The sequence below is a fragment of the Muscardinus avellanarius genome (genome assembly GCF_963383645.1).
Source record: "Muscardinus avellanarius genome assembly, chromosome: 19".
Taxonomy (NCBI): Eukaryota; Metazoa; Chordata; class Mammalia; order Rodentia; family Gliridae; genus Muscardinus; species Muscardinus avellanarius.
The window spans coordinates 40,459,264-40,530,623 of NC_137805.1; the positions used below are offsets into that span (position 1 = coordinate 40,459,264).

At 49.4% G+C, this 71,360-nt stretch overlaps 2 protein-coding genes across 2 annotated transcripts; both read right to left on the reverse strand.

The window, feature by feature from the left end:
- Window positions 1–21,587: 21,587 nt before the first annotated feature.
- ACTR5 (actin related protein 5) lies at window positions 21,588–47,503 on the reverse strand (the record flags this gene model as incomplete). Its single annotated transcript, XM_080716867.1, has 9 exons — window positions 21,588–21,845; window positions 26,451–26,583; window positions 28,855–28,994; window positions 29,865–29,981; window positions 35,218–35,400; window positions 36,016–36,233; window positions 42,089–42,258; window positions 45,150–45,379; window positions 47,129–47,503. 9 exons carry the CDS (start codon window positions 47,501–47,503, stop codon window positions 21,588–21,590), a joined length of 1,824 nt encoding a protein of 607 aa, XP_080572993.1.
- Window positions 47,504–63,456: 15,953 nt separating this feature from the next.
- On the reverse strand, window positions 63,457–67,196 carry SLC32A1 (solute carrier family 32 member 1; the record flags this gene model as incomplete). Its single annotated transcript, XM_080716399.1, has 2 exons — window positions 63,457–64,644; window positions 66,804–67,196. The coding sequence occupies 2 exons, from the start codon at window positions 67,194–67,196 to the stop codon at window positions 63,457–63,459; spliced, it is 1,581 nt and encodes a 526-aa protein (XP_080572525.1).
- Between the last annotated feature and the right edge of the window lie 4,164 nt (window positions 67,197–71,360).

The window sequence follows — 71,360 nt, forward strand, 5'->3', positions numbered from 1 at the left end:
GAGGCCTGGGATGTGTGTGTGTGTGTGTGTGTGTGTGTGTGTGTGTGTTGCTGGCGAATAAACCCAGGAGCATTCTACCACTAAGCTACATCCCCTGCCCTGTCTCATTCTTAATTTAAAAACAGGGTTGCCCAGGCTGGCCTCAATCCCACAATCCTCCTGTCTCAGCCTGCCCAGTACTGTGGCGTGTGCCACCATGCCTGCAGGAATCTGTATTTTTATTATTTATTTATTTATTTATTATTAAATTTTTTTGGTGGTACTGGGGTTCCTGGAAGCCTTCTACCTCTGGGCTACACTCCCAGACCTATTTTTACATTTTTATTTGGAAACATCTGTATTTTTAAAGACATGAGCACAGCCGGGCGTGGTGGCACACACCTGTAATCCCAGTATTTGGGAGGCTGAGGCAGGATGATTGCAGGTTCAAGGCCAGCCTCCGCAACTCAGTGAGGCCCTTTGCAACTTAGTGAGACTGTTTCAAAAAAAAAAAAAAATAGGGCTGGAGGTGTAGTTCAGAGGTAAAATGCCCCTGGGTTCAACCCCTGGTACCTCCCCCAACTCCTACACATACAAAGACAAAAAAGAATCTACAGAAAGAGGCCTTGGAAGAAACTAAGTGGCCGACATCAGACTTCTAACCTCCAGCGTGTGTAAAATGTGTGTTCAAGTCTAGTCCGTGGCCGTCTGTGGTGGCCCGAGACACTCGCAGTGAGCACCATCGGTCAGGGACCCGTCACGGAGAGCGCCCGGCGCTGGCGGAGCCCGGCAGAGAGGAGGAGTACGGGGAGGACTCGCGGAAGGGATAAGGCCAGGGGAGGCTCCCGGGGAATGTGCCGAGGGTCCTGGCACCCGCTAGGGCCTCAACACACGGCGCGCGTCTGTGTGCACGGATGGAGGACTCCAGTGCACCAGTAAAAGTCTATTTAAAAAATACACAGTCCTTGAAAACGCAGCAAGACAATGGTGTGTGGTTGTGAGCTGAGGCTTGGGCTTCCTAGCCTTCCGTTTTCCGCTGAGCTGCAGTGCCCGTGGTTGACCCCAGCGCTCCACCCATCTGTCGGGGGCAGCGAGGTGCCATGGCTAGCAAACAGAACGCCCGGGGCCCAGGACTGGCCTGAAAGCCAAAGCCCTTCTCGGGTCCTCCTTCTTGGAACCAGGGACGGAGGTCTGTGGAATTCTGGAAATCTAGGCCTGGAGGATACGTAGCAAAGCTGACGCAGGAAGGCAAGATGTTTATCCCCAGACAATAGACTGCCTGATGAGAGGCTCGGCTTCTGAACTATCTGGGAAACGTAAATAAAACCTCCGGGAGGCAAAAGTTCACCGCCACCTGATGCACAAAAAAGGCTCAGACTGCGGCACCAGAACCCCGTGGGGCGGGAGGTTCCCAGTGCTGGTACAGCCGCTTTGGAGAGAAAGTTGGCACAATGTAAGAAAACTGAGATGGCTGTGGTGGCGCACACCTGTAATCCCAGTACTTGAGAGGCTGAGACAGGAGGATCACAGGTTCGAGGACAGCCTCAGCAAGCTAGTGAGACCCTCGGCAACTTAGTGAGACCCTGTTTCAAACAAAATAGGGAAGGGGGTGCGGCTCAGAGGTAGAGCACCCCTGGATTGAGTATCCAGTACAAAAAAAGGAAGGAAGGAAGGAAGGAAGGAAGGGAGGAAGGGAAGAAGGAAGGAGTTATAAATGAATAGTAAAAGATAATTTCAGTGTGATGCCTCTATGTTTTAGAAACACAGTAGCATGTCTTCGTGATATACAGATGTGCAATAAAAGCCTAACCAGGGCGCTGCTCGTCCTCTCTGGCCTCACAGACCCCTCCCCGCACCCCTGGGGTGACATTGGAGGAGTCCCTTGTCCTTCTGATTCTTGTAGTGTTTAAGAGGTGCCAACAGGAGGTCGGGGGCCAGAAGAAATGAGGTCACTGAAGGCCCCGGCTCCAGGTTTCTGGCACTACTCACCCCCTTACCTCAGTTTCCCCAATCATAAAATGGGAATGATAATAATACCTGTCTCCAGCTGGGCGTGGTGGCACATGCCTGTGATCCCAGTACTTGGGAAGCTGAGACAGGAGGATCGCAGGTTTGAGACCAGCCTCAGCAACCTAGTGAGACGCTGCTTTAAGACAAAAACGTTTTTAAAGGGGCTAGGGGTGTAGCTCAGAGGCGGGACGCTCCCGAGTGCAAACCCCAGCCCCGCAAAAACCCAACCAAACAAACAAAACACGACATGAAGCACCCCCTAGCCACGTGGACTCGGTAGCTGTAAGCACTTGGCAGTGCTCGGCGGTCAAGTACTTGTTACTAAGCGAACTTTTAAGGAACTTCTACCCCTTTTTGAGCCAGAAAATTCACACGGCTTCCTTTACTGACACTTCCTATTTCTAACTACAGGTCTGCAAGCGATCCGCTATCTTAAGCCACGCGGGCCCAACGTGCTTGGGAAGTTCAGAAGGGCGGGGCCGGAACGGCCATTTCTCACGTTCCCAGGGCTGCCCAGAGATGCTGCCGGCTGGAGGCTGCGGGGCTGGAGGCTGCGGGGCTGGAGGCTGCGGGGCTGGAGGCTGCGGGGCTGGAGGCTGCGGGGCTGGGGCTGCTCTGCTCCCCCCCAAGGCAGCCTCCCTGGGGACGTCTGGAGCAGCCGCCCTGTAACCCAACTTTGATAATTCCCTGTGACATGTTAACGGAAGACTGTGCCCATCCTTTCGTTAGTTGAGATTAGGCGTAGCCACTGAACAAGCCTGCGTGAGCTGTGGGGGAAACGTTTCCGTTTTCAGAGAAGTTTGGATTTTGGAAGAGAATACAAGACACTGTGAACTTATAAGTGGCATCTCATGACAGAAAGCAAGGCATACAAAATCAGCAATGCCGTGCTGTGCGGAGGGGGCGCAGGTGCTGAGGACCAAAGCCAGGGCCGCCTGCGTGCCAGGCGCTCTACCGCTGAGCTAGAGCCCCGGACCTTTTAGGAATGTGTGTGTGTGTGTGTGTGTGTGTGTGTGTGTGTGTGTGTGGTACTGGGGATGGAACCCAGGGGCATTCTACCTCTGAGCTACACCCCCAGCCCTAGTTTTTAGTCTTTATTTGGAAACAGGGTCTCACGGAGGTGCAAAGGGCCTCACTAAGTAGCCGAGGCTGTCCGCGAACCCAATTCCTCCTCTCAGCCTTCCAAATGCTGGAATTGCAAGCGTGCGCCACCACGCCTGGCTAGTAAAGTTTATTTTGAGACAGGTTTGCTAAATTGTCCAGGCTGGCTTTGAACTTGCGATCCTCCTGTCTCAACCTCCCAAGGATTGGGGGTTACGGGCACGGGACACTGTATTCAGCTATGACATGCGATTTTTGTTTGTTTTGTTTTGTTTTTAGTACTGGGCATTGAGGAAAGGAGTGTTCTACCTTCAAGCCATACCCACATCCCTTTTTTATTTATTTATTTATTTATTTATTTATTTATTTATTTATTTATTTTGGTGGTACTGGGGTTCCTGGAAGCCCTTGAACCTCCGGGCTACACTCCCAGACCTATTTTATATTTTTATTTGGAAACATAAACCAGCGCGGCTGGCTTCGAACCTGCGCGATCCTCCTGTCTCTGCCTCCCAAGCGCGGGGATTACAAGCGTGCGCCACCACGCCCGGCGCCCGGCTCCCTTTTTTATTTTAATCTTGAAAAAGGGTCTCACTAAGTTGCTGAGAGTGTTGCTAAGCTGCTGGGCTGGCCTGGAGCCTGTGATCCTTCTGTCAGCCTCCAAGTCCCGTGATTACTGGCATGCCTCACCCCGCCCGGCTCTGCTATGCCTTTAAGACTATCCTTGACCCGCCCCATCAGGATTTATGAAGGTCTGAAGAATGAATGAACGTGAATAAGTGATTCTTAAAAAGAAATGACAGTGGGGAGGGGGAAAAAGAGACAGTAAAGCCTCCCAGTACTTGGGCGTCCAACACAGAAGGATTGCAGGTTCAAGGACAGCCTCGGCAATTTAGTGAGACTTCCAGCAACCTAGCAAGACTCTATTTCAAAACAAAAAAAATTAAAAGGGCTGGGGTGTGACTTAGAGGAGCCGGGTGTGGTGGTACATGCTTGTGATTCCAGTACTTGGGAGGCTGAAACAGGAGGATGACAGGTTAGAGGGCAGCTTCACCAAGTAGTGAGGCTCTCATCAACCTGGCAAGACTCTTTTTCAACATAAAAATAAAAATAGGGCTGAGGGTGTAGCTCAGAGGTAGAATGCCTCTGAGTCTAATCCCCAGTATCACATACCAAAAAAAAAAGACAAAAATAGAGGGGAAAGGAAGGAGAGAAGAGGAGGAGAGAGGAAGGGAGGAAGGAAAAACAGCAAAATAGGGGCTGGTGGCACGCACCTGTAATCCCAGTACTTGGGAGGCTGAGACAGGAGGATCACAAGTTCTAGGCCAGCCTCAGCAACTTAGCAAGACCCTGTTTCGACAACAAAAACGAAATAAAAAAGTTCTGGGGGGCAGGGGAACGTAGTTCCAAGGTAGAATGCCCCTGGGTTCAATTCCCAGTACCAAAAGGAGAAAGGGACAGCAGGTCTTGCGCTGTTCCTGTCGGCCGCCAGGTGGCGCATCAGCTCTCCGCCCGGGCTGCCGGCCCTGGAGGGTGCGTTTGGGAGAGAGCCCGGCTCTGGAGGCTGCTCCTGGGGAGCCTTGGGGTGGCCGCTGCTGTGTAACCGGCACCCCGAACCCATACCGAAATGCTTTACTGTGCTCACAAGTTCCGTGGGTGCAGCGTTTGGAAAGGGCGTAGTGGGGCCCAGTCTCTGCTCTGCGCCTGGGGCAGTGGTAGGGGGGCTGGGGGGACCTGGGGGGCCTGGCTGCCGGCAGTCGTCTGTGTTAGTCCACTGAGGCCGCCCTGGCTCCCCGAAAGGGCGACTTCAGCAACAGGGCGACCTCTCGGAGCCGAGGCGCAGCCCGAGAAGGTGGTCTCCGCGGGCGCCGTCTCCTGGGCATCCCCGAGGCTTGCACGCGGCCACCTTCTCCGGGTCCGTGTCCAGGCCTTTCCTCTGGAAACACACGCTGCTGTCTCTCCACGTTCAAATCAGATCGTGTGTGTGTGTGTGTGTGTGTGTGTGTGTGTGTGTGTGTGTGTGTGACAGACAGACAGACAGACAGACAGACAGACAGATGGAAGAGTCAGAGAGACTGGGATTGAACTCGGGGCATTCTATCTCTGAGCTATACCCTCAGCCCTTTTTATTTTTTATTTTGAAACAGCGTCTTGCTAAGTTACCCTTCAATGGCCTGGAACCAGCAGACCTCCTGTCTCAGCCTCTCAAGGACTGGGATCACAGGCATGCGCCACCGTGCCCTTCTTTAAGTTTCTAAAGGGTCTGACGGCTGCCACTGGCGTCACCCACTTGCCCGTTCCTGAAGCTCTCAGGGTAGTTGATGTCGGCGGTGCCCGGCCCCTCTCCCCAGCACTGGTGCCCTAGGCCTGGCACAGTTGGGCTTCCTGTGGCTCAGGTCAGGGAAGTCTGGCTGGAAACGCCTTCAGGCAGAGCTGGATCCGGGGCCTCAGATGACATCGCTAGGCCCCTGTGTCTCAGCAGCTCTTGGCTCTCTGCGTGTTCTGCTGGGATTCTCCTGCAGACAGGCATTCTCCGCGGAGCCTTCATGGCCCCCGTGTTAACTCTCAGGGCGGTTGGGGGGTGTCCATCCTCTTACCTGGCTGTGTGCCTGCAGCGAGGCCTGAGGCCTGGATCCACACGGCATAGAAAAGCCCAGGGCAGGGCCTCAGCAGGGTCACCCTGGCAACCCCGATGTGCCATACCTCCAGCCTGGGGACAGACAGGCAGTGACTTTGCAGTTGAGGCAATAATTAATAATAATAATAATAATATAATGATGATGGTGATGATGGTGATGATGGTGTGCTGTGTGCCGGGTGTGGTGGCGCATGCCTGTAATCCTAGTACTTGGGAGGGTTTGACAGGAGGATCCCAGGTTCAAGACCAGCATCAGCAACTTAGTGAGGCTCTCAACAACCTAGCCAGACCCTGTTTCAAAAAATTTAAACTGGATGTAGAGGTGTACGCTTGTAATCCCAGTACTGGGAAGGCTGAGATAGGAGGATTGCAAGTTTGCGGCCTTAGCCTCAGCTACTTAGTGAGGTTCTCTGCAATTTAGTGAGATTTTATTTCAAAATAAAGAATAAAAGCCGGGCATGGTGGCGCACGCTTGTAATCCCAGCATTTGGGAGGCTGAGACAGGAGGATCGTGGTTCACGGACAGCCTCAGATACTTAGTGAGGCCCTTCACAACTCAGTGAGACCCTGTTTCAAAAAAGTAGAAAGACTAAAAAAATAGGACTGGGGTGTAGCTCAGAGATAGAATGCCCCTGAGTTCCATACCCAGAAAGAAGAAAGAAAGAGAAAAAGAAGAAAGAAAGAAAGAAAGAAAGAAAGAAAGAAAGAAAGAAAAGGAAGAAATAGAGCTGAGGTGTAGCTCAGAGGTAGAATATCCCTGGATTCAATCCCTAGTATCTCACAACACACTCACATACACAATAGTGATTAATAATAATAATAATAATAATAATAATAATAATGTAATAACCATTTTACTTTTTTGCTATGATCTTTACAAGGACATTACCTACTTTAACTTAATTTCGTTTTATTCTATACATTATTCTTATATTTTTTTTATTTTTAACCACACATGCTACTCTTTAATTCTTGATTTCTCTCTTTATATGAGCATGGCCCTTATTATCCTATTGTTTTTTATTTTATTTTACTTTGTGCGTGTGTGTGGTGCTGGGGATTGAACTCGGGGCATTCTACCTCTGAGCTACATACCCAGTCCAGTTTTGTTTTTCATTTTGAAACAGGACTTCAAGTCAAACCTGTGATCCTCCTGCCTCAGCCTCCCAAGTACCGGGCTTGCAGGTATGCACCACCATGCCCGGTTTCGTATTTAATTTAAAAAATCTTTTGGTCTAGACATTTCATTTGTGACAACAATGTCATTCCCAATTACATGTCCAAATACGTGTGTGTGTGTGTGTGTGTGTGTGTGTGTGTGTGTGTGTGTGCAGGGATATTTTAAACATTATAATAGAATAAATGTGGCCATGGTGGTACACGCTTGCAATCCCAGCATTCGGGAAACTGAGACAGGAGGATGGCAGGTTCATGGCCAATCACAGCTACTTAGTGAGACCCTGTTTCAAAAAGTAAAGAATAAGCTGGGCGTGGTGGCGCACGCTTGTAATCCCCACACTTGGGAGGCAGAGAGAGGAGGATCGCGCAGGTTCAAAGTCAGCCTCGCTGGCTTAAGAGACCCTGTTTCCAAATAAAAATATATAAAATAGGTCTGGGAGTGTAGCCCGGGGGTATAACGGTTTCCAGGAACCCCAGTACCACCAAAAATAAGTAAATAAATAAAATAAAGAATAAAAAATAGGGCAGGGGGGGTGTAGCTCAGAGGTTGAATGCCCCTGGGTTCCATCCCCAGACCCGCAAAAAATAAAAAATAAAATAAAAAACAAATGTGGGAATATTTATTCAAGTGCCTAACGTGGAGTGATTAAATAAACCATGAACTAAAACATTTGAATACTATTTGAATGTTCTGATGAGTGAGTTATCTCACAGGAAATGTGCACACTACACAAAGAATCCCTTCAAATTCTGCCATGTGCCAGGAAGGCTTGGATAGAGGGAAAGCACGTCCCATTTGGGGCTAGAAGATTCAGTGAAGAAAAGATACAATCTCTCCATATTTTAATCTATAGTTTTAATGAAAGGCTAATTAAATTTACCAACAGGATTATGTTGGAACTGGACAAACTGACTTCAAGTATCAGGCAAGAATATTAAGAAAAGCCCTGGGGTGGGGACGGGGAGAGAGGGGGAAATCTGGAGACAGATCTGTCAGCTCTTAAAGTGGATTATAAAGTGACTGTAATAATCAGCCCATGGTGAATTCAGGAAGAGACAGGCGAATGGAGCAGACAAGGGAGTTTGGAAGTAAACCAGAATATATATAGTCATTTAAAAAATAATAAAAGTAGCATTCAAATCAGTAGGGAAAAGATGGATTACTCAATAAATACTGCTGGTTCAACTGGCTAGACATCTGAAAAGAAATTCAGTTAGAGACCTGTCACAACCCTAAACCAAGATAAACAAATTATGATAGATGCATGCAATAAAAATACTATGCAGAAAAAAAGAAAAGAAAGAAAAAAGCTGGAGGTGGTGTCAAAAGTCTATAATCCCAGGACTTGGGAGGCTCAGCTAGAAGGATCACTGGTTCAAAACCAGCCTCAGCAACTTAGTAAGACTCTCAGCAACCTAGCAAGACCCTGTTTCAAAACAAAAAAATTTAAAAGGGGGAAAAGCCAAAATACTATATAGCAATAAGAAATGAGTGAACTCTAGCTATAAGCAACATGAATGAGTGTGTGTGTGTGTGTGTGTGTGTGTGTGTGTGTAGAGCTAGGGAGTCAAACTCGGGACCTCAATGCGTACTAAACAAGTGCTCCACCCTTGAGCCACATCCCCAGGCCAACATTCATGGGTGAATCTTAGGAACCATGTTGAGGGATGATGAGGTAGACTATAATATGGATCTCAATGTCCCCCAAAGGCCCATGTGTTAGGTGCATGAGTCACAGCATGGCACTGCTGGGAGGTGGTGACAACTCTAAGAGGTGGGACCTAGCGGGAGATCTTTAGGTCACTGGGGATGTGCCCTCAGAGGGAACAGTGGGAAGACTTGGGAACAGTTGGGGATAAAGCTTGGAGGTAAAATACCCCTGGGTTCGATCCCCAGTGAGACACGCACACACACATACACACACACACACTAGTTTTTTATAAAAGTGTTTACATTTCCCAGTTTGACTATGACACTCCTTCAAAACAACAGCATAGCCAGGTATGGTGGTGCACGCTTGTAATCCATACCTGGGAGGCTGAGACAGGAGGATCACAAATTCACAGCCGGCCTCAGCTACTTAGTGAAACTCTGTTTCAAAATAAAGAATAAAAACTGGGTGCGGTGACACACACACTTGTAATCCCAACATTTAGGAGGCTGAGTCTGGAGGATCACGGTTCACGGACAGCCTCAGCTACTGAGTGAGGCCCTTTGCAACTCAGTGAGACCCCATCTCAAAATAAAGAATAAAAAATAGGGCAGAGGGTATAGCTCGGAAGTAGAATGCCCCTGGGTTCTATCCCCAGTACTGCAAAGAAAAAAAAAAAATCTAAAGGCTTGGCCAAAATTAGTTTCCATTTTTTTGTAAGAATATTTCAGGGGTGATGTTCAATATATTATTGTATCACCTCAGGAGACACATAATATCCATCCATTTGAAGATTTCCTTCAATTTTTTTTGTACTATGAATTTTACCCAGGAACATTCTACCTCCAAGCTACACCCCAGCCCCATTTTATTCATTTATTCGTGTGTGTGTGTGTGTGTGTGTGTGTGTGTGTGTGTGTGTGTTTCTGGCGATTGAACCCAGAAACATTCTACCTTCAAGCTACAAAGTCCTTTTTTTATTTTGAAGCAGGGTCTCGCTAGGTTGATGAGAGTCTTACTGCTTGCTGAGGATGTCCTTGAACCTGCAATTCTCCTATCTCAGCCTCCTAAGTAGTAGGATTACAGGTGTGGGCCACCACACCGGTTTTTATTTTGAAACAGGGTCTCACTAAGTTGCTGAGGCTGTCCTCAAACCTGCAATCCTCCTGTCTCAGCCTCCCAGGTGTGTGCTCCCACGCCCAAGCTCCCTTTGACATTTATGGATGTGTGTGGTACTGAAGATTGAGCAGCCCGGGACATTTTGCCTCTGACCTACACCCCAGCACTATTTTTATTTTGAAACAGGGGATTGCTAGGTTAGTGAGAGTCTCACTACTTGCTGAGGCTACCTTTGAAACTTTGACCCTCCTGTTTCAGCCCCCAAGTACTGGGATTACAGGGTGCGCCACCATGCCCAAGCTCTCTTTGACTTCTTACCAAATGTTAATAGCTGTCATTAATTATCATTGTCTCTTGCCATCATTTCATTAGGAGTTAGAAAATAATGGTATTCCATCACTCCTTCATTTATTAGCTGGAATTCCTCTAGAAACTTCCTTTTATCATCTACTTGGTGACCTGGGGTACAGTTAGCCCAGGAAAGGCAGGATCCATATCTGCTTTTTTTGTTAGTTCAGTACTGGGGTTGGAACCCAGGGGCGTTCTACCTCCGACCTACACCCCCAGCCCTATTTTTTATTCTTTATATTGAAGCAGGGTCTCACTAGGTTGCGGAGGGCCTAAGTCTCCGCCTCCCCAATGCTGGGATTGCAAGTGTGCGCCACCACGCCCGGCCCCATATCTGCTTTTCAAAGCTCCTCTGTTTACCAGTTGCAGAATGAAGAGCTGGTTCCCTCGCATCCGCCAAAGGAAAGCAGGGGTGAGTGCGTGGATTTCAATGCTTTTCAGCCTTTTTTATTCTGTTTGATGTTCAAACTGTCCATTGCTGGGCCAGTGCGAGCCCTTTCCAGTTGGCCCCTGGGTTCTTCTGCTGTGATTCCAAGTCTCCCGGAGTCTCCACAGCTCCCTTGCTTTCCGATGCAACGTGTCCAGGTCCATCTTCCACTTTTCCTGCCCAGAACTGGAGACAGCCCTTTATCTCTGCAAGGAGCACTGGTTCCTCGCGATGGCGATGGTACTGAGAAGCTACAGTGTGGGCACGAGGGAGGTTCCTTGTCCAGTATTGCCAGACTGCGTTTCAATGGAGAAATTAATACTTCCAAAAAGAAAACGTCACGTGTTCGTACTGATACCTACAATTCAAATTTAGGACTACAGATTTTTTTTTTTTGTGTGGTACTGGGGTTCCTGGAAGCCCTTCTACCTCCAGGCTATACTCCCAGGCCTATTTTCATATTTTTATGTGAAAACAGGGTCTCCTAAGCCAGCGCGCGCGGCAGGCTTCGAACCTGTGCGATCCTCCTGTCTCTGCCTCCCAAGCGCGGGGATTACAAGCGTGCGCCACCACGCCCGGCTAGGACTACAGAATTTTTATTTAATTTTTCCTTTTATATATTTATATTTTGTGCTGCAAATCTTAGCTTCCATCTTTAACATAATTATTCGAAAATATAGGCACCTGCATTTATGTGTTCAGAATAGCTTTATCAATGCTATCACCAACATTACTAAAAACGGTACTTTTTTGTAGTTCCTTTTTTTTAGGATATAGCCCACTAAAAATGTACATTCAACTACTATTTTTTTCTCAACAACTGTGAAAAAGTCACTTAAAATAAAGTCACCTACTTAAAAGCACTTAAAATAAATCCTGTCTGCGTAAGCCACCAACTTGATATAGAATTAGGTTCCCTTGTCTCATTTTGGTTTTGATTTTAAAGATTATGTTATTTCAGCTCAAACTGGCTTGTTTTATAATGGTGTACAGCACACAATTCCTAAGTCAAATGTAGAGAACATGTATTGTTTTCTGCGGTGCTGGAACCCAAAGTGAGGCGTGTATCATGACAGCAACCCATCACTGAGCCAGCGAGAGGCTTGCAGCATTCATTCAGTATAAGGCTCATATTGTTAACAGCCCCCAAAGCATGTACTGTTAATTAAAATAAGGCGAGATTCTCGGACTCTGGGTTTCATGTTTTGTTTGTTTTTGTTAGGTTCTTGACAGGTCCAAACTACACCCCTAACCCTATTTTTATTTTGAAACAGGGTCATGCTAAGTCGCTGAGGAACTTGAGTTGCCAAGGCTGGCCTCAAATCTGCGATCCTCCTGTCTCCGTCTCCCAAGTAAAATCCCCAGCTAACCCGGCGGGGCGGTTAACGCTGTAATCCCAGCATCTGGGAGGCTGAGACACGAGGATCGTGGCGGTCTGAAGACAGCCTCAGCTCCTATGTAGTGAGGCCCTTTGCAACTCAGTGAGACTCTCTCTCAAAAATATAATGAAAAATAGGGCTGGGGTGTGTGTGGCTTGGATTTTCTATCCCCAGTGCCACACACACACACACACATACACACACACACACACACACACACACACACACACACTCCCTGGCATAGCTCACACTGAGGGGTGCTAGATTAACTGGGTGTGATTGGAACGTTCCCAGGATCTCCTAGTATGTCGTGTGTGTGTCTGTTACTGGAGATTAAAAAAAAAAAAAAAAAAAGACCCCACGCGCTGTCTGCCCCAGAGCAGGACGAGCCACGCTGTCACACTCGTGTGGGTGCTGGGCTGGATGGCAAGGCTGGGGTGAGCGCGCCCGTTATTTCTACATCAGAACAGGCTTCGCGCAGCGGGGCGGAGCTCTCAGGAGCAGTGCCCTTCCACACCAGCAGGGAAGGGAACAGCTTCCTCGTCAACCAGGAGGATCTGCCCACGCCTGTAAGCCCAGTAACTTGGGAGGAAAAGACAGGAGGACTGCGGACTTGAGACCAGACTCTCTGCAACTTGGTGAGCCCGCAGCCACTTAGCAAGACTGTTTCAAAATAAGATAGAGCTGGGGGTGGAGCTCTATGGTATGTGCCCCTGGGTTCAATCCCCAGTACCAAAAAAATTTAATAAAAAACAGAGTTGGGCGTGGTGGCGCACGCTTGTAATCCCTGCATTTGGGAGGCGGAGAGGAGGATCGCGCTGGTTCGAAGCCAGCCTCGCTGGCTTAAGAAACCCTGTTTCCAAATAAAAAAACATATAAAAAAGATAGGTCTGGGAGTGTAGCCCGGAGGTAGAAGGGTTTCCAGGAACCCGAGTACCACGAGAGAGAGAGAGAGAGAGAGAGAGAGAGAGAGAGAGAGAGAGAGGAGAGAGAAAGGAGAGAGAAGAGAGAGAGGAGAGGAGAGAGAGGGAGAGAGAGGGAGAGAGAGGGAGAGAGAGGGAGAGAGAGGGAGGAGAGGAGAGGGGAGGGAGAGGGAGAGGGATATTGAGATTGATTGAGATTGAAGTGTATCCCAGAGGCAGAATACCCCTGGATCAATGCAAATTAGAAAACAACTGAATTAAAAATTTAAAACCAAGCCAGGTATGGTAGCGCACGCTTGTAATCCCCGTGCTTGGGAGACTGAGACAGGAGGATAGCACGGGTTCAAAGCCAGCCTCAGCTACTTAGTGAGGCTCTCAGCAACTTAGTGAGATCCTATTTCCAAATAAAATATAAAATAGGTCTGGGAGCATAGCCCGGAGATAGGAAGCCTCTGGGTTCCATCCCCAGTACCACTAAAAAAAAAAAAAAAATTAAAGCCGGCCATGGTGGCACACACTTATAATCCTAGTATTTTGGAGGCTGAGACAGGAGGATCACAGGTTCAAGGACTGTTTCAGCAACTTAGTGAGGCTCTCAGCAACCTAGTGAGACCCTGTTTCCAAACAAGAAATAAGCCTAGGGGTGTAGCTCAGAAGTAGAATGCCTCCAGGTTCAATTCCCAATATTACAATAAATTAACAAATTTAAAAATATTTAGCTTTTCTCCCAAACCAGCTGAATCAGGAAATCTTCAGGGCTTTGCATCCGTCACTCTGGTGTACTCCAGAGAGCCGCCAGGTGGCACCAGAGGACCTGTTTGCTCAGGCTGGGCCTCAATCCCTGACTTGGCCCACACTGAGGGATGCTAGGATTACCGGCCCAGGATCTCCTAGGGTGTCTCAGAAGTATTTTAAGAGCTTCCCTCCTGGCAGGCCCAGAGTGTGGAAAGGCTTTCTAGGAAAAGGGGAGGCCAACCCCCCACCCTGGGGACCTGCACCAGTATCCTGTCATCACGGGAACGTGCATACTCTGGCGCTCACAATGGCTAAAGGATTGCCTCTGACCAAGGCGGCAGAATGGGCATCAACGGATTTCCTTCTTGCCCCTGGAATCTTCTTTCTGCAGATTGTGGGGCCTGGGGTCACCGGTGCAGCTGCGAAGACTCGCAGAGAGAAAGCGCCGCTAGGGATGAGACGCAGTGGTTACTGGTGTGAGGTAGGAGCGGTCAGCAGGTAAAGCCCCCCAGACCCTCAAGACCGAAGTTTCCAGAAGTTCATGCAGACCAGCAGCCTCAAGCCCCAGCAACCCTTAAGTCATTGCCAGGGCTGGGAAATGGCTGACAGGAAAAGAATACCCTGGCAAGGCGTCCAAGGTGCCGGAAAGCAATGGGCAGCCCCATTCACTTCTTGCTCTTACTGAGGCCGGTCTCCAGGCTGAAGTGACTTCCAGAAAAATCCTACACTGCCTGCTTTGTGTGTGTGTGTGTGTGGTACTGGGCTGGGTTGCTAAGAGTCTCACTATTTGCTGAGCTGTCCTTCAATCTCTGATTCTGGCTCAGCCTCCCAAATCCTGGGATTACAGGCGTGTACCACCACGCCCAGCTCCCACAGGCTAAACTGCACCCTAGCCGGAAGGCAAGGCCTCTGGCCCTCATCCTGAGAAGCCATGTGTCAAACCAGATGCGTTCCTCCTACCCTTCTCTCCTACGTGGGAGAGTCGACATGTAGATAAAAGACCACCTTTTAAGATGTCTCTGGAAGATAAAAAAAAATATTAAGAGTGTACAGTGGTCTTACCACATAACAGCAGCAACACAGGAAAACAGCATGCCTTCGGTGGGGAAATGGAGTCACACCAGGATCTTACATCCTATGGATGTTATGGAATTTCTTCAAGACAGGTAGAATAACTTGAGAATGCACACTGTCGTCCCTAGCTCAACTCCCAGAAAGTAGCACTGAGAGGCGTCATGAAATAGAGGAAGCAAGATGGCACTCTAGGAAGCTGAGCAAGGCTAAGCGATCTGTCCTGGCCAGTGAAGGGTAAGTGGCTGCGGTGTGCGTCACTCTGGGTGGAACTCCTGGGAGGCAGGACTTCGCCCTGGGTGTTCTCCTGCTCTCTGTGGAGATAAGCGCATCCCAGACGGCAGAGGGTGTGGAGGACCGTACAGCATCCCAGCCTGCCCACCGTGCTGACATCCACTAGACACAGCCTAAGAAGTGGACCCGGTGTGCTGGGCATGGGGGCGCACACCTGTAATCCCAGTACCTGGAAGGTGGAGACAGGAAGAGGGCGGACTCAAGGCCAGCCTTAGCAACCTAGCAAGACCCTGCTTCAAGATAAAAAATAAAAGGGGCTGGGAGTGTAGCTCAGGGGGAGAATACTCTTGGGTCCAATCCTCAGTACCAGGAAGAAAGAAAGGAAGGAAGGAAGGAAGGAAGGAAGGAAGGAAGGAAGGAAGGAAATAAAAGGAATAAACCTGGTGTTGAGATTTTCAGTGTTTGGTGGATATGTCTGCATTCCTGGAATACAAATACATTTAGTCACAATGTAGTATTATTAGTAGTATTATTTTGTGGTACTGGGGATGGAACCTAGGGGCTTCTACCTCTGGGCTACAGTCCCAGACCGATTTTATACTTTATTTGGAAGCAGGGTCTAAGTTGCTGAGAGCCTAAGTAGCCGAGGCTGGCTTCGAGCCTGTGTGATCCTCCTGTCTCAGTCACCTGAGTGCTGGGATTACAAGTGACTCGTATTATCTCTTAATGTATTGGTGAATGATTTGCAAATTGGTTTAGTTCTTTGGGGGGGCAGTACTGGGTGTTGAGCGTAAGCAAATGCTCTACCCCTGAGCTATACCCACATCCTTTACTCTGGGTCTTGGTAAGTTGACAAGACTGGCCTGGGGCTCGCTCTCCTGCCTCAGCCTTCAAAGTAGGAACGCCTGTATTCTGATCTTCATGGTCATTTCTTAGTGAGATTTAGTCTATTATTTGTGTATGTGTGCGTGTGCACATGTGTATATGCAATCTATTAGTCTTTAATAGCAATTATTAAAAACTATTTTGATGGTTTTTATACTTACCACATAGTTTACAATGTGTTTTGTGTTCTGAAAAACTTTAAGGTGTACTGGAAGTGTTTAGACTCTATGGTTAACAGAATCTGCGCCTCAAGCGGCCCTGAGGCTCCTTGGGGAACACACGGAGCAGCTCTGCGGCCGCGTCCTCGAGTTCTCTTATGGAAGCAGGTCTGTTTGAACTTGTATATCTCGGCCAGTGCCAGCCTTGCAGAGAAAAACTATATTTTTCTAGAAAAATGACTGTTCTAGATACCCTAATATATTTACAAAGAACTGCACAAAGTAGATGATTTTTACTTCTCATTATTTCTGTACTGTGTCTTTGTACAATATTCCTAATTAGGCTTTCTGGTTTTTAAATTCTGCCCTTTTCCAACTTAACTATTCCCACTTTTGTTTTCTAATTATTCTTGTATTAATAATCTAGCAATAGATATTGCTGTTAAAACAGCTGATGGCCATTCTCCTAAGGGAAAAAATAAGTCTGATGCCAAAAAGGCCCCTGGTATCACAGTCTTTTGTGTGCAACCCATTCCGTGTGCCTAGACGCCGAGTTCTCTTCTTCCTTTGGCAGTGCTTGGGACAAAACCCAGGGCCTCACATATGCTAGGCACTCTACCACTAAATTGCAACCCCAGCCTTCTTTATTTTTTTTCTGTAGAATCTGACATTTATAAGTCAACTTTCCCAATCACACAGTGTATCTTTAAAGTATTCAGGGCTTTTTTTGGGGGGGGGGGTATTTTTATCAGTTTAAGTATTTTTTTCCATTAACAAATCATCAATATAAAATCCGGTACCATTAAGACCTAAACATAGCCGGGTGTGGTGGCGCACGCTTGTAATCCCTGCGTTTAGGAGGCAGAGACAGAAGGATTGCGCAGGTTCAAAGCCAGCCGCGCTGGATTAAGAGACCGTTTCCAAATAAAAAAATATAAAATAGGTTTGGGAGTGTAGCCCGGAAGTAGAAGGGCTTCCAGGAACCCCAGGACCACCACAAAAAAAAAAACAAAACAAACAAAAAAAAACCTAAACATAGGACCTGAAACTATAAAATTCCTAGGAAAAATATGTAAGGAAAAACCTTCCTGATGTCAGATTCAACAATGATTTGTTGACTGTGACACAGAAACAGAGGCAACAATGCAAAAACCGATGGACGGGGCACCAAGCCGAGACGCTTCTCACAGCAAAAGGAACAGGTGGCAGGCAGCCTGTGGGACAGGAGAACATCTGCACACCCAATACCAGGACATATAAAGTCCTACGACACAGCAGCAAAAAACAGCCCAGTGGAAAAATGGGCAAGCCCAGCACCCGGCACACACTCCCAGCACTTGGGAGGCTGAGACAGGAGGATCGTGGGTTCAAGGACAACCTAGCAGTCTGTTTAAAAAATAAAAAAGAAATAAAAATAAAAGGGCTGGGGGTGTAGCTTGGAGGTAGAATGTCTCTCAGCTCAATTCTCAGTACCAAAAGAAAGAAAATAAAAAAGAGCAAAAGGACTTACACTTTTTTTTTTTTCAAAAGTGGGATCGAGCCGGGCGTGGTGGCGCACACTTGTAATCCCCGAGCTTGGGAGGCAGAGACAGGAGGATCACGCAGGTTCAAAGCCAGCCGCGCGCTGGCTTAGGAGACCCTGTTTCCAAATAAAAATGTAAAAATAGGTCTGGGAGTGTAGCCCGGAGGTAGAAGGGCTTCCAGGAACCCCAGTACCACCAAAAAAAAAAAAAAAGTGGGATCGAATCCAGGGGCATTCTACCCCCAACACACACCCTCAGTCTGATTTTCTTTATTCTTTTTTTTTTTTTTTTTGTGGTACTGGGGGTAGAACCCAGGGGCTTTTCTAACTCCTGGCTATACTCCTAGCCCTATTTTATATTTTATTTGGAAACAGGGTCTCACTACGTTGCTGAGAACCTCACTAAGTAGCTTAGGCTAGATTCGAACCTGCACGATTCTCCTGTCCCAGCCTCACAAGCGCGAGGATTACAAGTGTGCGCCACCACGTGCGGCTTTTATTCCTTATTTTTGAAACAGGGTCTCGCTAAGCTGCAGAGGGCCTCACTAAGTAGCTGAGGCTGGCTGCAAACCTGGATCTTCCTGTCTCAGTCTCCCAAATACTGGGATTACAAGCATGTGCCACCACGCCTGGCTAGATATTTTTCTAAAGAAGACATAAAAACAGAAAAATGTTCAACATCAACAATCATCAGAGAAATGCAAATTAAAATCTGCTAGTCTGGCTTGGTACGGTGATGTACCCCTATAATCCTAGTACTTGGGAGGCTGAGACAATAGGATCAAAGGTTTGAGACCAGGACATAGTAAAATTTAGCAAGATCCTTTCAAAATAAAAAATAAAATGAGATGGGAGTATAGCTCTGAGGTAGAATGCCATGGATTCAATCCCCAGTACCACCAAAGACAAAACAAAAAAAGCCCTGTTTGTCTAGCTACTATATAAAACAAAACCAGAAAATAACAAGAACTGGCGAGGATATGAAGAAACTAGAACCCTGTGCACTGCTGGTAGAAATGTGAAACGTTACAGCTGCTTTGAAACAGTATGGAAACCTGTCAAAAAATAAACAGAACTCCCACATGACCCTGCAATCCCGCTTCTGGGTATATATAATCCGTGATCTCAAAAAGGAATCTGCTCTCCCATCGCATCCAAGACAGGCGCGACCTAAACGCCCATTGATGAGTGGATGAATGTGAGAGACAAAACACACGTTCAACTCTAGAAAAGGAAATTGTGAAGCCGGGCGTGGTGGCGCTCGCTGTAACCCCAGTACTTGGGAGGCTGGGACAGAGATCACAGGTTCAAAGCCAGCCTCAGCACCATAGTGAAACAGGGCCCTCTTTCCAAATAAAAAAAATAAAATAGGTCCAGGGTATGGCCTAAAGGTAGAAGGCTCTCGGGTTCCACCCCCAGTACTCCAAAAAGAGAAAAAAAGAAAATCTTACCATTTGTGACGTGGAAGGTACTAAGTGAAATGAGCCTGTCGCAGGACAATTGCTGCAGGGTTCACTGCACTTTTACGAGATATCAGTCAGAGCAGCAGAGTGTAGGATGCTGGGGACTGCAGAGGGTGGGAAGCCGTTCCAAGTCCCTTTTTTCTCCTTTGTACCCAAGCCAGCTTACCTAGGGTAAACCTTGGCTGGTGTGTGTGTGTGCACATGCACGCACGTGAGTTACTGGGAATCGAACCCGGGGCATTCTACCTGTGTGTCAGTGTGCAAGTTACTGAAGTGTGAACCCAGGGGCATTCTACCACTGAGCTACACCCCAGCCCTATTTCATTATTTTGAAACAGGACCCCGCCAAGATGATGAGGCTGGCCTCACACCTGCAATCCTCCTGTCTCCACCTCCATAGCGCTGGCCTGACAGGTGTGCCACCACGCTCTGTCTTCTGGGTTCTGCCACTGCTGACATGCCTCCATCTTGCAGGCAAGTTTCTTCTCCCGAGGTCAATTCCCACCTAGCCTGATTTACTCAAACAGAACCGTCTATGCTCGTCGCCAAGGGCTGCTGGAACAAATGATCGCACGCTGGGTGCCGGCGACAGGTATGTTCTCCCACAGCCCTGGAGGCCAGGCCTCAAGCTCCAGGTGTCCCCAGGGCCACACTCCGTGGCCCGGCACCTGCAGCTCCCTGGGCTCTCGGAACTCAGTGAACACAACTCCTGCTCTCGGGGAGCCCATCACAGAGAAGAGGCCAGGGCCCACGGCCCTCCCCATGTGGACAGCACTTGGCTGGTTTGTGAGAGCGGCTGAGAAAACTGCTGCGTAGTAAACACTTGCCTAGCGGGCTGGGAAAGAGGAGGATTTCCCCAAAACTGCACGTGCTTAGGTGGTCATGAAGCCATGTTAGCTGAATGTGAGACACACCAGCGGCCCAGGCTCAGCCCTCACCACAGCCCGACCTCCTCCTGCGCCCGAGCAGTATAGAAGGCTCCCAGGTTCCACCCCCGGTACTCCAAAAAGAGAAAAAAAGACCCTGCTCCAAAACAAAAACTAAAAAGGGCTGGGGGAATAGCAGCCTGCTGCCTGCTAGCCTAAGTGCTGAGGCCCCCTGGTGCCCACAGCCTGGTGCCCACAGCCCGTCTCTAGTGGGGTGCGGCCTCCTCTGACCTCCAGTCACGCAGGCTGAACCGTGCGGGAGGGCGGGCCTGAGGGCAGGACCCACTATGGGGTGGTCCCGCCTTCAGGCCTGTCAGCAGCTCCAGGGCTCACAGGGGATGCCTTGGGAGCTCCTGGGTCACCCACCTCTTCACCACCGGCTTTCCGTCTGCATTCCCAAGCCCTTGAGAGATGCAGGAGTGCAGCTGATGCTTCTCAGTAAAATGAGCAAACAGGTCCTCAGGTGGCCCTTCACAGGGGAGGGGGAGGGTCCGCAGGCTCTAAGTGTGCAAGTCATGAGCAGCTCAGTGGCCTTTGGGCTGAATTCTTGGTGAGTTAAAGTTCTCACCAAGCAATCTCTGTAAGGAGTTGTGGCCAACTGAGATGGAGACACATGAGGCATCTAAGCCTCGAGGACTGAGACTGTGGCAGGGCTTAACGCCTAGATTCACGCCGCGTGCTGCTGGGGACTGACCTCGGACATTCCACCTCTGATCTGAGCTACACCCCCGGGGCTATTTAATTTCTTCTTTGGAAACAGTAGGTTGCTGAGGCTAGCTTTGAATCTGTGATTCTCCTGTCTCAGTCTCCCAAGTTCTAGAATTATAGCATATGCCACGTGCCTGACTTCTCCACTTTATTTCTTCAAAAAGGCCTGAAAAACTTAAAGAGCTAAGAGCCAGGCACACTAGCACATGCCTATAATCTCAGCAACTAGGGAGGCTGAGGCAGGATTCTAAGTTGAAGGCCAGCCTGGGGAACTCAGTGAGACCCTGCTTCAAAATAAAAACTAAAAAGGGCTGGGGGAATAGCTTAGTGGTAGAGTGCCCCTGGGTTCAATCCCTAGCACCACAAGAAAAAGAAAAAAGTTATGAAATAAACTCACAAGGACAGAAGTTTAAAAAATTGTAGAAACCCTGGTGTGGTAGCACACACTTGTAATCCCAGTATTTGGGAGGCTGAAATAGGGGGATTTAGGTTCTCAGCCAGCCTTAGCTACTCAGTGAGGCCCTCCGCAACTTAGTGAGACCCTGTCTCAAAGTAAAGAATAAAAACTAGGGCTGGGGTGTAGCTCGGAGGTAGAATGTCCCTGGGTTCAATCCCCAGTAAAAAAAAAAAAAAAAAAAAAAAAAAATTGTAGAAAGGTCTCACATGGTAGAAGTTTCCACCGAACAAAGTATGAACAGAAGTTGGGCCACGCACCCACTCCTGTCCACTCAGAAGAGGCAAAGGGAGGGAAGAATCTCTAGCTCCTAAGATTTCATGGGTGACCACTTTTATAACACGAGAATTACTTTACATACACTGATAATTTTAAGACTTTTTTAAACAAAAAAGGGCTTTCAATTGCAGTAAGCAGTCAGTCTCCGGCCTCTGCACACCTCGGCCTCCACCTGGCAGGAGGCCTGAGCTCGTCAGGGGTTCCAGAGCCACGGAGGGCCGCTCCGAGTCCTTGCACTGTGGAGGCCCCTGGTGAACCCAACTCTGGAAAGGACAGGTCCCGCTGCTCCTCCGCTCTCTTCTTCCCAGGAGAAATCCATTTTGAAGCCAAATGCGCCTAGAAGGCTGGGGCCAGTGTGTCTAGCAGTCTCGTCTTCAGGCTGCCGAGTGGCCCTCGACTAGCCCTGCTCGCCGGCCCCACTGCCACTGGCCCCCGCGCCCCTGCCGGTCGCCTGGGCTTCCGAGGCACGCGAGGCCTGCTTGGGCAGGCGGATGGGGACGTAGATGTTGGAGGCACAGTGCTCCTTGAGGTACTCTCCCCCCTTTTCTTCATACTCGTTCCTCGTGACCCAGGCCTTCTCGTCATCCAGGTGGTCCAGGGCCCAGTCACGAGCACCGTACCAAGCATCCAGCACGGGGTTGGAGGCGAGCTGAACCTGGAACGAGAGCGAGCCTTCACTAGGAGGATGTCCCCACCAGCACCGGGGCCCCAGGTTCAACTACAGCCCCTGCCTTGGACCCTCAGAAATACACTTGGGGCCAATGAGCTACGGCGGCACAGGACTGCGCCCCAAACACCTCTCAGCTGAGCTGAAATACTGACTCTCCAAGAAAGCGTGCAGGAACAGCAAGTGCGCCACATGCGACGCAGGCGCGCCTTGCTGATGCCAGCCTCCCTCGGGCGGGGCCAGCACACGGCTCCGCTCCACGGCGCTGCCGACTTCAAGCGCGGGCTCGGCGGGGGCTGGAGTGAGGTGGTTCTGGCCCTGGGGTAAGCCCTGGGCAGAAGTGGTACCGGAGCAGGGCCGGGTGTTCTGCGCAAAGCTCCAGCACTTCACTCCTGCTGCTCGTGGCTGGAGGGCCTCGGCCGGCCTGGCCTGGCCAACTCGCCAGCTCAAATGGGGCCCCCTGCTTCCTGGAGTCACCTGCCGCCCTCCCTCCACCAACTCCAGCAGTTCCAACTTGGATGGTGGTTTCAGAACTTTTAGAAATAAGGAACAGACCACACAAAGCAGAACCAGCACACAGAGAAGTGTGAATCTGGGATCTGACTGCACAGGCTGCCACATGGCGAGGACCAGGGAAAGGGGACATTTTCTTAAGGGTGGACGTCAGGAGCCTCCACTGCTATGGCTGAAAGGATAAGGCTGGTCCTCTGCCTCAGAGTATTCAATAAATGGAAGCTACTGCCAGTGCCAAAATGAAAGCAGCAGACCCATGGTTAATAACAGAATATTACCATCATGAAAAGGACACTTTTGTACCTAATAGAGGGAAAAACAATAATTTGAAAGTGAAAAAATATGGGTTACAAAGCAAGCTATCAACAACTTGGAGGCTGAGAAAGAAGAACCACAGGTGTAGCTCAGAGGTAGAATGCCCCTGGGTTTGCTGGGCATGGTGGCGCAGGCTTGTGGCACAGGCTTGTAATCCCAGCAAGAGACCCTTTGCAGCTCAGTGAGACCCTGTTTCAAAATAAAGAATAAAAAAATAGGGCTGGGAGTGCAGCTTGGAGATAGAATTCCCCTGGGTTCCATCCCAAGTATCACAGAAAAAAAAAAAAAAAAAAAACCTAAAAATATAATTTTGCTCACAGAGGCTGACCTAAAAATTGTTTTTCTGCTTTTATTTTGGCTTAAATTGTCTGACAGTTTACTCTCTCTCTCTCTCTCTCTTCCTCTCTCAGGCTGGCCTCAACTTTACAATCCTCCTGTCTCAGCCTCTAGAGTACATGGGATTACCTAAAACGTAAATAGGTCACATGACTTTCATGTTTAGACTCCTTCACAGTCCCTGATGGCAAACAGGAAACAGCCATGAAGAGAAGCGCGCACAGCAGGCCTCCTGCTCAACCTGGAAAGGCCTGTGTACAATGCTGGTCCTTGGCACGAATGAGGAACTTAGACTTGGGGAGGGTTCCCACCACTGCCTGATGAGAGCGGTTTGTGGTGCCTGTTCAATCCTCCTGTCTCAGCCTCTAGAGTAGCTAGGATTACCTAAAATGTAAATAGGTCACATGACCTTTTATGGTTTATGCTAAACACTTTTTTCTTTTTTTTTTGGCAGGGTCATTCTACCTCCAAGATACACCCCCAGCCCTATTTTTTTTTTTTTTAATTTTGAAACACCATCTCACTAAGTTGCAGAGGGCCTAACTAGCTGAGGCTGGTCACGAACCTGTGATCCTCCTGTCTCAGCCTCCCAAATACTGAAATTATAAGCGTGCGCCACCATGGCAGGCACACCTGCTTTCCTTCTGCACATCTGGAATGTGGTATGCTCTCGATGCGGGCCCACATAAAAACCTATTGCTTAAGCCGGGCGTGGTGGCGCACACTTGTAATCCCCGCGCTTGGGAGGCTGAGACAGGAGGATCGCGCAGGTTCAAAGCCAGCCTCAGCTACTTACTTAGTGAGGCTTTCAGCAACTTAGTGAGACCCTGTTTCCAAATAAAATATAAAATAGGTCTGGGGTATATAGCCCGGAGGTAGAAAGCCTCTGGGTTCCACCCCCAGTACCACACACACACACACACACAAAAAAAAAAAAAAAACCCTATTGCTTAGCCTGTAGAGAGCTTTAACATCTGGTAACATCTCACATGTTTTTACGCAGCCAGCGTGGCCTGGTCCCCTGGGACTCTGCCATACACCTCGTCTCTGCTGCTCTTGCTCTGCACCCTTTAACTAGAGGTAGCTGAAGCCGTCCAGCACAATCATACAGAGGCCTGCGCGTCCTTCCAGAGAATCACCACACCTGCAGTGGTCTTGGGACACCCATGCAATCGCTAACCTCTCAGAGCTTACATACGCAGGCCTGGGCTGAGCACTTGGCATGCACCAGCACACTGAGTCTCACCAACAGGTGCTACGATTATGCCCACCTCACCACTGAGAAGACCGGGACTTCCTGGGATCCAGGGCTGGTGCTGATGCAGTCAGGCGACCCCGACTACACCCCAACCCCACCCTGAACACAGCATCGTGCAGCATGGACCCTGAAGGCGGGGCTTCTTGACCTCAAGCTTCTCCACAGGACATTGGAAACTGCTGGGTGCCATGCTGGCAAGTCTACTGCACTCTGGGCTATCATGGCCCATTTACTTGACTGTTACCCCTCTATTTCTTTCAGATGTCCTGGGTCTAGGACATCTTAGTATCCTGAATGCCTGGTAGACATGTGAGCTCCGACCATGTTTCCTCATAATCAGGGACTTGGTAAGTAAATTGTGGGACATTCACACTATTTTTTTTTTTTTTAAGTGGTACTGGGGTTCCGGGAAGCCCTTCTACCTCCAGACTACACTGCCAGACCTATTTTTACATTTTTATTTGGAAACAGGGTCTCTTAGGCCAGCGCGGCTGGCTTCAAACCTGCGCGATCCTCCTGTCTGCGCCTCCCAAGCGCGGGGATTACAAGCATGCGCCACCACACCCGGCATGGGACATTCACACTATTAGTCATAAAAAAATAATATTTTAGAATACTACAATTTTGCTGTAATAAAGACATAAGAAAATGTTCATGACAGGTTAAGAATATTCACATAATAAAGCAATATACATATGTAGAAAACTTATGAAAGGCAATTTGCTTACAGGTAGGGAGCATGACCTAGTATCAGCATATACCCTTTCATACTCTTTGAATTTTATTACACATGTGCCTACCTTTTTTTGTGTATATGGTACTGGAGACTGAACCTAGGGGCATTCTACCTCTGAGCAACAGGTGCTCATTATACCTCCAGTCCTACTTTTTATTCTTTTTCTTTTTTCTTTTTCGGTGGTACTGAGGATGGAACTCAGGAGCATTCTACCTCTGACCTATACCCCCAGCCCTATTTTTTATTCTTTGTTATGAAACATGGTCTCACTAAGTAGCTGAGGCTGGTTACAAACCTGTGATCCTCCTGTATGAGACTGAGAAAGAAGGATCACAGGTTTGAGAAGAGCCTCAGCAAGTAGTGAGACTTTCATTCACCTAGTAAGATCCTGTTTTAAAATAAAAATAAACCTGGGATATAGCTCAGTGGCAAAGTGCTTGCCTTGAGTGCACAATGTCCTGGGTTCCCAGTACCAAAATACTACATACATACATACATACATACACACACACACACACACACACACACACACACACAAACAATAAAAATAAAATTGGGCTGGGGGTGTAGCTCAGAAGTAAACTGCTCCAGGTTCAACTCCCAGTACTACAAAATATTAATTAATTAAAATAAAATAGCCAGCCAGACATGGTAGCATATGCTTGTAATCCCAGCACTTGGGAGGCTGAGACAGGAGGATCTCACAAGTTCAAAGCCAGCCTCAGCTACTTAACGAGGCTCTCAGCAACTTAGTGAGACCCTGTTTCCAAATAAAGTATAAAATAGGTCTGGGAGTGTACCCTGAAGTTAGAAAAATACCCCTGGGCTTCACCCTCAGTACCACCACAAAAAAAAAAAAAAAAAAAAAAAAAAAAAGGCCAGGCGTGGTGGCACACGCTTGTAATATCAGCATTTGGGAGACAGAAACAGGATTCAGGTTTGCAAACAGCCTCAGCTACTGAGGCCCTCTGAGACCTTGTTTCAAAATAAGCAAAAAAGTATGGCTGGGGATATAGTTCAGAGGTAGAATGTCCTGGGTTCTGCCCCCAGTATTTAAATAAATAAATAAATAAATAAATAAATAAAAAAAAAGTGAGTTGGGGATGTAGCTCAGAGGTATAATGCCCCTGGGTTCAATCCCCAGTACCACACATAAATAAAAAATAAAAAGTGGGTTGAGGTAGAATGCCCCTGGGGTTAGTTCAATTCCCACTACCAAAAAAAAAAAAAAAAAAAAAAAGAAAGAAAGAAAGAAAACATGATTTCCATTCTGCTTCAAAATTAAGTGTAAATACCTAAAAAAAAAAATTCCACAAAAATGTCAAGAGTGGACACCTCTGGATGACGGAATTATGGTCATTTTCCTCATTTACACGTTCACTTTTGCACTCAGAAAACACTTGATGCTCTTCTCCCAACATGCAGTTAAACAAACCTGGAAAGAAGACTGAAAGGGCCTCATCTCCAGCAGTTCTTTCTCTATTCTGGCTTTCATCCCAGGATACATTGTATTCCCACCAGTGAGAAAAATGTTCTGGACCAGCCTCTCCTGGACGTCCTTTGGGTACCTAGGAGAGAAATGATCCTCCAATTTACATATTCAGATGTGGAGATGCAAGCTCTTGGTAAACACTGTTTGTCAAGTTAAAAAAAAAAAAGAACATTCATTTTTCACTCATATTTCTACAGAAAGTTGGTCCAATGTTTCTGCCTAGTCTTAACCTTAATTTGGATGGTCAGCCAATTCCTTAACATGACGGGAATTTTTGTGTTTTTGTAACGCACGGTTTCTAAAAATCAACTTTGTTGTATACACACACACACACACACACACACACACACACACACACAAAATGTACGTATATATGTATATACATACATTATATACATACCTAAGTATGTATATAAATAAATAAAATATTTTTTGAAGGGGGAGCATTGGGGGTTGAACCCAGGGGCATTCTATCTCTGAGTTACACCCCCAGCCCTATTTGATTTTTTTTAGTTTGAAGCTGTCTTGCTAGGCTGATGAGTCTCACTACTTGCTGAGGCTGGCCTTAAAACTGCAATCTTCCTGTCTTGGCATCCCAAGTACTGGGACTGCAGGTGTGCACCACCATGCTTGACTCTAAAACTCAACTTTATTAAAGATTAATTTAAACACATTTTAATAAAGGTTAACAAATCTACCTGCCCTGTAACCACCACCACAATCAGGATATAGAACGTTTCCAGAGTCCCCAAAACTCCCACCTCCCTTTGGGTTGAGGGCTCATTCTTCAATCTGTCCCTTTTTGTTTGCACATTTTTAGTTTTGAGATGGGGCTTCACTATGTTGCCTGAGCTCAAGTGATCCTCCTGCCTTAGCCTACGGAGTAGCCGGGACTACAGACGTGTGCCACCACACCTAGACTATTTTTAGGGGTGGGGGTGCCTGCAGGATTGAACCCTAGAGGCATTGGGGCATTCTACCTCCAATTTACACCCCTACCCCTTTTTATTTTGCTAAGTTGCTGAGAGTCTTGCTATATTGCTGAGGCTGGCTCCAAACCAAAAATCCTCCTGTCTTTCCCAAATAATGTGGATTATAGGCATGCACCACCACACCCTACTTTTTTCTTTTCATCTTCTTTTAGCTGGGCATGGTGGTACACACTTGTAATCCCAGCACTTAGGAGGCTGAGACAGGAGGTTTGCAGGTTCAAGGACTAGCAGATATGGAGCCAGCCTCAGCTACTCAATGAGGCCCTCCACAACTCAGTGAGACCCTGTTTCAAAATAAAGAATAAAAAATAGGGCCGGGGGTAGAGCTTGGAGGTAGAGTGCCCCTGGGTTCCATCCCCAGTACTTTGGAAAAAAAAAAAAAGTGTCATAAATATTTTGTTAGTCATGTTTGGTCACTTTCCCACTATTATTAAGACAAAGCTCCAAGCCACTCCAAGCTCCAAAGTAGCTGCAAAAAGCACTTTCTCGTTGCTATATGCACCCTTCCATCCCATTACAACCCCAAATAGAAAAGTGCTATAAACTGCGTGACCTATGAACACTCACTGGGGGAAAAGGCCTTCGTGGGGAGATGCACTCCCAGAAATGTAAAGCCTTAGGAAAACCTTTCACAGCACTGCAGTATTTTAGGGGTCACTTAAAACCACAAGTCTATGCCGGGCGTGGTGGCGCACGCTTGTAATCCCTGCGCTTGGGAGGCGGAGACAGGAGGATCGCGCAGGTTCCAAGCCAGCCGTGCGCGCTGGCTTAGGAGACCCTGTTTCCAAAATGAAAATGTAAAAATAGGTCTGGGAGTGTAGCCCGGAGGTAGAAGGGCTTCCAGGAACCCCAGTACCACCAAAAAAAAAAAAAAAAAAAAAAACCCACAAGTCTAAGCCAGGCGTGGTGGCGCACGCTCGTAATCCCCGCGCTTGGGAGGCTGAGACAGGAAAATCACACAGGTTCAAAGCCAGCCTCAGCTACTTAGTGAGGCTCTCAGCAACTTAGTGAGACCCTGTTTCCAAATAAAATATAAAATAGGTCTGGGAGTATAGCCCGGAAGTAGAAAGCCTCTGGGTTCCACCTCCAGTAACACACACACACAAAAAAAGTCTTTAATAACGTGAAGTTCCACATGAAAGCCAGTGTACACGTCACCCTGTTGCTCAAACTTAAATGTCCCTAAGGCTCCTGAGCCTTCCATGTTCAGAAACAATTACAGAGCCCCCGGTGCCAGCGCATGAAAGGAATAGCGCGGCGGGTCTCCCAAGCGCTCAGCCACCAAATCTTTCCAATGAGAAGAAACCAAGGAAAGGGCTCAGGAAGCGCAAGGAAAAGAAGCGTCGCCATCTCACCTGTCCAGAATGTACTGAAGCGTCTCTGCTATCCCCGCCTGCTCTTCTCCTATGAGCGACGGCTGGAAAATAATTTCCGGAGCGCGGATTCTTTCTGTCCCAACAAACAGCTGATGGTACGCTGCCAAGTTAAACACGGGCTTTAAAAACCCAAGGTTTAAGAGATATTTTTAGGCCATAATGACAACCACCCCAGCTGCCAGTTTCCTCAATCTGCATCTCTGATTCCAGTGCAGTTTTCTGTCCTCTGTTCATGCCAGAGTAGCCTCTCCTCAACTCTTTTTTTCTTGCAGTACTGAGGATGAAACAGGGACATTCTACCTCTGAGCTATACCCCCAGCCCCATTTTTGATTCTTTATTTTGAAACAAGGTCTCACTAAGTTCAGAGGGCCTAAGTAGCTGAGGCCATCCGCAAACCCACAATCCTCCTGGTCTCAGCATCCTAAGTACTGGGATTACAAGTGTGCACCACCACTCCCGGCTCCTCCCTCTCTTGACTTGATTCAGTTTCCTACTTCTGTTTGACCTCTGAACTGTAAATCCCAACACAGTTCATGCTGTGGTCCCTGAGTTGCCGGAAGGGACTTCATGGAGGGCAGCGGTGGAAATATCTATCAGAAAAACGACGTCTCCACCCAACGCCTGGCTCAGCTCCCAGCCCAGGTTCCTGCACAGTAAAACCGCCCTCTTCCACGGAGCCTCTGGCTCCGGTCGGCTTATCCACTCCACTGTAGTGATGGAGGTGCCGTCCCAGTGAGCGCCAGGCATACTGACACCGGCTTAAATGTAGACGGAACCATCAGAAGCCAGGCCACACGCCTACGGACCCCGTGAACTGGCCCAGGCGGTGTCTCACACTCAGACTATGATACTGGACCCTTAATCAGTCACTGGGAAAAGTCCTGATGCCGTAAGCTGCCCCCTTTTCCACAAGACACCACTGGGACTTCAGGCAGCGGGCTGGAGCAGCGGTGTAGGCCAATACCTCCACAGGCTCGGCCGCACAAACCTGGACGGCGGGGGCGGGCTTCTCCGCTTCTGGCGCTTCCTCTGAAAACAAGGGCTCGAAGTCATCCATGCTCTCCACGTCTTCCAGAGACGGCTCCAGCTGCTCCAAGTCAGGGGTCTGAGGAGAGAACGGAGAACTAAAAACAAGGCAGAGCCCGCACCTCCAGCAAGCCTTGGCTGGCTCTGTTAGCTCTCTGTCACAGAGAAGAGACGGGAGCGTGCCCAAAGCTCCAGAACCTTATGTAACAGCGTGAACATTTAAGCTACTTGAAAAAAGGAATACATATGAACAACAAACTGAAAGCCGGGAATGGGCTTTGCTTTCCCGCCCACCCTTCTACTTCCAGGTCAGGCCCCACGGAGTTCGCCGCTCGCGACCGCGCCACCACACACCTGGGGGAGCAGTATGACGGCCGGCGTCCTACCGACCTTTCTTTTTCTTTCGCAATTCTGGGGGTTGAACCCAGGCCCTCACACATAAGCAGCAGGCACTGAACTCCACTCCAGGCCCTCTATTCTGAAACCGCACTCACTAAGTCGCCAGGGCTGCTTTCAATGTGTGCTCCTCCTGCCTCCGCCTCCAGAGCCACCACACCCTGCGGCACAGCAGACTTTGCTCCTCACTGCAGCCCCACCTCCCCTCTAACCCGCCGCCCATGGCCACCAGTTTTCACCCTGGAAGATCTACTGACCATTTCTTTGCTGTTTTTCAAGAGCGCCCAGTATGTCTGGAGAATAAAATGCAGGCTCCTTAGCCTGGCTGGTAAAGATCACCACAGTTACCTCTGCTCACTCCCCTCCGTGGTCCTTGCTCACCCTGCAACCTCCCCGACACATGATTCTTTCCACCTAGAATGTTTCTCCATCCCCACTGGCTACATACTGAAATCAAACCATCTTTCATAGCCCAGCTCAAAACCCCCTCTATCCTCAACATATCTACCACAACTCCGGTACAGCTGGTGAAGTGTGGTCTATGCCTCCTCTCTTTCTGAGGTATCTAGAAGGGCAGGGATCACATCTTAATCATCTCTGTGTCCCTGGTCCCTGGCATACATTCTCTGGCACTAAGTGGTGGGCCCTGGGACCCACTTTCAGATTCCCCCAGAATAGAGAAGACTGTGTAACTTTGGGTTTCCAAAGATGTTTTCAGATACAACAAAAATAGCCATATTTGTGTTTGTGTAGTTACACTGAAATGCATGTCTTCTTACAAATAAGCAACTTAACTAGCCTCACCAAAACTGGTAAAAAGAATATTCACTTATCCCAAGTGATATGATACACAAAGAACAAAGCTAGTAATTTCAGTGCAAAGAACGTTCTCTACAACTAGCAGAGAACCCTCCGCCCAGTCGCCTCCCTCCCCGAGGGCTGCCAGGCCCCACATGCACTGGGTGGGATTCAAGGACACGAGTGCACCTGTCCTTGGAACTGAAGAGAGCACTGGTTTGCCGAAGCCTGCCAGAGAAGCAGCCGCTGGGTGCCCTGCCAACGCCGTGCGTGCCCTGCCAACGCCGTGCGCAGTGAGGACAGCAGAGGGCCACTCTGACTCTGGCTGGGGGAGCCAGACGACCTTTTGTACTTGGCTCCATGTTTTCCAACAAATGATGAGTCTAAACCTGTGCTCTCCGCCAGCCATGGTGGCGCTTGTAATCCCAGCACTTGGGAGGCTGTAACAGGAGGATGGCAGATTTTTAGCCAACCTCAGCAACTTAGTGAGACCCTGTTTCAATAAAATAAAATAGGGCTGGGGTGTAGCTCAGAGGTAGAATGCTCCTGGGTTTCATCTCAGTACCACAAAAATTTTTTTAAATGTAAAAAATATTAAACTGTGTTCTACCGCCCTCTCCTGTCCTAAGCTGCGCTTGTTTCATTCGGGAGGCAGAAACTGGAGGAGCACAGTTCACAGACAGCCTCAGCTGCTTAGAGAGGCCCTCTGCAACTTAGTGAGACTCTGTTTCAAAATAAAGAATAAAAAGTAGGGCCGGGGGTATAGCTCAGGTTAAATTTTATACTGGGGATGGAACCCAGGGGCATTCGACCTCCGAGCTACACCCCCTGCCCTATTTTTTTATTCTTTATTTTGAAACAGGGTCTCACTGAGTTGCAAAGGGCCTCACCAAGTAGCTGAGGCTGTCCTTGAACTGCGATCCTCCCGTATCAGCCTCCCAAATGCTGGGATCACAAGTGTGCGCCACCAGGTCCACCATCCTTTACAAATCTTAGAATAATTTCAAAATACCAAGGGCAAGAATAGATTGGCCTGGCTGGGCGTGGTGGCGCACGCTTGTCATCCCCGCGCTTGGGAGGCAGAGACAAAAGGATCGCGCAGGTTCGAAGCCAGCCGTGCTGGCTTAAGAGACCCTATTTCCAAAATAAAAAAATATAAAAAATAGGTCTGGGAGTGTAGCCCGGCGGTTAGAAGGGCTTCCAGAAACCCCAGTACTACCAAAAAAAAAAAAAAATTGATTGGCCTGTAGAAAAAAACAAGGGGTGCTAGGAAACTAAGCTGAATCTTCAAGTTTAGTCCAGGTGAGCCAGTACTGCTGCACAGGAGTGCCCACCTCAACCGCAGCCCACATGTGTCCTTCAATCTAAGCGAGTTACACTGTTGAAAATACTTTTTTCTGGTATGGGGATGGAATCCAAGGGGCTCAGAGCTCCACCCTCAGCCCTATTTTTTTTTTCCCCCCCGTGAAACTGGGAATGGAACTCAGGGGCATTCTACCTCCAAGCTATATCTCCAGCCCTATTTTTTATTCTTTATTTTGAAAAGGGTCTCACTGAGTTGCAGAGGGCCTCACTAAGTAGCTGAGGCTGTCTGCAAACCGCGATCCTCCTGTCACAGCTTCTGAAAATACTTTTTGAAAGGTAGAAGTAGCTAGCCAAGGTCATGCTTGAGCCTATCCCATTAATGTGACTCTGACTCTAACGACTATCAACCACCCTCAATAAATAACTGACCATTAAAATTTTGGTGCCAGGCCAATCCGTCAAATTTACCGTAGAGAAAGAAATCTTTTGAAACACATTTCAAAACCTCCCAAGCCCAGGAGATCCGATGTGTTCCTAGCAGTTTATAAAGCAGGTGTGTGGGAAGGATCTGTGAATCAATGGAGAAGGCCTTGAATTGCAGCATGTAACAAATGCAGAAAAACGAACAAAAAAAGAAAAAACCTAATTCCCCAACTGCTCAGAAATCTCCACAGTCCTTTTATTCCCCCCTTTTAAAATCTAAAATCCTTCCTCGGCGCGTGGCACTGCTCTCATATAAAGAAACTTGTTCTCTGCCGATTCAGTAAACACGATGAAAAAGAGATATGGACAGAGACCACATGGCTCTGTAATTGAGTAAACCCCGGCCCCAGCGTGAAACACCCCACAGGCCTGGGAGAAGCAAACGAGGCAGGCGCAGTGATCAAGAGAACTGGCCCGGGATGCTCAGGGGCAGGGAAGCGCAGCACAGGCCACAACTCCCCCATGGCAGCAGCCCAGAGGGGCGCCGGGCTCAGCCTGCTCCTCACAGCCTGCTGCAGCCAGGCAGCCCTCGGCTGCAGCCTCCTGGGGTAAAAGTCAACTTGCTGCTGAGCCAAAGACAGACAGCTAGGGGCCACTAACCACCGCTGGACATCAGAGCATGAACAACACTGACTCAGAGGTCTCCACAGTGGTTTGTTTCATTTATTGGTGTGTTTAGTTATTTATTTTTGCAAAACTGGGGATTGAACCAAGGGACCTTCTACCTCAGTCCTATTTTTTTATTTGTCAGTGTGAAAAAGGCTCTCACTAAGGTGCAGAGGGCCTCACTAAGTAGCTGAGGCTGGCCATGAACCTGCAATCTTCCTCCTTCAGTCTCCCAAGTATTGGGATTACAAATGTGCGCCACCATGCCCAGCTACAGTTTTTTTTAAAAAGAAACACGGACAGTTAAAAGTTTAAAGAAAGTTGATTTAGAAACAAGAAAACAGCCAGGCGTGGTGACACATGCTTGTAATCCCAGCATCTGGGAGACTGAGAGAGGAGGATCAGGGTTTGCGGCCAGCCTCAGCTACTTAGTAAGGCCCTCTGCAACTTAGTGAGACTGTTTCAAAATAAAGAATAAAAGATAGGGCCGGTAGAGGTAGATTGTCCCTGGGTTCCATCCGTAGTGTGCAAAAAACAAACAAACAAACAAAAACAACCAACAACTACTCTGCCTAACCTAACCCTGCCTTAAACATGTCACAAGTCAACAAAGTTCTTTGTTTTGGAATTCTAGGGCGATAGGCTCAGTCGTGCTGCCTACATGTAATGACACTGTGCTCCAGCACTAGACAAGAGCCCAGCCAGGGACTCTGGGCTGAGCGATCTGCAGGTCCCAGGTTAAGATTCCAGGGATTTAGCTCAGCTCTGCCCTCTGCCCTTCTGGCTACATCAACACTTATTAACAGACCACTGGCAGAGAACAGAGGAGCAAAGAGAAAATCAAGCGCTTATTCAGCCAGGTGTGGAGGCACACCCTGTAATCCCAGTTCTTAGGAGACAGACAGGGGGTATCTTGGGTTCAAAGCCAGCCCCAGCAACTCAGCACGACCCTATTTCCAAATTAAATAAATAAATAAATAAATAAATAAATAAATAAATAAATAAATAAATAGAGCTGGAGTATAGCTTGGAAGTAGAATACCCCTAGGTTTAATCCCTATTACCCAAAAAAAATTTTTTAGAAAGGCTCAGCTTAAGTCAACCTATAAACATTTTACTGACCATATTTACTAGTTGCTATAAAAAAAAAAATTCATACACTAGTTAGGTGTAATAGCATACACCTGTATCCCAGCACATGGGACGCTGAGACAGGAGGATCATAGGTTCAAGACCAGCCTCAGCCACTTATAGTGAGGCTATAACTACAACTTAGTGAGACCTTGTTTCAAAATGAAAAAGTAAAATAGGTCTGAGGTTGTAGCTCAGAAGCAGAATGCCCCTGGGTTCAATCCCCCATACACTGTATGAAGCATAAGCCCGATCCTTAGGGAACATCAAGATGGAGATGCACTGTCCACCACGATGTACTTAATAAAACAAGAGCAGTCACTGGGCGAGCAGGGCTGTCAGGCGACCACAGAGGAGCAGGGCTGGGCTCTGACAGCGCCACACGGCTGGCGTGCCAAGGCTCTTCCAGTTCCACCTACGGCGGCCCGACCAGGAGTGCGAGCCCTCTGCAGGGTCTTCAGCCGGCAGAGGCAGCGCCGTCCCACCCCCACCCGGATTCACTGAGCACTGGCTCTCCTCCTCCCACGCGCCCACCGCCCCTTTCCTCCCCACCAAGGGCTGCTCTCTAAATGAACCCTCCCAAGGCCTTCGGTCACCTCTGGCTTACTGTCCACCACGTCCACCTCGAGGGTGACTTCCGCTTGGAGGATTTTCTGCTTGGCTTGCTCCACTGCGGAAGTGAGCTTCTGAATGTAGGACTGCAGCTCCTCCGGGGAGTCCATGTTCAGCTCCATCAGAGCTTTGTGGAACTGATCCATCTGGCCATCCTCCAGGAGCTCCTGAAACCAGAGCAGTCACAATCCTTCCTCCAAGGCCAACAGTGCAAGCACAAACAGGAAGGGAAGAAAGGAGGGAAGGGAACAGCTGAGAAGCCACCGGGAAGGCTGGCAGGAGGGGTTCCCCAGGCTCCCCTGCCTGTCCTCCACACCACCACACCTCCAGCTCCCAAAGCTCTCCTGCCGTCTCGGGCCTAGCCCATCAGATCCTGGCTTCAGCTTAGCCTGACTAGACAAAACTAATCGAAGGTGACAGACATGAGAAATGTCACATTTGGGAGGGAAGAGGCTGCTGCCCGAGAGGCTGGTGATGCTGTTTCGTGGCCTGACTGCAGATACTGGGGTGAATCTGCAGATAACTGTATGAAAATTCATCAAAATGCACAGGTAACTTAGTCTGTACACTCAGCATCATAAACCCTACACTTAAAAATTTAAAAAACAGGAGATCGTCAAGCAAAAATAAGTCAATAAAGCTGAGTCCACAGAAACACCTGCTATCCTATACTCTGTACTAATGACCTCGGGTCTGATGATCCCCTAGACTCCTTCTTGACCCCACGGGTCACTTGGATAGCCACTGGTTTTATGGCCAGGACCCAGGCCGGCTGCAGGCACCTGAACGCAGAGCAGTCTGCCCAGCCGCTCCTGATCCAGCTGCAGCTTCTCCTCCCGCCGCCGGGCGCTGAGCTCCTGCAGCCGCCGCAGCTGCTGCCGCCGCCTGGCCTGCTGCTCCTCGGCCGGCACGGTGCTGCCCAGGAGCTTGCTGGGAAACGGGAGCTGCATCTTGTGCACATTCTTCTCGTAGTAGTCAGGGCACTGCCACTTCTGCAATTCTTGAAAGAAACCATTGCGAAGTTGTGAAATGCAAACACTACGAAAGCAAACACCAGAGGGTCAGTACCAGGATTCTAGATATAGGTAAGATGCAAAATACACGCTCCAGGCGATCTCTGAGCCCTCTCCATCAATTAAATGCAGGCATGAGACGGGACAGAAGGGCATGACCTGTCCCACGAGAACCGCTAAATGCAGTTCTTCAGCTAGAAATCTTACCAGAGGGCTGCTCGAACACCGGAAATGATGAAAACCCGGTCCAACCCATCTCCCCCCAAACTATTTAGAAAAGGTTTGACAATTTAAAGTAAAAAAACCAATGACTGTCTGACAGGCTCCCAATGGTATGCATGAAATAAACTTAAGAAAACGCCAGTGTAAATGCAGAAGGAGAGGGTCTAATGCTAACATTTCTACACTTCACTTGAGGTGGTAAATACCGACTGTAAGGACACTGAGAAGTTACCTATATTGTATGGCTAGAGTAACCACTTTAAAAAACAGAAATAACAGTTAAAAAAAATAAAGTAGAATGGAATTTTTTTTTTTTGGTGGTACTGGGGTTCCTGGAAGCCCTTCTACCTCCGGGCTACACTCCCAGACCTATTTTTACATTTTATATTTGGAAACAGGGTCTCCTAAGCCAGCGCGCGCGGCTGGCTTCGAACCTGTGCGATCCTCCTGTCTCTGCCTCCCAAGCGCGGGGATTACAAGCGTGCGCCACCACGCCCGGCTAGAATGGAATTTTTTTTAAAGTGCAGATAACCTAAAAGGCAGGACAGAAAAACAAAGGGACAATAAACTGAAGGAACAACCAAAAGAAACCCACAAATAACCAAATAGTGAAACTACATCCAAACATAAGTGAACTATAAAATGGCCTAACTATGCCAACTAAAAAAATTTTTTTTTTTTTTTTTTTTTGTGGTACTGGGGTTTCTGGAAACCCTTGTACCTCCAGGCTACACTCCCAGACCTATTTTATACTTTTTTATTTGGAAACAGGGTCTTTTAAGCCAGCGCGGCTGGCTTCAAACCTGCGTGATCCTCCTGTCTCCACCTCCCAAGTGGGGATTACAAGTGTGTCCCACCACGCCCGGCCCAACTAAAATACTGACATAGCCAGAAATGGTGGTAGTGCATGCTTATAATGACAGTATTTGGAAGGTGGAGATAGGAGGATCACAGGTTCGAGGTCAGCCTCAGCAACTGAGCAAGCCCCTGTTTCCAAATTAAGAAAAAAAAAAAAATGGCTCAGAGTATAGCCCAGAGATAGAAGGCCCATGGGTTCCACTCCCAGTAGCGCACACACACACAAAAAAAGATATAAGAAACATTTTTAAAAAGTCTAACTACTAAAAAACTCACTCTGAATACTGAATACAATATAGGTATGGAAAGATAACCAAGCAAAAGAAACTAGAATGGCAGTATTAGTGCTCAAGTAGACTTAAAGAAAACTTCCAGGGATAAAGAGACATCAATTTGTCAAGAAGATACAAGAATCCTATCATGTGCCTAACAAAAGAGGCAAATACCCAAAAGCAAAGCCTGACAGAACTGACAGGAGAAACAGGAACATCCACCAGTCCACCTGAGACTTCACTACCTGTGCTCGGCCACCAGTGCAGCTGGCGGATGGAAAATGGACAGGAAGACAGGAAGGAAGAACACCGTCAACAACGCTGGCCGACACCGCAGGACACGCCGGCCACGGTGGGGACACACGTGTTCCTTCTGACACACACCTGCCAAAGTTGACTATATCCTCGGTCAGAAAACAAATAAGCTTAACAGACACCAAAGAAAGTCTCTTAAACAAAATGAAACTAAACCAGAAATAAACCACAGAAAGATAACAAAAATTTCCAAATATTGTACACAGAGCAATACATTTCTAAGTAATCAATTTCAGAACTAGGTATGGTGGCACCCGCCTGTCATCCCAGTAATTGTGAATTTGAGATAGGAAGATCTCAGGTTCGAGGACAGTCGTAGCAACTTAGCGAGACTATTTCAAAATAAAAAGGGCTGGAGGTGTATCTCCAAGGTACAATGCCCCCGGGCTCAATCCCCACTACTGAACATACACACAAAAAAGCAGTTTGTAATCCTAATTTAGGGAGGTTGAAAAAGGAGGATCATCCCAGGTTCTGGGCCAGAGGACAGCAACTTAGTGAGACTCTGTTTGGTTTGTTTTTAATTTGGTACTAGGGACTGAACCTAGGGGCATTCTACCTCCGAACTACAGCCCTAGCCCTTTTATTAGTTGTTCTGTGTGGATGGTGTGGGTGTAGTGGTGGGGGTTGAACCCAGGGACTTTCTACCTCAGAGCTACACCCAGTCCAATATTTTATTCTTTATTTTGAAACAGGGTCTCACAAAGTTGCAGAGGGCCTCTGTAGTAGGACACTGGCTGCAAACTGAGTACAAGCGTGCACCGCCACGCCTGGCTTATTAGCTTATTTTAAAATGGGATCCCACTAGGCTGCTGAAGGTCTTGTCTTGCTGAATTGCTGAGGCTGGCCTTGGATCTGCAATCCTGCCTCAGCTTCCCAAGTACTGGAATTACAGGCATGCGCCACCACGTCCAGCGCCGAAGACCCTGCTCAAAATAAAATATGGCTGGGGTTGTAGCTCAGAGGTAGAACACTCCTGGGCTCAATCTCCACTACCAAAATAAAGAAAGAAAAAAACTATCATCCCCATTTAAATAGTCTAAAGCAGAAAAAATTCAAAACCTAAATCTTACAAAGCTAAACATACAATTAATCATGTGCCCCAGCAATCCCTTTATTGTGGCGAAGTAAAAACTCAGGTTTACACACAAAAAACCTGTACATGAATATTTATAGTAGCTCTACCTACAACCACTGAAAAGTATAAACAACCCAATTAATCCTTCACAGATGAATGAATAAAACAATGAGTGGGACCTCTGTACAATGGAACATAGTCTCACATTAAAAAAGGAACAAACTACTGAGGTTTTCAACATTTTGAATAAATCTCCAAGACATAATGCTGAGTAAAAAAAATTTTTTAAAGGTTATATACAGCCAGACAGAGTAGTACACAACTATAATCCCACTACTTGAGAAGCTGAAAAAGGAGGATCACAGGTTCACAGCAAGCCTCAGCAACTTAATGAGCCTGTTTCAAAGTAAGAAATACAAAAATAATAGGACTGGGAGTATAACTCAAAGGTAGAATGCCCCTGGGTTCAATCCCCAGTACCACAGAAAAAGAAAAACAAAAAAAGGTTATATATAGCCAGGCCTGGTGGCATATAACTGTAATCCCAGTACTTGGGAGGCTGAGTCAGGAAGACCCAGGTTCACTGCCAGCCTCAACAACTTTCAAGGCCCTCCACAATTTAGTGAGGCCCTCTGCAACTTAGTGAGACCTTGTTTCAAAAAACATGAAATAGGTCTGGGGATATTGCTCAGAGGTACAATGCCCCAGGGTTCAATTCCCAGTACCACACACACACACACACACACACATAAAAAGGTTATACAGTCAGGTGTGGTGGTGCATGCCTATAATCCCAGTACTTGGGAGGCTGAAATGGGGGCTCACAGATTCAAGGACAGCCTCAGCAATTTAGCAAGACTCTCAACAGACCAGGGAGACTGTTTCAAAAACCAAAAATATAAAGGGCTGGTGGTATTGTCAGAGGTACAATGCCTTTGAGTTCAGCCTCTAGTGTAAAATAAATAAAAGGTTACATACTGTTCAAACCCATTTATGGAAAGGATGACACTATAGCGACAGAAAACAGGTAAGTGACTGCCTAGGCTGGGATGGGGCAGCATGGACGTGAAGAGCTGGCTTGAGAGAATTTGCTGGGATGATGGAAGAGCTGTGTACCCTGATTATGAATGTCCTTACACAGATACTGTGCATGTGTCACAGACCTGTACAAGGGGGTGGGCGGTTATTAAAAAGCCAGGAGCAGCCGGGCATGGTGGCGCACGCTTGTCATCCCCGCGCTTGGGAGGCAGAGACAGGAGGACCGCGCAGGTTCGAAGCCTGCTGTGCTGGCTTAAGAGACCCTGTTTCCAAATAAAAATATAAAATACATCTGGGAGTGTAGCCCAGAGGTACAAGGGTTTCCAGGAACCCCAGTACCACCAAAAATTTTTAAAAAAGCCAATAGTAAAGCTCCTTGAGAACAGAGAGAAGCAGAGAGAGTTGAGCTTCAGCTGTGTACTCTGACAAGCAACTAGGGTTCTTACAAATTCCTACTTGTAATTTCCCCCCAGAGCTGGAGAGCCAATCCAGGGCCTCATTCATGCTGAGCAGACACTATCCCTGAGCTACACTAGCCCCACAAATTTCTTTCCACATCTGTCTTCCCAACTTTTTTGTATTTCAGGAATAAGACGTGATTAATAAATAAATTCTGAAATTAAGACACAGTTCTTAACCACAGTTCTTAACCACAGTTCTTAACTGAACTGTACACTTAAAAAATGGTCAAGATGGCAATTTTTATATTATGTGATTTTTTTAATGTGTGTTTTTACCACAATTTTTGTTTCCAAATAAACACGTGGCTTTTGTCCTTTCAGAGCTCAGGAATGGTCAGCTGAAGTAGCACCTTTGACTGCCAAGAAGAAAACTCAGCCATATACTGTGGGGCAGAGTCCTATTACAGTGGTATTGCCCACAGTACTTTAATTTTTCTGACTTGTTTAAACTTGTGAGAAATACATTATTTTCACATTAGTGAGATAAGACAATAATAATTAAAAGTATTACCAATGTAAAAAGCAACCAAAAGCCAGGCACGGTGGCACAAGCCATCCCAGTACTTGGGAGGCTAAGACAGGAGGATCACAGGTTTGAGGACAGCCTCAGCAAGTAGTGAGACTCTCATCAAACTAGCGAGACCTTGGTTCCAAATAAGAAACAGGGCTAGGGGTGTATCTCAAAAGTAGAATGCCTCCGAGATCAATTCCCAGTACCAAAAAAACAAAACAAAACAAAAACAGACCACGGCAACCAAAAGCTCAAGCTGCAAAAAGAAATGCATGCTTCTAGAGCACAGGCTCTATTCTCAATGTGTGATAAAACAACTTCACTTGTTTTTAAATTCAAACTGTGTTTAATCTAGTATGTTTTGTTCCCTCTTAAAAATGTTTAACATCCAAGCCGGGCGTGGTGGCGCACGCTTGTAATCCCAGCATTCCGGAAGCTGAGACCGGAGGATCGCAGTTCAGGGACAGCCTCAGCTACTTAGTGAAGCCCCTCGCAACTCAGTGAGATCTGGTTTCCAAATAAAGAATTAAAAAAAAGTGGGGCTGGGGGTGTAGCTCAGAGGTCAAATGCTCCTGGGTTGCATCCCCAGTACTGAAAAAAAAAAGTTTAACATCCAGAAAAAGCTGAAGGTTGTACAATTCCAAGACTTGTACTGAAGACAAGTTACAAAAGCTATCATTTGTAAAAGAAACCTGTTTATGTAAGTTACCAATTTAAAAAATTGACTAGTTTAAAAAAGTAACTATTGGGCCAGGTGTGGTGGCACATGTGTAATCCCAGCATTCAGGAGGCTGAGACAGGAGGGTCACAGTTCGTGGACAGCCTCAGCCACTTAGTGAGGCCCTTTGCAGCTCAGTGAGACCCTGTTTCAAAATAAGGAATAAAAAATAGGGCTGGGGGGTAGAGCTCGGAGGTAGCATGCCCTTGGGTTCCATCCCCAGTACCTTAAAAAAAAAAGTCACTATCATAGGGGAAGGGGGTAAAAAATGAGTAAAAAGTGAGTCTGCAGAGTCACGCTGGTAACAGCCCCGCACAGCTTGCCAGCACCAAGCTCTGCCACCTCTGCAGGCAGCAGCCCTCCCAATACCTTCCCCGTAGTCCTCGGCGACGTAGCTGTGCTCATGCAGGATCTCCTCCATGCGGCTGAGAGTGATGGCTGCCAGGTGCCCAGGATACTTGAGCTGCAGGAGCCGCTGAAGGTAGCCAGCTGCTTGGCTCCCCCCGAGATTGATGCGCTTGCAGTTCCTGGCATCCAGCCTGCAGCCACGCAAGAGAACAGCACTGAAATGTTTTGCAACATAAAGAACAGAGTAAGAGCCAGGCGCGGTGGCGCACGCTTGTAATCCCCGCGCTTGGGAGGCTGAGACAGGAGGATTGCGCAGGTTCGAAGCCAGCCTCGGCTACTCCGTGAGGCTCTCAGCAACTTAGACCCTGTTTCCAAATAAAATATAAAAATAGGTCTGGGAGTATAGCCTGGAGGTAGAAAAGCCCCTGGGTTCCACCCCCAGTGCCACCAAAAAAAAAAAAAAAAAAAAAAAAAGAACAGAATATGGACTATTGGGGGAGGGGACAGGAGAATTTAATGCAGACAAACAGACCAGTGAGGGGACATAAAATTAACACTACAGTCGTAAGAATCTCAAGTTCCTTGGCCAACCTCTTATCCACGGTAGGAATCCACACTAAGACAAACCCATAGCCATCTAACTTCTTTTTTTTCTTTTTGGTGGTACTGGGCATGGAACCCAGGGGCCTTCTACCTCCGGGCTACACTCCCAGACTTATATTTTTTATTTGGAAATTGTCTCTTAAGCCAGTGGAGGCTGGCTTCGAATCTGAGCGATCCTCCTGTCTCAGCCTCCCAAGTGCGGGGATTACTAGCATGCGCCACCACGCCCGGCTGGGATCTGCATTTTAATAAGCCTCCCACACGCTGGGTATGGTGGCTCATGCCTGAAATCCCGGTACAGGCTGAAACAGAAGGATTGTAGGTTGGAGGACAGCATCAGCAAGTAGTGAGACTCTCATAAACCTAGCAAGATCCTGTTTCAAAATAAGAAATAAAACTGGGCTGGGGGGTAGAGCTTGAAAGTAGACTGCCTCTGGGGTCAATCCCTTCTACAAACAAAAAAAGTAATAATAAGCTCCTCACACGCCCCTGTTTTGGCAGTTTGAGAACTCCTCCCCTATACAATCTATTTCCCATGATGTAATTAATTGATCAAGTTGCCACACACAGTGGCTTACTGTAATCTGCAACGGCCATACCCCTTCCACATGAACCGAAGGACTAGAGAATCAGAGTAATATCTTCTTAACGTGAGAAAGTAAGAGTGGTAGCGCACTGGGAACTTGCTGCCCAGTGAATGCTGCTGCTGTACCACACCTCGCCAGGAGATGCCAGCACAGAGCAGGATAAGCTCCAACCGGTAATCACTTTCCTTTGGGTAAAATATTGTTTTCTCAATATAATGTATAAAAAGAACATGTTATCTTTAACATATGCATATTGTGCTTATATAAAATATAGCGCCCCATGTGTAAGGAGTGTCTGATAATGCCTAAGAATTACCTTTTTTTTTTTTTTTTTTGGTGGTACTGGGGTTCCTGGAAACCCTTTTACCTCCGGGCTACACTCGACACCTATTTTTTATATTTTTATTTGCAAACAGGGTCTCTTAAGCCAGCAAGGCTGGCTTCAAACCTGCGGGATCCTCCTGTCTCCGCCTCCCAAGCTCAGGGATTACAAGCTTGCGCCACCATGCCCGGCTAAGAATTACTTTTATCTTTAAGGAAATCTCATCCTTGGATTAAGAGGAAAATCAGTTTTTCCCAATTCTACAACTAAGGGAACTAAGTAGAGAAGTACCTCATCCTTAGTAGGGCTGCAAACCCAGGCATTCAACTCCGAAGTAAAAGTGCTTTCCTGTGGTGTATACCATAAGAAACCTCAGGAGAGAACAATGCTAGCCTAGTCTCTTATCAGACAATGAGAGAAAGCCTAACTATAAATTAAGAACATATGTGTGTGTGTGTGTGCACGCGCACGCGTGTGTGCACACATGTGTGTTACTAAGGACTGAACCCTCAACAACTTAGCAAGATCCTGTTTCAAAATAAAAAATAAAAAGGGAAAGGGGTGTAGCTCAAAGATGGAATGCCTTGAATCTGCAATCCTCCTGTCTCAGCTTCCCCAGTCCTGGTATTACAGGTGTATACCACAAAACCTAGCTGAAAAAGTTTTAAATTTTAAAAGTCTCATAACAGCCAAGCATGGTGGGGAACACTTGTAATCCCAGTACTTGGGAGGCTGAGACAGGAGAATCCCCGGTTCACAGCCAGCCTCACTACTTAGTGAGCTCCTCAGCAACTTAATGAAACCATTTCTAAATAAAGATTTAAAAATAGGGCTGGGGGTATAGCTCAAAGTTAGAATGCCTGGGGGGGGGGTCCAATACCCAGTACTGCAAAAAATATATTTTTTTTTTCATAATAAAAAATTAACTCCAGAAGCAGGCGTGGTGGCGCACACTGGTAATCCCCAAGCTCCGGAGGCAGAGACAGGAGGATCACTCAGGTTCAAATCCAGCCACGCTGGCTTAAGAGACCCTGTTTCCAAATAAAAATATAAAATAGGTCTGAGAGGGTAGGCCTGAGGTAGAAGGGTTTCCAGAAACCCCAGTACCACCAAAAACAAACAAAACAAACAAAACAAAACAAAAAAACTAACTCCAGAATACAAAGATGGTCTAAATTAAAAATTTTCAACTAACTTATTCAAAACATTTTTATTGCAGGCCTACTACCTATCAGTACAATATTATCTCACCATAAATGAGAATTATAAAATTCTAGAACCACAGATTAAAGATGGACCTAAGAAGACTATTCAAACTCCCTCCAGAAGGTCACAAAGGATCGGTGAAGTGACTGATTCATGGCTATACAGTAATGTAGGTCAGCGCTAAATCCAGCTCACTTTACAATCTAGTACTTTACAATCTAGTACTTTGCAATCTAGTACTTTACAATCTAGTACTTTACAATCTAGTACTTGCTCTTTCTATTCCACCTTTACAGTAGGTACCAAATAAATGTTTCTTAAGTGCTTCTCAAAACAGAACTCAAATGCCACAAGCACAACTCACCTCCCTTCTAAGATGGGTAAAATATGAGTACACTGGTATCCAGAGGAAATGATGAGCCCATCAGAAACTGAGTTCATTGGCTTATTGTGGTAGAAGCTGAAGAGGCTGTCTATTCCATAGGCGACCTTGGGAATCCCGTAGCATTCAAAAAGCAGCTCTGACATCATTTGGCGGGAATATAGCGGGTTGCACACAGCTTCTGTCAAAACTATGGGATGATCAACACAGCCCTGCATGAAAGAAAAGGACAAAGAGGTGAGTGATGATCGAATTCTTTCTTTCCTTCCTTCTCTCTCTCTCCCCTAGGGATTGAAACCAGGGGCCTCCCTGCCTCTGAGCTACAATCCCAGCACTATTTTATTATTTATTTATTTTGTGGTACTGGGGATAGATCCCAGGGGCATTCTACATTCAAGCTACACCTCCAGCCCTGATTTTTATTATTTTGAAATAGGGTCTCATTGCAGAGGGCCTAAGTAGTAGCTGAGGCTGTCCTCGAACCACGATCCTACTCTCAACCTCCCAAATGCTGGGATTACAAGTGTGTGGCTCCACACCTAGTTCCCTTTTTTTTTTTTTTTTTTGGTGGTACTGGGGTTCCTGGAAACCCTTCTACCTCCGGTTACACTCCTAGACCTTTTTTATTTATTTTATTTTTATTTGGAAACAGGGTCTCTTAAGCCAGGGAGGCTGCCTTCGAACCTGCACGATACTCCTGTCTCCGCCTCCCAAGCACGGGGATTACAAGCGTGCGCCACCACGCCTAGCCCTATTTTATTTTTTACTTTGAAACAGTCTTGCTAAATTGCTGAGGGCCTCACTAAGTCGCTGAGGCTGGCCTAGAACCTGTGATCCTCCCGTCTCAGCCTCCGGAGTACTGGGATTACAAGTGTGCACCTTTGCCCTCAGCTCTGCAATTACACTAAATCCTTACTGCTGAGCAACATTTGCCTTTGGTCCATAGTCAAAAACCCGACCAAGCCCAGGGTGGTGGCGCACGCTTCCAATCCCAGCATTCAGGAGGCTGACACCAGAGGATAGTGGTTGGCTGACAGCCTCAGCTACTCAGTGAGGCCCTCTGCAACTTAGTGAGAGACCCTGTTTCCAAATAAAGAATAAAAAATAGGGCAGGGTGTAGCTCGGGGGTCGAATGCCCCTGGGTTTCATCCCCAGACCCGCCCCCCCCCAAAAAAAAACCTAAAGAAAAGCAATTATAAAACATCTCATCTTTAATCGATGCTGTTTTGGAAAATATTAAAGAAGGGTCAATTTAAAGTTATGAGGTTAAACCTCATCCGAACTGTCAGTAAATCACGTTGACTCAACCGAGTATTGTGGCCCATGCTTGTACTCCCAGGAGGAATCAAGTTCAGGACCAGCCTTAGCTACTTAGTGAGGCCCTCAGCAACTGTTTCAAAATAAAGAATTAAAAATGGGGCTGGGAGCCGGGGCGTGGTGGCACACGCTCTTAATTTCCGCTTGGGAGGCGGAGACAGGAGGATGGTGACAGGAGGATGGCACAGGTTCGAAGCCAGCCAGGCTGGCTTAAGAGACCGTTTCCAAAAAAAAAAAAAAAAAAAAAAGTGTAAGAACAAAACAGACCTGGGAGTGTAGCCCGGAGGTAGCAGGGTTGCCAGGAACCCCAGTACCACAAAAAGGGGGTGCTGGGAAATAAAAAATAAATAAAAGTTGTAAAAAAAAAATAGGGCCGGGAGTATAGCTCGAAGGTAGAATGCCTCTGGGTTCAATTCTCAGTTGCGGGGAAAAAAAAAAATCATGTCTCTGTCTCCAGAATCCAACAAGTGGCCATCATCCCGGGTTAATGTCAACAATCTCCTAATCGGTCTCGCTGTCTACCTGACGGCCCATTCTCCACCACAGAAGCCACAGTGATCATCTTAAAATTTAAGCCACATCCCTCCTCTGCAGGACTTCGCCACCCCCTCGGCCCAGCCCGGCCCAGCCCGGCACGCTTTCACCTGCGAGGAGACGCCGAGGTGCTGAAAGCTGTAGTCCAGCAGCAGCTCCTGCAGCTCCAGGTTGACGGGCACGTTGCGGTCGAAGGGCGAGCGCAGCATCCAGCGCAGCGGCTCCAGGCTGCCCAGGGCGTTGCCCACCTGCGGGCCCGCCCCGCCTCGCGCCCCGCCCCGGCCGCGGGCGCACACCGCGCGGAACTGCAGGCGCGGCTCGGGGCCCGGGTCCGGCCCGGGACACGCCCAGCCGGCGCGGGCCTGGAACGACCCGTTGTCCAGCACCAGCGGCACCGGCAGTGGCCCTTGGTACGCGGGCCCGGCCTCCAGCACCGGGTCCGGGGCGGCACGGGCATCGCGGAAGGGGAACACGTTCGCCGCCATCTTGGAACGCGCCGCGCCGACCCCGCCCCTCCACGCAGCGCCCGTCCGGATGCCGCGAGGCTCCGCCCCTGCTGCCACGTCACAAGGCCCCGCCCCTGATGTGACGCTGCGAGGCCCCGCCCCTGACTCCAGGTCCCGAGGCCCCGCCCCCGATGTGACGCTACAAGGCTCCGCCCCTGACTCCACGTCACAAGGCCCCGCCCCTGATGTGACGCTACGAGGCCCCGCCTCTGACGCCACGTCCCGAGGCCCCTCCCCTGGCGGGGCGCCACGCAACTCTCGCTCTCAAGTTCCTCGAGGCCTCCTTCTCCGCTCGCGAAGCCCGCCTGGCTTCTCCACCCGGGTCGCCCCCTCTGGCAGTCCAGGCTGCTTTCGGGGCGCTAAGCCCGCCTCATCCTGGGCACGATGACAGCCGTCGTTAGCCTCGCCCCTAGCAGCCCAAAAATGACCACGCTTGGCGCTCCGCCCTGGAACGCCGGCCAGGAGGCTCCGCCCCCAGTGCGTGTGGCACCAGGCCCCGCCCCCGGCCTCTGCACTGGGCGGTCCCTCCGCTAGCCACGCCCCTCCGCTAGCCACGCCCCTCGGCGGCCTGGCGACCTTTCTCAGACCACGCTCTTCCTGTGACTTCCAGAAACCTGTCAAAGACACTTCGGGATATTTCTTGGCCTGAGAGCTATTCGTGTAATGGGTTCACTTTGAAAATTCATCAGGGTGTCTGCTTATGATGTGTGTATGTTATGATATAAAGTTTAGGAAAGTATTTAACTCCCACAGACTGTCTTCTCACTTAGACCTCAAACACTGAGAAAAGGACTTGCTAATGGTTCCTTAACTGTTTGCCCATTTAGACGAAAAATAAAACAAAACCAAAAAAAGCCTGGCAAAATGGTGCCTGCCGGTTTGTAGCAATCCCAGTCAGTCTGTCTTGTAATTCCAGTACTCTGGAGGCTGAGACCGGAGGATCACAGGTTGGAGAACAGCCTCACCAATTTAGGGAGACCCTGTTTCAAAATTATAAGGGCTGGGGACGTATCTTGGAGGCCGAAGGCCCCTGATTCAATCCCCATTGTTAAAAAAGGAAGAAAAGTGGAACTTTGCTGCTGAATATGAATTTTACATAAACATGCTCTTTGAGCCTGAAACAAATCTGCCCGGTTTTCAATGTAAACATAAAATACAAAACTATGCTGGGGATTATTTTTTTTATGGTACTGGGGTTCCTGGAAACCCTTTTACCTCTGGGCTACACTCCCAGACCTATTTTATATTTTTATTTGGAAACAGAGTCTCTTAAGCCAGCAAGGCTGGTTTCGAACCTGCGCGATTCTCCTGTCCCCACCTCCTAAGCGTGGGGATTACAAGCGTGCGCCACGACGCCCAGCTTCACTTGGGTTTATTTCTAAAAGAACTTGTCTAATTGTGTGTGTGTGTGGGGGGGGCGTAATGAAGTAGTAATTGAGCCCAGGTGTAACATTCTATCTCCCAGGTATAACCCCAGCCTAGGTTATTGAGAGTATCTATATCACTGAGGCTGTCCCCAGAAATGCAATCCTCCTGTCTCAGCCTCCCAAGTACTGGGATCACAGGTGTGTGCCAACACATCTTTAATCTTTATGTAACAGAAATGTATATGATGAGCAGTATTTAGTAATTATTTTCATGTAAAAAATTTCTGTAAACACAGCTCTGTCAGTATATAGAATCTCCCTTTCTTCCGGAGTAACTCCCCAGCACCTTAATTTCACCAAGTTCCCCCCAATAGAGGTGGGAGTGGAAGTGATTTGGCCCACTCCTAGCTCTGAAAGCATTGGGTGTGCCCCCCCTCGACCCCAGCTTCCTCTTTCCACTAGGTAAGGGGATAACAAGAATGAGAGCAGCTACCTTGAATATACCTTACCTGCTCTGGAAGTCTAAAGTTAGAGAGATAAATCAAGTTAATTATAAAAGGTAGCTCTGAATGAGACGACCTTTCTCAAGTACCACTGTTAAAGTTCTTGAACTTGTCGCTTTATGAGGAGTTGCCTTTTTATTTCTTTCACGTTCAGTCATGCTTTACATAATGATATTTTGGTTAACAAGAAACTATATATACATGTCGGTGGTCCCATAAAATTATATCATCCAGTGACATGCTGTAGCCATCTTTTTTTCTTTTTTCTTTTTTCTTTTTTCTTTTCTTGCGGTACTGGGATGGAACTCAGGGGCATTCTACCTTCGAGCTACACTCCCAGCCTATCTTTTATTCTTTGTTTTGAAACAGGGTCTCCTGAGTTGCAAAGGGCCTCACTAAGTAGCTGAGGCTGCCCGAGAACCCCGATTCCCATCTTTCTGCCTCCCAAATGCCTGTTATAGCCATCTTGTTTTGTGTAAATATATTTTGTGGCATTTGGAGAATAAAATTACCTAACAATGCATTCTTAATATGTATTTCTAACTTGGGCATGGTGGCACACACTATAATCCCAGTACTTAGAAGACTGACACTGGAAGATTATAGGCTCAAGGTCAGACTCAGGAATTTAGTGAGGCCCTCGGCAACTCAGACCCTGTTTCAAAATAAAAAACAAGCCAGGCGTGGTGGCGCACGCTTGTAATCCCAGCATTTGGGAGGCTGAGACAGGAGGATCCGGGTTCGCAGACAGCCTCAGCCTCAGCTACTCAGTGAGACCCTATTTCAAAATAAAGAGTAATAAAAAGGGGTGCTGGGGGGTGCAGTTCGGAGGTAGAATGCCTCTGGGTTCAATCCCTAGCACCACAAAATAAAAATAAGAAAGAAAATGTCAATGTCAATCTCAGTGCTCTGTATTGGGAAGGAGAGATAAAGAGGCCAGGAGGCCGCCAAGAGCTGTGTGCATGTATGTAACTGTCAAATGATTTACATTGTGATGTAAGGCTATAATTCACCAATAAAAACATATTAAAATAAGTAAAAAGATAAAATAAATAAAAATAGGGCTGGTTTCAAGCCCCGGTACTAACATAAAAATATAAAAAAGGGGAGGAAGCCGGGTGTGGTGACGCACACTTATAATCCCAGTACTTGGGAGGCTGAGACAGGAGGATCACGGTTCTCAGACAGCCTCAGCTACTTTATCATGGTTCTCAGACAGCCTAGGTTACTTAGTGAGGTCCTCTGCAACTTAGTGAGACCTTGTTTCAAAATAAAGAATAGAAAAATAGGGCAGGGGGTGTAACTCAGAGGTAGAATGCCCCTGGGTTCCATCCCCCATATCACAAAAAAATGGGGGAAGGGAATGGGGCATCATGGTGATTGTATTAATTATGGATTGAAAATTTGACCTCTAGGGAGAAGACGGATACCAAGTGCTGTGTCTGTATAAGTCACTGCGATTTACTATGATGTTAGAATATAATGCACAAATAAAGGCATATTTTAAAAAGTTGGGTAAAGACTGACAAACATTGCAACCTTCTTTGCTATACAAAGATTGTTTTCAGCTACCCTTTCCATAAGTTAAAAGGTCCTGTGTCTTGGCTTTATCTGAGGCATGGTTCTGATTTCAGCCAGCCAGAGTCAAAATTTCCCTTCCTTCCTTCCTTCCTTCCTTTCTTCTTCTTCTTCTTCTTCTTCTTCTTCTTCTTCTTCTTCTTCTTCTTCTTCTTCTTCTTCTTCTTCTTCTTTTTTTTTTTTTTTTTACTAGGGATTGAACCCAGAAGCATTCTAACTCCAAGCTATGCCCCACCCTATTTATTTATTTATTTATTTATTTATTTATTTATATTGTGGTACTGAGGATTGGATCCAGGAGCACTCTACCACTCAGCTACAACCCTTGTCCTATTTTATTTTTATTTTGAAATAGGGTCTCTCTAGGTTGCTGAGTCTCGCCACTCGCTGAGGCTATCCTAGAACCTGCAGTCCTCCTGTCTCAGCCTCCTGAGTACTGGGATTAGAGGTGTGTGTGCCACCATGCCTGGCATAAAACCTTACTTCTTGTCTTTTGTAAATATTAAGGCTAAACTTCTAGGTTAGTGATGATAATCAGGCATCCCCAGGCAGGTGCTCATGTGATTTTGACTCTGGTTTTCAGTTCTTTCTTGGTTGCTTGCATCTAAGCATTTCCTTTCTTCCTTCTTTTTCTTTTTTCTCCTTTTTCTTTAAGCTTAGATCTGCATTTAAAAGAATGTCATACTTGCCTCCTTGTACCAGTGCCCTCCAGTTTACCTACTATTGCTGAAACCTTAAGCTGCAGTTTATTTAATACCTTGGTGGTTTTCCATGTCTATCTCTGTCAATGAGAAGCGTCCATGGCTTTTATACTTACCAATCTGCCTGCAGGTTGGACTGACATAATCAGTTAACTCAAAGTCCCCCGACTCTCGCTCCCGCTTGCTGACTCAGGAGCTGCCCCAGGCATCCAGGCATTCCCTTCCCTGCCAAAAAAAAAAGCCCCTTGGTTTTCCTGGAAGTACCCAGGGGATCTCCACGTGCGCCCCAAACTCTTCTCCTCCCTGGACCTGGAGGCCTCTCCGCCATCTCTCACTGCGTCCTTCCATGAATGCGCTGGAACTTCCAGGCCTCGTAATTCTCAGATACGAACAGAATGCTTTTCTTTCCCTTTTATGTTTGACTTGAAAGGAAGCGTCCCAAACCAAGACGGTTGGCCCTCAGTATAATACAGAGATCTTTACTGAGCAGCTTTATGAGGGGATTTTGTTTGTTTTTGCTTTCTTTTTGTTTGGTTTGGAGCTGAAGATTGAATCCAGGGTCATTATTCTACCTCCTCGCTACACCCCCAGCACTTTTTTTTTCTTTTTTTTTTTTTTTTTTTGCAGGTCTGGAGATGGAACCCAGGGGCATTCGACCTCCGAGCTACACCCTCTGCCCTATTTTTTATTCTTTATTTTGAAACCGGGTCTCACTGAGTTGCAAAGGGCCTCACTAAGTAGCTGAGGCTGTCTGTGAACTGCGATCCTCAGGTCTCAGCCTCCCAAATGTTGGGATTACAAGCGTGCGCCACCATGCCCGGCTCCCCCAGCACTTTTTATTTTGAAAGAGAGTCTCACTAAGTTGTGGAGGGTCTCTCTAAGTTGCTGAGGCTGACCTGGAACCTGTAATCCTCCTGTCTCAGCCTGTACTGAGCTGACAGGCATGCACCACCACGCCTGGCTCAGGCTTTATGTCTTTACTCAAAGATGGGGCCACACATCACTGTTTTCTAGATGAAATACATAGTCAAGTGTTGGGTGGCGCATTGATTTTTAAAGTTTCCCTGCTCCAAGTCTGTCTTCCCTACTGTCTCTTTCCTTAGAGTCATGCTTTTCCCAGGAGGCTTCTCACTGCCTCCTGCAAATCAGCTTCTAGTGCTCACACCACCAGGTTGCTAGACAATAACCCTAGTTGGGGCATTGGCTCCAGCTGAGATCCCAGGTAAGCTGACAGAGCCCAAAGAGGGAATCAGGCTGCAGGGCCTGGCAGGTCAGCAGCCCCTTCGGGATTTTCACAAAGAACCTGTAGAGCTTTGGTTCTGCAGCTCTTCACCTAACACAAGCTCGCCCATCCTTAGGCTTTTCTGGTCTGGGGAAAACAGGGTTCAGGTAAGATCAGTATTTTGTTGAGGATCCCCTTGACTCTCAGCTAATATCAGAGCCTTCCGAGCTTGAAGCTTCTAGCAAATGATACTATTTTGTTTAGGTCTCCTAGTCCTGTCCCAAAGTCTCTGTAGTAGATGTCAATGAAGCCCCGCCCATGTTCCCTCAGGTGCTCCAGTTCCCAAGCAAGGGAACCCTTGGCTTCCGCTGTTCATCCTCCAAGCTGTGCCTACCACTGGTCCTTTGTTAATTCTTTTGTTTTGAAAGAGGGTCTCACTGGGTTCCTGAGAACCTGCTGAGACTGTTTTTGTTTTATTTTGTTTGTATTTGTATGTGTGTGTGTGTGGTACTGGGAGTGGAACCCAGGGGCTTTTCTAACTCCGGGCTATACTCCCAGACCTATTTTATATTTTATTTGAAAATAGGGTCTTGCTGGGGGGCGTAGAGGCGCAGGCTTGTAATCCCTGCGCTTGGGAGGCGGAAACAGGAGGATCGCGCTGGTTCAGAGCCCGCCTTGCTGGTTTAAGAGACCCTGTTTCCAAATTAAAAAAAAAAAAAAAAAAAAAATATATATATATATATATATATATAGGTCTGGGAGTGTAGCCTGGAGGTGGAAGGGCTTCCAGGAACCCCAGCACCACCAAAAAAGAAAGAAAGAAAGAAAGAAAGAAAGAAAGAAAGAAAGAAAGAAAGAAAAGAAAACAGGGTCTCACTAAATTGCTGAGTGCCTTACTAATTAGCTAAGGCTGGCTTCGAACCTGTGTGATCCTCCTGTCTCAGCCTCCCAAGCGCTGGGATTACAAGTATGTGTCACCATGCCCAGCTTTGAAGCTGTTTTCAAACCTGGGATCTCTTGCTGTCTCAGCCTCCCAAGTACTGGGATTGATGTGCCATCACACCTGGCTTGCCATTGACTGTTTTTTGTTTGTTTGTTTTGGTGGTACTGGGGATTGCACCCAGGGGAATTCTACCTCTGAGCTACACCCCTAGCCCTAGTTTTTATTCTTTATTTTAAAACAGGGTCTCAATAAGTAGCGGAGGCTGGCTGCGAACCTGTGATCATCTTGTCTCAGCCTCCCAAGTACTGAGATTACAAGCACGCGCCCCCACGCCCAGCTACTTGTGGGCTTTTTACAATAAGTTCCTGTGGTTCTAAGGGATTTCTCTGACTGCAAGAACATTCTAGGGTCAGAAGAGGCTGAAAGGGCTGGGTAGTTAACACCCTCCTGAGCAGCCCTCCTTAGGACCAATCCCCAGCTTCCTCGCCCCTCTATGGACTCACTCTGAGACTTCCTGGCACCCTCAGGTGCATCAGACTCCGATGACACAGGAGCCAGCCTGCAGGCAGAGTTCCCCAAATGAGCTTTCTTCTTCTCTCTTCCCCATCTCACTTCTCCACTGAGCTACTGGCGTTCTGGCTTAGGTTTCCATAGAAACGACTTCATTTAGATTTGTCCAATGTGACCCCAGCGTCCCAGCCTGCTGCTGGGCGAACCCAACTTAAGGCGGCAGCCCTGCTCCTTCCAGGCCTCATCCTTGTCCCCCAGCTGCCGCCCTCTTCTGCTCCCCTTGTCTGCTTTACTTACTGTGTTCTGGGACTCTTCCCCTTCATACACCATCTTCAGAGTGGAGGCCCCATCAGAGTGTTTCCCAAGACTCGGTCTCATTCTTCCTTTTTTCTTTTCTTTTCTTTTCTTTTTTCTTTTTGGTACTGGGTACCAGGGATGGAACCCAGGGCCATTCTCTGAGCTACACCTCCAGCTTTATTTTTATTCTTTATTTTGAAACAGAGTCTCACTAAGTTGCAGAGGGCCTAAGTAGCTATGAACCTGCAATCCTCCTGTCTCAGCCTTCCAAGTACTAGGATTACAAATCAAATGTGTGCCACACCTGGCCCCTTTTTTTTTTTTTTTTTTTTTTTTTTTGGTATTGGGCATTGAACCCAGGGGCATTCTAGCTCTCTGAGATACACCTCCAGCTTTGTTTGTTTGTTTGTTTGTTTGTTTTGAAACAGGGTCTTGCTAAATTGCTGAGGCTGGCTATGAACATGTGATTTTCCTGTGTCAGGCTCCCAAGTACTGAGATTACAGGCGTGTATCACCATGCCCAGCTTCCTCACTCTTCTTTGAGAAGCTTCTCAGTATGTTTTTTCTAGTCCGAGATTTAAGGATCAAGGGTGTCCATATTTCCAGTCCTGGTCCAAGACAAGACGTCATTTGTAGCTAGGCGTGGTGACACACGCCGTAATCCTAGTACTTGGGAGGCTGAGACAGGAGGATCACAGGTCACAGTCAGCCTCAGGATCTGAGTGAAGTCCCTCAGCAATTGAGTGAGAATATCAATGTCAATCTCAATACCCTGTATGGGGACGGAGGGAATGGGAAGGGAGCCGGGGGAAAGCCACCAAGTGCTGTGTGCACGTATGTTTCTATCACTGTGATTTACATTATGATGCAGGACCTTAATGCACCAATAAAGTGTATATATAGCATATATTAAAATTTATATATAGCCGGGCATGGTGGCGCACACTTGTAATCCCAGCACCTGGGAGGCTGAGACAGGAGGATCTCACAAGTTTGAAGCCAGCCTCAGCTACTTTGTGAGGCTCTCAGCAACTTAGTGAGACCCTGTTTCCAAAAAAAGTATAAAATAGGTCTGGGAGTATAGCCTGAATGTAGAAAAGCCCCTGGGTTCCACCCCCAGTACCACCAAAAAAAAATTATATATAAATTATATGTATATAATTATAATCTATATAATTATACATAAACTATATGTATATAAACCATATGTATACAATTTACATATAAATTATAATATATGATCTATTATAATAACAGTATCGTATATATTATAATATATCATACACATTATAATTTATATGTATATAATTTATACATAAACTACATATACATTTATGTACTAATTATGTATATGTACATAATTATGTATATGTACATAATTATATTATATGTATATATTATAATTATATATATATAATTTTGTATATAATTATACATAAATTATAGATATATGAAGTAGAATGCCCCATGGGTTCCATCCCCAGTACTACAAAAACAAAACCAAAGTGTCACTTGTCCACAGAAAGGACAGAAGTTAAGCCAGATGTGGTGGGCACGCTTGTAATCTCAGCACTTGGCAGGCTGAGACAGGAAGATCGCAGTTCCAGGGCCAGCCTCAGCTACTTAGTGAGGCCCGCTGCAACTTAGTGAGACCCTGTATCAAAATAAAGAATAAAATAGAGCTGGGGTATAACTCAGAGGTAGAAGGCCCCTGGGTCCAAGCTCCAGTACCACAAAAGAAAAAAAAAGAAGGAAAAAAGTTCTGACCACTCCCTCCCTAGACCCTGGAAGTTCTTCTTCTTCCTCACTTCCAAGACGCCATCCTCTTTTTTTACTCTTCTTCCTGCAGACTGTCCCATCAGCCTTGACTCCTCCCCTTCCTCCCCTTCCTTTGCCTAACCTTTAAAGGTTTCTGTTATCCAAGGTGCTGGCCCAGGGTTTTTCTTTGTCACTTTCTCTGCTGGTTGGCTTCCTATTTTCCTATGACTTTAGTACTATGAATATATTGAAAACCTTTTGGAAAATACGTTAACCTAACCATTATCTATCCATTTATTCATTGATTGAACAAAACTTATTAAGTAATTTCGGCATATAAGATCTGTTTTAGCAGCAACTTTGTGAGACCCTGTTTTAATAAATAAATATCTGGGCACACACTTGTAGTCTCAGTGCGTGAGAGGCTTGATAAGTTGGGTCCTGCACTCGTGTGACTTTGTGTCACATGACCTCTGCAGGGTAAGGGAGGGGCCGAAACCCCCGTGAGAATTGGGTGTTCCCACAAGTAAACCCCCATCTCACGAGATGCATACCTTGAAAAGGAGAGCCCGTGTCCTCTAGCTTCGGACAGGCGCGCGGGCCCCATGATGCCTCGCCCTGGTGCCTCGCCCTGATCCCCGGGAGAGCCGTGCCATTAAAACTTTACATGCCATGTGTACCGGACCGGACCTCTCTCGTGTTTTTCACACTCCGCCGTACTCACGTTATTTTTAATTTTACTCACATAATTTTTTATTTTACTTATCAAGGCTGAGATAAGAAGAGTGCAGGTTCTCAGCCAACCTCAACAATTTAGGCATCTGCAACTTAGTGAGACCCGGTTTCCGAGTAAAAGAATAAAATATCCGGGCGGGGTGGCACACACTTATAATCCCAGTGCTTGGGAGGCTGAGACAGGAGGATCCCGCAGGTTCAAAGCCAGCCTCAGCTACTTAGTGAGGCTCTCAGCGACTTAGTGAGACCCTGTTTCCAAATAAATTAGTCTGGGAGTATAGCCCAGAGGTAGAAAAGCCCCTGGGTTCCACCCCCAGTAACACACACACACACACACACACACACACACACGAAACAACAACAAACAAACAAACAAACAAAGAATAAAATAAGTCTGAGGGTATAGCTCAGAGGTAGACTGCCCCAGGATTCCACTCCAGTACCACCAAAAAATAAATAACTAGCACTGGGGTATAGCTCAGAGGTAGAGTACTCTTGGTTTCAGTCCCCAGTATCATGAAAAAAAGAAAAAAACAACTGTGTTACTGTGTTAGATAGTGCACTTGGGAGGCTGAGAGAGGAGAATCACAGTTTTAAGGATGGTTTCGGCAATGTTGTGAGATTCTCGACAACCTAGTAAAACCCTATATTCAAAAACAAAACAAAAAATATTTATTTATTTATAGGGTTCCTGGAAACCCTTCTACCTCTGGGCTACACTCCCAGACACCTATTTCTTATATTTTTTTAAATTTGGAAACAGGGTCTCTTAAACCAGCAAGGGTGGAGCACAGGGATTACAAGGGTGCGCCACCACGCCCGGCTCAAAAAAATGTTTTTTAAAAAAGGCTGGAGATGTAGCTCAGAGGTAGAATGCCCTGAGCTCAATCTCTAGTTAGTTTTTTTGTTTTGTTTTGTTTTTGTTTTTTTTTGCGGGTTTGGGGATGGAACCCAGGGGCATTTGACCTCTGAGCTACACCCCTGCCCTATTTTTTTATTCTTTATTTTGAAACCGGGTCTCACTGAGTTGCAGAGGGCCTCACTAAGTGGCTGAGGCTGTCTGAGAACCACGATCCTCCAGGTCTCAGCCTCCGAATGCTGGGATTACAAACTGCGCCACCACGCCTGGCTAATCTCTAGTTAAAAAAAAAAGAAACTGTGTTAAATAGTGGAAATACAGCAGGGAGTCAAACAGAATGTCCTTGCCTTTGTAGTTTACTGTCCTTAAATCCTTAAATATCGTTGCCATGGACCCATGTATCTTTTCTTTTCTTTCTTTTTTTTTTTTTTTCTCAGTCCTGGGAATCGAACCCAGGGGCATTCTACCTCTGAGCTACACCCCAGCCCTATCTTAATTTTTAGATTAAACAGGGTCTCACTAGGTTGCTGAGAGTCTTGCTATGTTGTGGAGGCTGTCCTTGAACCTGGACTCCTCCTGTCTCAGCCTCCCAAGTACCGAGATTACAGGGTGCGCCACCATGCCCGGCCTCCTTGTTTTTTTTAATTTTTTTTATTTATTTTTTCTTTTTCTCATCCATTGGTCCATCCTTTTATCTATACATCCACTGACTCATTCATCTGTCTACCCATCCTTTCCTTCATCTATTCATTTGTTCATCCGTCAAACCTGCCCACTGGCCCAGCCATCATTCATTCATCCACCCACCCCTCCGCCCACCCATGGCCCCAGGCTTCTTCATAATAGGGGTCCCAATCAGTGGCACATTAGGAGGAGAAGTGGTAAGGTTTTTTTCTGAATTTAGGGGTGAGAATGGGGAAAGCAATCTCTGAAAATCTCCCTGTTTGAGCCTGATTCATCCAGCCTAGCACATGTATGTCCGTGGATGGGTATCTGGGGACCAGTGTGCTATATTAGAAGTACTTAGTTTAACTTTCCCCAAAAACAGACTCTGAGAAAAAGACTCAAGTACAACTTACTCTGTTTGAGGGGCAATCCTAGGAAGTACAGTGTGTGGGGGGTCAAAATAAAATACGTCCGCTGAGCTTGTGGATACCGAAGGTTCAATCCTGTTGGGACCCTCTGAGATTCCTGGGGAACAGACCTTTAATCATCCCATCAGAGGAGAGGTGGCAGACTGGTTGAGTGTTGGGGGGCATCTCCCCAATTTTGGAGTTTGCCCCAAGGTATCCTAGAGAGCCCTCAGGGGGAGCAAATCACCAGCGAGACGCACTGTGGGGCATCAGGGTTCTCAGTGCGCACAGCCTCAGGTGGGCTGAGGTGCATCTCAGTCGACACAGGGCAGCACATTTACATCTGCCACAGAGACCTTCTCTGTCTTGGGATAAGGATAACAGCCCTTATCCCAACATGTGGCTTACAGTGAATGCTCAATAGAATTTTTTTTTTTTTTTTTGGCAGGGTGGTACTGAGGATGGAACCCTTCTACCTCCGGGCTACACTCCCAGACCTATTTTTATATTTTATTTGGTAACAGGGTCTTGTGAGCCAGCGCGGCTGGCTTCAAACCTGCTCGATCCTCCTCCTGTCTCCGCCTCCCAAGCACGGAGATTACAAGCCTGCGCCACCATGCCCGACTGCAATATTTAAAAAAAAAATCAAAATTAATGCAAAAATGGGCAATGACATTCGACATACTATGATGAACAAAATAGCAAAAGCTGAAATAAACACAGGCAGCGGGGGCATGGTAGCACATGTCTGTGACCCCAGTGCTTGGGAGGCTGAGACAGGAGGACCCCAGGTTTGAGGCCAGCCCCAGCAACTCAGTGAGATGCTTGGCATGAGACCCTGTTTCCAAAGAAAAAAATAAAATAGGGCTAGAGGCATAACTTGGAGTTGCAAAGGGCCTCACTAAGTAGCTGAGGCTGGCCTCAAACCGCAATCCTCCTGTCTCAGCCTCCCGAATACTGGGATTACAAGTGTGCACCACCATGCTTAGCAAAGACCCACTTTTAAACATGCCAAAATAGGTGCCAGGGGTGTAGCTTAGTGGTATTGTGCTTGCCTAGCATGCATGAGGCCCTGGGTTCCATCCCCTGCACTACAAAAACAAAAAACAACAACAAATAAATATGCTGAAATAAAGTATTAAAAATGAGGCAGGGAAGGCAAGAAGCATTTAAGATTCTAGGTGTACTCAAAAGTTTACCAAATTATAAAGGCGAAGACCTGGGGGCAGGGCTAGGACCTCTCCAGATGAGTCACTTCTGGGTTCCTCTGGCAGACAGGGGTCTTGGTGGTTCTGAGCCAGGGTCCCAGGGCACTGGGCAGCCACACTAACACATCTCTACCACATCTCTGCTGCAGGCAGGGACAGCTTGTTAAGATCTTCGGCAAGTTAGGCCATGATGCTTTTGAGAACTGATGGGAGCCCTGGGAGATGGGGGTGCTTGCAGATTCCTCCTCTCCTACATCCCACCCGGGAATGAGCCTGGCCAGACATGTGTGCTCCCCGGGACTCAGCTGTGTGCTCCCCGGGACTCAGCTGTGTGCTCCCCGGGACTCAGCTGTGTGCTCCCCGGGACTCAGCTGTGTGCTCCCCGGGACTCAGATGGCTTTAGTGAGCTCTCTGCAGCTGCAGCTGAGGATAAGCTGGGACTTCAATCCTTTCCACTTCTACTTGAGCACTTAGGAGGCTGCAAGGTGCGGAGGTAGGTCCCATCTAGCCCTGCTCCCCTCTTCTCCTATTGGCCTGGATATGAGTCTGGGGATTGGAAGCCTACTGACCAGAGTACAAGGTGCCCTTTGGGGCATCAAGGGTGCTGGTTCTCCTGATCCCATCATCAGGATTTTCCCAGGTGGACCTGGGCTCCTGCAAGCTGAGCACAAAGCCGGGAGCCGGGAGCCAGTGGACTGGATTCAGATGAGCCCCAAGATGGCAGCTGCTGTCCACAGCCCGCCCGGTGTCTCATCTGTCCTTTTAGAGAAAGAAAGGACAGTGCTGGTGCAGCATGACGCACCCACCTTTTCCCTTTGCTACAGAAGTCCAGGCTTTTTCTGAAGACTCCACTCTGAGCTCTGACTCACAGGGCATCCAAATGTCCACAGAATCACTGAGAGGCAGAGAGCCCTGGGAAAGGGGTGGACACTTAGAGTCCTCCTCCCCAAGCCTGAAGACAGCCGTGCTGGAGGACGCAAAACCGGAAACTCTTTGTCTTGTCCTGGAATCTGAACCCAAACCGGTCGTGACAAAGAGAACTGATAAGGTGACAATGGCAGTGGACATCACAAGTGACCTGTTTAAGGAGAGCCACGGCTGCTGAGGACACAGGTTCCTATCCCCCTTTCCCTCCACTCTGTTCTGTGGTCTCAGAGCCTGAGAGGCTCAAGTTCATCTCTGTCTCAGGCACCGCCCCCGCGCCCACACTCACGCTGTGCACACGCACACACATTTACTAAACTCACAGAACACAGGCGCAGCCGGCCCCCATACACATACTGCGCCTCTCCTTCCTTCTCCTTTCCCTCTCCCCAGTCTCCTGATAGATCCAGGCACCCCAGGTGGTGCTGGCTGATTTGAGGGAGCCAGCCGAGGGTGTCTTCCCCATTGCGCATTTATTTTTTTATTTTTTAATATAATGCAAATTTTCTAATATACAGAAAAGGTATATTTCTAACATAGAGGAAGGGAGAAACAAAGCCCGCTGCAGGCATTCTCTGGGTTCTTTCCCCCCACAGGTCACAGCTGGATAAATTATTCTAAACAGGGCTTCTGCCTCTGTGGTGACTTCTCTTACTGACGGAGGACCCCAGAGCATCCCAGCCATCCTGCACTCCCAGCCCTGGGACACACACACACACACACACACACACACACACACACACACACACACGAATCCTGGAGACCATGCAAGCACTGCTGCCTCCTGGAGTTGGAGCTGCACTAAAAAGCCCTGAGTCGTCTGGGCAAAACATGTCAGGCAAGCGTGTTCTCAGGCTGCACGCGGTGAAACTGGGACACAAATAGCCAATCGCCACTCGTGTAAACCCCAGCCCCGATCTGAGGCAAGGTGCTTGTGGGTGAGAGATGCCTGAGAGGCGGGTGGCAATCCACAACCCGCTCTTGGCAGTCTGCAGTCACGGTGGGGATTTCTGCTTGTCTTTGTTCATGCCCTGGCTCCCTCACGGGACTGCCCGATCCTGGAGGACAGGCTTGGCTGTCTCGTCTGGTGCCCAGCACAGCCCCAGCCCTAGTGTGCTATCTATAAATATATGTTGAATTCGTTGTATGGGGTTTTGTCCATACAAGGGTCCTTTCCCCCAGCCCCCCACACTCCCTGCCTTTTTAGGATTGGAGGTTGAGAGCCTCTACTAAATCCTCAGATGGATTGGTCCTCGGGGAGAAATTGGGAACAAACCTGGTCCTGGCAGCCGAGGGGAGGGCCGCCCCCACCGCAGGATTCCGCCCCTGCCCCTCCGCCCTGTCCCTGCAACTCTAGGAGCCCATCCTTTAGGGTGCACCCGACCTCTGCACTCCCCGGGGCCCCGGCCCTTTAATCAGAGCTGTGTCTCCACCCTTGGGGCGGGTCCTCCACCCCACCCCGCGGCACCCACCCCGCGCGGATCCCGGGTGGTGCGAACCGCTGAACAGACAGGAGGCCTTTGTTTCTTCTTTATTTGCGGATATAAGTATGCACCGCACTCTAAATTAGAGATAGATTTTTTTGTTGTTGTTCTGATATACATTTCGTCTTATTCACCACGAGCACACCACACGCACAGTAAAACAGTTCCACAACCTGATAAATTGCACAAGATGAGTTTGGATTGCTGAAAACCGGCAGGCAAACCGGCCCCCCCCTCCCCCTGCCGCGGCTTCTCCCGGCGCTTCGCTTCGCCAAGGAAATCGCCCACCCGAAACGGTTTTCCCGGTCAGCCTCTCTGGCTGCAAGGTTGAAATGTCTCGGGAACGGGACGCGCTCTTGCTGGAAATGGCTGGACGCTGAAGATTCCGAGCACTGGATGGCTGTGAAATGTCCCCCCACCCCCAAGGTCAAGTTTTCGCGCCTGCGAGCTGCGCCCTTTCTCCCCCCACTCCCCTCTCCCCACCCCTCTTCGCGACTGGAACCGACGTGTCTGTCGGGCTCCCTCCAGGACGGACAGACGACGCTGCTCACCAGTGCGCCCCCCCCGGGGGGGGGTTGCGGAGAAGAAGAAAGAACAGAAACGCAGACGCGATGGGTCGTGGATCCCTATCCCCTCCCACCTCCCCATCCCAGAATAATCAGAAACTAGGAACCGGAGATGTTTAAAGCTTGGCTTCCCAAGCGCGAGGGGGCGGCAGGGCGCACGGGGCGGGTGGGGGCGGGGGCGAGCGGCTCGCTCCGGGGGGCGCCCTAGTCCTCCGCGTTGGTTCGGTAGGCCTCGATGAGGCCCTCGAGGGAATGCACGAAGCCGGACACGCTGCAGATGCCGCCGATGACGAAGATGGCGACGTCGAAGAAGACCTGGTGCCACAGCAGCTTGCGCCAGAGGAGGCGCAGGTGGAAGAGGCTGGGCAGCAGGAAGCAGAGGCCGGCGCCGGTGAGGCTGCCGGTGAGGCCCATGAGCAGCGCGAAGTGCGGCACGTAGATGGCCATGAGCAGCGTGAAGACCACCAGCGCGCAGCGCAGCGTCAGCCCCCAGGACTTGAGGCGCCCGTCGCCCCCGTAGCAGGCGGGGAAGAAGGCGCGGCTGCCTTCCTGGAAGAGGGACTTCTCCAGGACCTCGACGGCGGCGAAGAAGGGCAGCGGGTAGGACAGCAGGGCCTTGGCCACCAGGAAGATGTTGACCACGGCGCGGATGGAGCCGGGCAGGTTATCCGTAATGACCTCCTTGGTCTCGTCCGCCCAGGTGAGGTAGGCGACCAGCGCGAAGAGGCCCTTGAGCACGCAGGCGGCGATGTGCGTCCAGTTCATCATGCAGTGGAACTCGCTGGGCCGCTGCATGTTGCCCTCCAGCGAGGGCAGGAAGATCTGCGACGTGTAGCTGAACACGATGATGCCGATGGAGATGGGGAACTTCTTGACGTCGATGTAGAACTTGACCTTCTCCCAGGCCCAGTCGCGGGCCCGCGAGAGGCAGTAGGCGATGACCAGGATATTGATGACGAAGTGGGCCAGCGTGCACAGCAGGCTGAACTTGGACACGGCCTTGAGGTTCTTCAGGAAGGCGCAGGGCAGCAGCACGGCGGTGGCGATGATGGACCAGGACTTCTGCGACACGGGCAGCCCCGGGAAGCTGTTGTACATGAGGTTGCCGCTCACCACCACGTACAGGATGCAGGTCATCACCAGCTCGATGATCTGCGCCACGTTGACCACGCGGCCGCCCAGCGTGGGGAAGCGCGGCGCGCAGCACGCGTTGGCGATGGCCACGTACGAGTCCCGCACGCGCACCACCTCGCCGTCCTCGTTCTCCTCGTACAGGCACGCGATGAGGATCTTGCCGGTGTAGCAGCACACCACGGCGGCGAAGATGATGAGGAACAGCCCCAGGTAGCCTCCGTGCAGGATGGCGTAGGGTAGGCCCAGTACGAACATGCCCTGTGGAACGGAGAGGCCGCGGGACCCGCGCTCAGCCCAGCAGCCTCCCAGAGGGGCCCCGGGGTCGTGGCTCAAAGCTATCGCTAGGGGGCGCCGAGGAGAGTGCGAATGGTGTCTGAGTCACCCCGAAGAGAGAAAGAGTGGGCTTGAGTGGGGGTGAAAGGGGCCCTAATGGGGAGCCTGGGTGTTGAGTCCAAGATGGAGGGAGAGAGGTGCTCAAAGGCTGGCACTGAAAAGGAAAAGAGGACCAGCGGCTGGGAGGTAGGGACAGGGCTGGGGCAGGGGGAAGGCGGAGATGCTTGGGGGGTGGGGTGCTTCCTGGAGGTGGAACCAGAAGTGGGGCCGTGGGGCACGGGATGAGAAGCGTCTGGAAGGAGTGTGGTCGGGAAAAGGCGCTATAAATACGGTGTCGAGCTGGGGCCGAGCCTCGGGGAAGCTTGGGCAGGGGATTTAAGGTGGGGCTGGAGTGCCCTGCAGGGCTAAGGGGGAGAGCGCGGTGTCCAAGGGCCTCAGCCGAGAAGAAACATTAAAATCAGCAGTGGAAAGGAAAGGACGTTGGGGAGAGAGAGAGAGGCCCAAAGTGGGCGGGCGAAGCCACGGAGAGGCGGGAGTGTGCAGATGGAGACAGACAGCGCTTTGGGGAATGCGGACGGCTTTGGAGAACCGGGTGCAGGGAGAGTGTTGGGACAGGCAGGAGGTGCCCTGGGTGCGCCCTTAGCGAGGGTACTAGGTGGTAAGGCCCCCCTATCCGGAAGCTGGAGTCTGGGGGGGGGATTGGGGAGGGAACCGAACAAGCTGGGTGTGAAGCAGAAGCCGTGGGGATGGGAGAACCAGGCTGCGGAAGTTTAGAATCCACGCGGGGAAGAAAAGCTAACGAAATCCGGGGCCCGGGGTCCCTGCACGTCTCCAGCCTCCTTCCCTGGCCTCCCTCCAGGCCTACAGAACGGGCGGTGAAAGGCGCCCGGGGGAGGCGCGGGCGACCACCCCGGGGGGCGCCCACTCCCCGGTCCGTAATCTTTCAGGCTGCCTCTCGGGGGCGGGAGGAGCTCGCCTCGGAACCCGCCGGCGAGGGGTCCCGCTGAATCCGACCCCGAGCCACCCCGCCGCGGCCTTTCCCTCCAGGAAAAACTACATGCGGAGCCTCAACGATCGCGCGTCCCCGGGACGTCGCGGGGCCGAGCCGCAGAGCCCGCGGGCGCCCGGGGCTTTCACCACCGCGGTCCCCGAAGCCGGGACCTGCCAGGCCCGGCCCGCTCGCGGGGTCGTTGTGAGGACGCCAGTCCCCTCTCGCCGCAGTCCGGCGCCGCCTGGTGGGGAAGGGGGGTGGGAGTTTGGGAGTAGGGGGCCGAGGCCCGGGCCTTGGAGACCACTGGCGGGTCTACGCGTCTGGAGGGGGGCTCCGATGGGGGCACCCCGAGGCGCTGACGCCTCTCCGCGCTGCGGCGGGGATTTCGGGCGAGAGGGGCCAGCGGGTCCTACGGACCATTGGTGCTTGGGTGGGCGTTGGCGGGTGTGTGCTTGTCTCTCAAGGGCGCTGCACCTGTGGGTGCTGCCGACCCAAGTATGTGCCTGCGTGTATGCGTGTTATGTGCAAACGAGCATGTGTATGCTGGCTATGTAAAGGCATGTACGCAGGTGTATTGGGGATAGTCCCGCTATCTATAAATAGATGCCTGTCGTGTGCGCGTGTGTTCGTGGGGAGGGGGCTGTGGGCTTGTGTCTGTGTGCGCGTGCTCGCCTTATGCGCGTGGGGGGGGGAGGAGGCTCCCAGCTCAGCTGATTCTCCCCCTTTTCCTCCCGAAAATGCAGCTGTGAATGCATTCCCGAGTCCACCCCATCCTGATTTTCTTTCTCCCTCACCCCCTCCTCTTCCCTTCCCATCCCCATTTTCCTAGCTTGGGTCTCTGGACGTGCCTCCGACCCACCGAACTGATCCAAGCTGTCTCGCAGCTGGGGCAAAGGGAGGGGGCGCGAGCCCGGGCGGAGACCCCGCCTGGGGGCGTCGATTCCCGCGCGTGGCCAGGAGGGCTGGGGAGGGGGGTAGAGTCCCGCGGGCTGTGGAGACCCCGAGGGCGAGCCCACCTCGGGGTTCGTGTGGGGGCAGAGCCTGGCGCTGCGGGCGGGGCGGGTGGGGGCAGGGCTGGGAATCCCGCACTCACCTGAATGGCGTTCGTCACGTTCCAGCCCGCCTCCCACGCCGTGATCTTGGGCTTGTCGTGGCCCCCGAACTCGCCCCCAGCCCCCACGGCCTGGTCCTTGGAGCCCGAGGGCGGCAGGGGGGCGCCGTCGCCGCGCTGGTAATGGATGTCTCCCTCGACGGGCGGCTCGGCGCCCTCGTCCCCGCCGGGCTCGCCCTCGGCTTTCAGGATGTCCATCTGCAGGCCCTGGCGGTGCTCATAGTCGAGGTCGTCGCAGTGCGCAAAGCCCACCGCCTCCTCGTCCGTGGCCGCCTGGAAGCCCATCCTGGCGAACATGCCGCTCACCTTGGCCTGGGACTTGTTGGACACGGTGGTGGCCACGTTGGACAGCTTGCTGCGGAGCAGGGTCGCCATGGCGGCGGCGGGGCCCCGAGGGGGGGCGGGGGGCGCGGCGCGGCCGGGCGCGGGGCGCTATCCGCGCTGGCGGTCCCCGCGGCGCGCCGGGGCGCCCTGGCGCATGACCCTGGGCGGGCGTCCGCGCTGCGGGGCAGGACGGCCGAGCGGCCGCGGCGGTGGCCGGTGCACTGCGGAGCTGCGGGCGCGGGCTGGGCTGCGGAGGGCGGCGGCGGCGTCAGAGCCGCTACGCCAGGCTGGCGCGGCGCCCCCACCCGGGCGCAGCCCCGCGCGCTCCCGCCCCTCGGAGTCGGGCGGTGCGGGGGTGGAGGGCGGCGGGGGGCGCGCCCCGAGGCGGGGGGCGTGCGGCGGGGGCCGGGAGCCGGCAGAGGTGGCGGGAAGGGACTCGGAAGTGAGAGGGGGCGGGAAAGGGGCGCCCTTGGGAGGCGGCGGGGGCGCGCGGCGGGAGCGCGGGGGGCGGGTGGGGGCCGAGTGCGGCGTTTCGGTAGGAGGTGCTAAGCTCCACTCGGGGCCCGTCCCACCGCGCCGGCCGCCGCAGGGAGGGAGGGGTTCGGGGTGGGCTGATGCTCGCGATTCCCGCCCCCGGACCCACCCCCCAAAGTCCCGGAGCCCCGCGGCCGCAGGTCCTCCAGCTCGGGACCGAGTTGCTGGTCTCTGGCGGAGCCGGCCGTCTGGGCATCCGTTCGTCCCCCCCCCCATACCCATCACTCGCACTTGAACCCGGCCCCACGCGCCCCTGGAAGGGAGAAGCGGCGGGCGTGGGTCGCTCTCAAGGATGCTCGGCCCTCGGCTCGGCCCCCGGGGCTGTCTCTCTCTGCCCATCCAGGGACTCCGCGGTGGAAGCGATTCGGCGGCTCGTTCGCCACTAACCACTCTGCTAACGCGGCAGGATGGAGGCGAAGGGCTGGCTTTCCGCTCTTTTTCGTTTGGGGGGCCTGGAAGGAGACCGGACTCCGAGGAAACCTTTCGGTAGCCCCCTGGCGGGTCTGCGGAGTCCGCGCAGAGAGAGACGCCGCCCGTGTCCCGCGCGCTGCGCCGCGTCCCTGCTCAGACCGCTGCCCTCCGGGCCGTCACAGCCCGGGCCGTTGAGTGGGGTGCGTGTGTGCGCGCAAGGATAAGAGAGGGAGGGATCCAGAGACAACGATACCGTGTCAGAGACCGCTGTGGGTGCCTCTGCGTGGCGTCGACAAGGTGAGATTCGGAACCGTGTGTATTTCGTGTGCGTGGTTTTGTGCACATTGGAGCCTGTGCGTGCAGGGCTGGCGTGCTGGACTGCGTGTGGATGTGTTCCCGAACGCGTGAGTGCCTTTATCGTTGTCCCCGTTCGGGTCGGCTGCATCTGTCCCCAGCTGGGCTCTGAGATCGACACAGGGGTCGATCTCAGCCCGGGTGAAGAGGTAGTAGCGGCTGTGATTGGGGGTGGGGAGAGATAAGAGCCGAACGAAAGAAAAACGGGGACCCTAGTCTCCCTTCTCTGGAGACCCTTTCTCTCTGGGAACCCCAGTCTCTTTCTCCCTGCAGGATTTCTAAATTAGCTCACGTCAGCGCACAAGTAGGGCGGCCTGAGGGCTCCGACCAGCCAGTTGGAGCTGCCAGGACAAGACAACCTCCCCGCCCCCATCCTGGCTTCACAGTCTCCATCTCTCCAGATAGGAAACCTCCATCACGCCAAGCAGAGATGCTCCTTACCCTCCCCCCCTTTAGGTCACCCATTTAATATTCTCCCCTTAACCTGAAGAATTCTCCTCACCTCCAGCCACTATGATTAAAAAAAAAAAAAAAAAAAACCTCTTCATGGAGCCCAAAGGAGCCTCCTCATCATGATAGGACTTGGAGCAAAGACAGGACGGAGATTCTTCCCGCTCAATCCCAGAGACTGAAAGCACTGATACAGAACAGGGTTCCCCAGCCAGAGATTTACCCTACAGACAGACCTGCCACCACCGCCAACAACCCAGTCCCTGGATTCAGGACAGCCTTGGCCCTCCGGGCTCCCCTAGGCAAAGCTCACCACCTCTTATTTCGGCCCCTCTCCTCTGTTCCTGGTGGGATTCTTTTAATCCCACAGAACATGACCAGGGCTGAGACGGTCTTTGTAGCACTCTCTAGTGCCCTCCTCCACCCCATACAGACCCAGACCTTATGCTAGCCAGTGACTTCCTTGACAGGTGAGTCCAAAGCGCTTACCTGCTGTCTCTCTTGCCTTGCGATGCGTGTCGCTGCAGCACCCACGGTGGGCTCTGAGGTTCTTTAGTCAGTGGGGAATGGGGCCGTGTACTTACTCATTCAGCGCACCTTTTCAGCACCCTGACAAGGCGCACGTGACTCTGTTCTGGCTGTTCCTGAAAATACCAAGACCACAAAAGCAGGACCCCTGCACACACTCCTGACTCAGAGAGCACTCAGGCCAATTGTCCTTTTTCCAATTTTTAAAACATCCCAACCCCCAACAGAACCTCGGTTTTGTGCTAATTATATGGAGAAACAAATGCACGCCCCAGTAATGAGGCTTCCTGCTCGAGGTCATACCACATCCAAGCTAAAGCCGGGTTAGCGCCCTCCAGTGCGTCTTCCCCTCCCAGCCTTCTCCAGTCTTTTCACCCTCTCTCCCCCCTGTTGCTGTTTGGTACCTGGCCACCTTGCTCTCCAAAAGGATGAAATTCAACATCAGATTTCAGTCCCTCTCGCTGTAATTAGCTGCCCAGAGTTGGGGAAGGGACGCCTCCATTTTCCTGCTGTTTACAATAAGTACCTCTTCCCAGGCTGAAGGTAGCTGTGGCAGGCTCCCAAGCAACCCACCCCTTAAGGGAAAATCCTGTTCCATCACATACTAATTGGACTACTTCTCTTATCCTCATTTTCTCATCCCTAAAGTATGAAAATAATAACGTTCTCATAGAATTATTGAGAGTCCAGGGAGATCTTGAATACAAAATGCTTAACGTGTGCTAAGTACCCAACACATGGTAGCAGTTATTATGATCATTTGTGGTATTGGGCGTTTAATCACAGGGGTGCTCTACCACTGGGCTGAATCTGGAACCTTTTTATTTGTATTTTGAGACGGGGTCTCACTAAGTTGCCCAGGCTGACCTCAAACTTAAGATCCCCCTGCCTCAGTCTTCTGAGTCACTGGGATTATAGGTGTGTGCCACCATTCCTGGTTGTAATTTTTTCATTGTTATTATTAACTCATTGCTGCACCTTATGGAGGGGGCCTGAGTGTTTAAGAAAAATCCCAGGATGGTTCTGAGAGTAAGTTAAAATGTGGTTCTCTTTGTCATTGCCCACCTGTCTCTGTCTATACCCCTTCCAGTCCTGACCTGACTTGGAGAGAAGGAACGGAGATCAGGAGTAGGGCAGAGGGCAGGGGACTGGCAGGTGGCCCAGGAGACAGACAGGACGACTTGCCCCACTGGCGACGAGCTGCAATGTGCTCTAGAGAACCCAACAACCTCCAAATTCTCCTACATAGCTGCCTTTGAGGCACTTCTTCCTCCCAAGAGGAATCTGAACAACCAGGCTCCCTGAATTGAAACACAGCACACGCATAAATCACACGCAGAGAGAATGACAGGACAACTGACAGATGCACAAAGAAAGGAAGACCAACGTACAGATTCTAGACATTGGTGGGTTGACACAGATCGACAGCAACGCACACAGGTCAAGCATGGACACATGCAAAATAGGTACCAAGACTGGCCAGCACACAAAGAAACCAGGACGGTCACCCAGGACGTGGGCAGAGTCAACTGGAAACAGGATTAGGTGCTCCAGGCAGAGCCAGGACAGGTCTACACATGGAGAACCATACACCGACAGGCTCCCGGACTCGAGCACACACGGGTTCACACTGCGACCAATAGTCAGGGATGCCCTAAGTGATCAGTGAAGGGGAAGAGAGGAGGGAACAAAGGAGGGAAGGGGCAGGGAGAGAGGAGAGGGAACAAGGAATCAGGGCGGCAGGGAACGGAGCAGACCCTGCCAGGCAGAGCCACCAGCCAGCGGGACACAAAAGAGGCAGAGGTGCCACAGCCGTCCTCCTCGCCTCCTCGCTGATGCCTGATGCCGCAGCTACTTGGCTGGGCAGGGGAGCAGGGGAGACAGCAGGAGCTTGGGGGGCTGAGGGAGCAGGTGAAGGGCTCCCAGGACTGCTGCCTG